At 42.0% G+C, this 72,089-nt stretch overlaps 1 protein-coding gene across 3 annotated transcripts; it reads right to left on the bottom strand.

Annotated features, from left to right (window-relative positions):
- Positions 1–13,384: 13,384 nt before the first annotated feature.
- On the bottom strand, positions 13,385–49,932 carry KLF3 (KLF transcription factor 3). 3 transcript variants are annotated; one of them, XM_019928351.3, is made up of 7 exons: positions 49,794–49,931; positions 40,034–40,095; positions 34,100–34,195; positions 25,441–25,930; positions 24,602–24,752; positions 19,525–19,685; positions 13,385–17,374 (listed from the first exon to the last, which is right to left on the bottom strand). In XM_019928351.3, exons 3-7 carry the CDS (start codon positions 34,154–34,156, stop codon positions 17,193–17,195), a joined length of 1,041 nt encoding a protein of 346 aa, XP_019783910.1. In that variant the 5' UTR covers positions 34,157–34,195; positions 40,034–40,095; positions 49,794–49,931; the 3' UTR covers positions 13,385–17,192. The 3 variants fall into 3 exon arrangements, with proteins under 3 accessions (XP_019783910.1, XP_019783911.1, XP_033712813.1); XM_019928352.3 differs by lacking the exon at positions 40,034–40,095 and having other exon boundaries at positions 49,794–49,932; XM_033856922.2 differs by lacking the exons at positions 34,100–34,195; positions 40,034–40,095 and having other exon boundaries at positions 49,794–49,932.
- Positions 49,933–72,089: the final 22,157 nt, after the last annotated feature.

Below are 72,089 nucleotides of genomic sequence, written 5' to 3'. Positions count from 1 at the left end.
ATTTTATTAACAATAACAATGAGAACAACAGTGATAGCATTTATAAGAGCAATAATCAACATATATTATAATTAACAATTATAATACTAATTTACACCTATTACTTCATTTATGTCTCAGTGTTTGAGCTACTACTTCATTTATTTCTTGCAACTGCTCTTTGAGGTAAGTTCTAGTAATGTCATCCCGATTTTACAGATGAGGAAGATAAGGCACAGAGAGGTTTAATGATCTGCCCAAAGTCACACAGCACTGGCAGAAACAGGGTTTGAACTCGGGCTGTCTAGCTCTAGAATCCATCCTCTTTACCACTAAGGCTTTCACTACTCTTATACAATTTAGTCCTGGAAGGACAAGAAGAAGAGCCTTCTAGCTGAGGCCCCAAAAGCCCCAGAAGAGCCCTGGCTCTGAACTCGAGGCCCCAGATTTCTGGCTTCCCCTTTCCAGCAGGGGGCGCCCATAGTCCACATTTTCTGGGTTCCCGCTAAAAGACTGATGCCTCACTTATTGAGAACCACGACTCAAGACACTTTATCAGTAGAAGCCCTGATTTTAAATTTTGTCTATCACCCTTAGAGCAATGATCCAATACATGGAAATAATCGAGGGAATGATCCAGTACATTTCTTGGAGGACCCGCAATGGGCATGGATAACCACAAACCCAATAAACCTGCAGAAGCCCCAAGCAGATAATCCAGAAAGACATTAGAGGCACAGATTTCTCTTATCACACTCAGAAAACTAGCCCCAGCTCTCAGGGTGGCCTGGACCACATCAGTCCTCCCCGCGGGCTGTAAGGTCAGGGGCCGTGCTGTGCTTGCTGCATTACCCCTTTGGAACTTGTGCCCAGATGTTTTTTCTCTAGTGACCTTTGTCATAGCCTTTGCAGGAAATTAGCTCAGAGGAGCAACCCCAAAAGGCCAAACTTCAACCTGCACCGTAGACAGAAATGCCAGACGGGATTTGGCAGGACTTGTACGTTTCACAGTGCTGAGAGAGTAACTCTGCGAATAACTTGGAGGGGTATGTCCCCCACCCAGACGCTCCCTCCACCTTTGCGATAGTCTGCAATAAAGATCGGGTGAGGGGCCTCACCTTAAATGGGGGCTTCTCAGTCTAGAGGCAGCGACAGAGTTGGTTGCCCTGGGGATGCAAGTTTCTCCAACATCTTACACATTCCCCAGCTGCCCCGAGGAGCCCTAGCAGTTTTCAGGGGACTCTTTTCAGGCCCTCCAAGTCATCCTTTTTCTGCGCATACTTTGGTATTAGAAATCTGATTCAAAATTGAATGAGAGGGAAAACAGAGAGAAATACCCCCAGGCCAGCCTCCAGGGAGATTGCCTGGGTTCAGTTTCTAGATCTGCCTCATGTGGGCTGAGCAGGCCCCAGGCAGTTTATTTACTTTTTCTCTGCAGCACAGTTTTCTCATTTGTGAAATGAAGATAATAAAATCCACCTCCTAGGATCGTTGAGCACCTCCAGTGAGTTCAGGCAGGTAAAGATTAAACACAGTGCTTGGTGCACAGGAAGTCCTGCATCAATCTTAGCTGTTGTAATTAAACCTAGTCATGCAGGCAGCTCTTTCACGGCTTGCACTCTTTCACGACTGCAAACCTTATTGGGACCAGGGCAGTTTTCTCTGCTCTGGTGACACTGGTAAACTTCCTGCCTTCCTCTGGGGACATGAGGCGTCCCCACCTCCTCCAAATTGCAAACTCCCTCCTTCAAGGTAGTTAACTAGAGGCCACGCGGAAGTTTTCTCTCCTGGAATCGGGTTCCTCGTGACTAACTGGCTGGGAGCGAAGTTCAGTTGAAGTTCAAGAAGGCCTCGGTTCTGACTTTTACTCCTTATTGATTTGTGGCACTTAGAAGCCAAAACACCACAGGCACAACAATGTGGCCCTTCTCAGGTGGCCCTGTTTACCCTCCGGGAGCAGGCAGGGTGTGGCCTGAATTTCTGAGCACAGCACAGGGTGTGGTGACAACGCCGGGTGTGGCTGCCCAGAACAGGCCTTGGAGAAAGCAGCTGGGAAACAAGTCCCGGAGACCCGGGTCTGAATGCGGAGGCCTCGGTGTTCCCGCTCTGCTGTGGAGCAGCTGTGGGAACTCGGGTTCTCTGCTCCTCAGACACGACTACGGCAATAATAACAGTATCCCTTTACTGAGTACTTATTAGCCACACGAGGCACCCCGCAGCTCTCCCTTAATTAAGACCACGGGCTGTGTGTGAGTCCCAACATCACCACTACTAGCTGCATGACCCTAGAGACTTATCTTTCTCTTCCTCAACATCCTCACCTGTGAGAAGTGGGGTGGTTAAAGGTACCTTCCTCGAGGGCAGAGCTGGAGGCACCCATCTGACCCCACCTGTATGATTTCATGCCATCTCATAACAACCTTGTGAGGTAGGGCCTCTACCGAGGAGAGGCTCACGGCATATGCTGAGAGAAGCAAGCAAAGCTGGGATGTGATCCCAGGATTATCTCATTCTGAGTCCCAAACTCTGGGTCCAATATCACTGGGGCTCACTGCCTTTCATTTACCATCTCCATGTGAAGAAGCACTGGTTGAGCACCTGACCATAAGACAAGATGTTGTGATCTTTTAAAATTCATTGCCAGTTCCAACAACTCAATTCATAAGCGCACACAGAGCTCTTCCACCTGGGGACTGGGCTGGGTCCTGGATCCATCTCCGTGAGCGGAACGCTGGTCTTGTCCACAGGGGCTCACAGGACAAATAGTAAATGAAGAAGAGACCCTGAGTTGGCACCTTTACAGGTCTAATGACTCTGCTCGCAACTCCATTTGGACAATTTCTTGAGCTCCCGTACCTCTTCTGAGGGCCTTAACTAAACCATCAACTCCCACTTTGCTTGAAATTCCTATTTCTAGGTTGAGGTTTAAAGTGGACTGTTAAATGAAGAGAAAGAAAGAAACTGGGAGAGACATTGGTCATCTATTCCTCAGTCATCAGTGTATCCTTGAAAGACTAGAAGATTTGATAAGGGCTTGAAGAAAGGAAAGACCCCTGTAGGGGACACACCCCTCTTGACATGGGTCTTCACTAAGTAGTGGGCTTTGGGAAATGGCTTTCAGATTCTGGAAAAGTGGTCAGAAGAAAATGTCACCCACTGAGAAATTAGGAAGAAAGTCATTGATGAGATGGGCTATCTGCAGGTGTTCCCCACCTGCAAGATGTGCTGCCCAGGAAGACTTGAAATACCAAGATCAAATCCATGCCTTTATGAAACATGGAATACTCTATAGGCACTATGAGAAATGGTGGGCATTTAAAGATGAAGCAAGCCCTGACCTCTGCCCCCCAGGTGCCTCAGAACCTGGAGCTGAATGTACACAAAGAAAGGTGTAACCTAATCAACTGAGTTAATCTGTGTTTAAAGCTTTGATGTGACAATAAAAGTATGTGGCCAGCATGGTGTCCTAGAAAGGAAGCATTCAGGCCCACTACCTTAGTGTTTATCCAGCCCCCTGGAGGGCCCAGGTTCCTATCAGGAGAGTTGTGAGCTACCTGGGCTAGAGAGACCCTTTTAGGACTTTCCATACCTGGGTAAATTTGCTGCATTAATACTTACAGAGGCTTCCTCTGTGCCCAGAGCTGTTCTAAGCACTTGACATCTGATGGTCCACTTAATCCTCACAATAAACCTATGGAGTAGATGTACTGTCCCCCCAACAACTCCAAAAGTTGATGCCTTGAGAGGTTAAGTAACTGATTGAAGGCGATTATCTCATACAGCTTGTTAGGTGGCAGAGAAGGGCCTTCTAGCACTGGGCCCCCTGCTCTTACCCACAGCACTAGCAGTTCTTCTGTAGGCACCAAAATAGCCTTCTCACGAGTGGTTTGGGTTCCCTGGTCACTTGATCCGGTGTGGGTAGCACACAAAACATGAAGGCCTCTCATTGTGATTTAATTATGTGGCATCGGATTTATACCCTAGTCTCATGTAAATATGGGCCCCATGCATTGGTTGCCCTGAGCGTGACAGCCTTAAGGTGCTCAAAGAAAATAAAATTCCTTACCAAGGACCAAACCCAAAAGCAAATGGGTCAGTGTCCCATCAGAAAACAGATGATACAAGGACACACAGCAGCAGAACCAGGGGTAGAACCCGGTTGCCTTGGCTTCAGTCATGGTTCTTTATCCTTGGAAAGGAAAAGAAAGGACTTAAAATGCACAGGAATCAAGTTCTGAGAATGTCTAGGCCAACTTAGAAATATCCTTTTAATGTGTCCCACAGTTGAGGACTTAAATAGGTACCATGGAGTTTTTTTCCTATCAACATCCTCACTCATGGGGCATGGGTTCCCTCAGGGCTGCGACTTTGAGGCCCCCATAGAGGGGATGGAAGCCCAGGTCCCAGTGAGAATGGGGGAGGTGGGGAGAGAAGGGGACCAAAGGAGAACAAGCCTTGTTTAGAATCTCCAGGTAAGTGTTGAGCAGAGAAGGTGGACTTGAGGAACCTACAGCACTTTGGAGAGATGTTGAAATGGGTTGAGTTAAACAGGAAATGCCTGACAGACCCCCAGAGTAGTTCTTTTTTTTTTTTTTTTTAATAAATTTATTTATTTTTTGCTGCATTGAGTCTTCATTGCTGCATGCGGGCTTTCTCTAGTTGTGGCCAGTGGGAGCTACTCTTCATTGTGGTGCGTGGGCTTCTCATTGCAGTGGCTTCTTTTGTTGTGGAGCACGGGCTCTAGGCATGCGGGCTTCAGTAGTTGTGGCACACAGGCTCAGCAGTTGTGGCTTGTGGGCTCTAGAGTGCAAGCTCAGTAGTTGTGGCGCACGGGCTTAGTTGCTCTGCGGCATGTGAGATCTTCCTGGGCCAGGGCTTTGAACCCGTTTCCCCTGCATTGGCAGGTGGATTCTTTACCACTGCACCACCAGGGAAGCTCCCCAGAGAAGTTCTTCAACTTTTCCTGTTAGAGCCTTAGGACTGTGTGTGGTTAGGGAGAGAAGGGCCTAGGGCCCTAGGGGTGTTGGTGTGGAAGTGGCCTGGGATTTTAGAAGGTTGATGGCAAGCCTCCCAACCCCTCCCATTTCCAAGCCCTCGAGGTATTAGAGCAAGATCCAGAGGATGCAGTTCTAGTTAGAAAGTAGCTTGGATTTGATCCTATTGACGAAGTCTCGTTAATAATATGGCCTCCAGGTTTTGGGAAAAGGTGCCTCTGGAATCCAGGAAATCTGAAAGAGCCAGAAAACATTCATTGCTTTAATCCAATTCAATTCAACTCGGCTCAACTCAACTGAATTCGACATATTCAACTAAACATTTACTGTGTACCAGGCGCTGTGCTGGGAGCTAGGAATACAGCAGTGAACAAGATACGCAAAACTTTCTCCTGCCTGCAAGAAGTTCATAGTCTAAAGGTAGAGACAGATACAAATACAATTAAATCCACATTTAATTACAAATTGTAGCGCACGCCACGAGACCCCTGTGACAAAGAATAAAGGTGGAGAGCTGCTTTAAGACAGGGTCCTCCTCCTCTGAGCAACTGACTCTTCCTCTGCAGCTTGTGGGATGAGGGGCCCCCGGGGAGAGTGGCTGCCGATTAGCGGTTCATCCCCCTGCAGTTCTCCATCTCCAGAATCAGCCCTGCCGAAGACTTATTGCTTCATCCAGCCCTCTGATGCTGTCGAAGGTTGTTGTTGTTTTTTTTTAATTGTATCTAGATTTTCCAGTTTTTCCTGGCAGAAGCTTTGGTCTGCTGTACACTACCCTATCCTAAATGGAAGTGGAAATCACATGACTTTTACGTTCATGTCCTTTTTAACTATGCAAGTTGTACACAAATACATCTCTTTATAAAAAAATTAATTTAAAACAATGGGAGTAGATGGAGTAACTGATGGTTCTCTTGGCCCCTTTTCGTGACTTTCTGCGTGCCAATAGGTGACTGTTATGGGTGAATCTTTCTTACCCTCCCTGATGTCTCTCCTCCACGTGACCTTATGACACTCCTGCCCTCTCTCTTCCTCTCATTTTCTGCCGTGGCTAGAAGAGGGAGGTGGCTTAGCCTAGTTGGTGGATTTGGGAACACTACTGAGCGTGCTCACCTCAGGTTTTCCCCTCTCTTCCTCCTGAGAGTGAACTGTCTGCAAGAGAATTCTCCTCTGCCCTAAGTATTGCCAGGTCATCCCCACCTCTCCCCCTCTCCCAGCATGGGAAGGCCATTCCAGTCCTCTGTTACCCTGATGGCGCAGGTAAGTTAGCCCAATCTTGGGCTTAGCTCATCTGGACTGCACACCAAGCATGCTCTCTGGCTTAACCTTTATCAGTAAGAAACGGAATATTTTGAACCACATCTGACATGCCTCTGGTGAGACGTGATTCTCATCCCAACTCTCAGTTGCAAGAGAGCGCAGGAAATGTGATTTTTAGTTTTCCAGGCTCTGTAGTACAGAAAGGTGTGTTAGAAAAATGTGGCATGGAATGCAGAGGGCCAGTTCCCCGTGTCCACCTTGAGTGTTGGTAGTTTGTGTGATAGCTTATCTCCCGTCTACACCCCAGGGCAGTTAGTATCTGAAGTCTTCTAATCAGAAACCCACAGTTGAAGTATGTGGCTCAGTATTAAAGTTGCATCATCTACCTCTACGCACTGGTGTGAAATGAATTTTAGCAACAGAACCTGACAGTTGTCGCCTAGTCAAATTAGTTTAGATCAGTTTGCAACAGGTTCCTAGAAATTAGATATGTACATATTAAATTTTGATAAATACTCTCGGGTTACTTTCTAAAGGATCATTATCCATTCTCCTATTAACAGTGGTGGAAAATGTCCTTGTCCCATAACCTCAGCAATTCTGAGGTCTCTTTCTTCATTTCATTTGCATGTCCTCCTTATTTATTCTGAAAGCGCAAATAGTAAACTATAATAATTATGAGCTATTGAGCGAAGTACTACGTTGCACTAAACACTTTGCAAACATGACGTCATTTAATTCTGAAACACTATCAGATAGATATGAGCTGCCTCTGTTTTACAGACCAGGCAACAGAAGCTCAGAGAGGTTTAAAAGCTTTCCAGTTGTTCAGAATAGTAAGGAACAAAGCAGGAATGTTAACGAAGGCGACCTGTTCCAAAACCTGTGCATTTAGGAGCGGCAGAAGTGTCAAAAAAAGAGCCAGATTTAATGACAAGGGTTACTATTGTTTTAAAAATAGTATTTAGTTGGTTTTTGATGATTCAAATGGTAGTTCAAGGTCATGGTTATAAACATCAAGTCTCTTACCCTCCAGTAGTACGGAAATAAGGGCTTCTTTTTTTTAGAAGGAAAATCATCCTTAGGATTTAAGGAACTTTCTTCCTATGCACCCTAGGTGGCTTGCATTGATGTGATTACTCACCTCAACTATCTGTATGGGAGCTGAGTGGAAATTTTATAACAGGGAGGAGACCAGAGATTTCTAGTTTTGAAGTGGCCAGTCCAAAATTCCAATCAATAGATTCAGCTCCTTAGTGTTTGCCCTGGTGGCAGGAACTTAGAAGCAGATGCAAGGGCTGTGTGTGTGTGTGTGTGTGTGTGTGTGTGTGTGTGTGTTGTGCCTTATAAAAGTATCTAAATGTATAGAAAACAGACTTGTGGTTGTCAAGGTGGAGGGAGGGTGGGAGAGGGATGGATTGGGAGTTTGGGATTAACAGATGCCAAGTATTATATAGAGACTGGATAAACAACAAGGTTCTACTCTATAGCACAGGGAACTATATGCAATATTGTGTAATGAACCATAATGAAAAAGAATATGAAAAAGTGTATATATGTATAACTGAATCACTTTACTGTACAGAAGAAACTAACACAACATTGTAAATCAACTATACTTCAATAAATAAATTTAAAAAAATGAATAAATAAAAAGGGTCTAAATGGGAGAGTAAAAGGAGAAGTAGGGTATGTGCATTTGTGGCAGAAGGTCAGTGACAGCAATTTGGAGAAGCTGGCCCTGGTCCCCATTTCTTGGAAAACGAGGAGACTTTAAAAGATGAAGAGCAGTTTACAGGTTGCTGGGACCAGTCCCGGAGTGATTTTTTTTAAAATTAATTAATTTATTTTGGCTGCATTGGGTCTTCGTTGCTGCACGCGGGCTTCCTCTAGTTGCGGCGAGCGGGGGCTACTCTTCGATGCGGTGCGCGGGCTTCTCATTGCGGTGGCTTCTCTTGTTGCGGAGCACGGGCTCTAGGCGCGCGGGCTTCAGTAGTTGTGGCTCACGGGCTTAGTTGCTCCGCGGCATGCGAGATCGTCCCCGACCAGGGCGGATTCTTAACCACTGCGCCACCAGGGAAGTCCCCCGGAGGGATTTTTTCATTTATTTAAGATAAGATAATGAGGGCTCAGTGGGTACTCTGTCCTCTCCCTCCTCCCATCTCCACGCCCACTTCAACCCACCCCACTTAGCTTCTAAAGACACCACTTCCCTTTCGACTCTCGGGTCAGAATCTACAGAGGTGAGGCCTTAGAGTCTCTAACCAGGTCTGCAGATGAGCTGGGTTGTCAACCAGGCTTGAAGCCCAGTAGGGTCCCAGTTGGATTTGCTGTGAAGCTGATGAAGCTTCCAGGGCCTCACTTGCACGGGCCCTTCCAAGTCCTGGGAGGGAGCCGGTGTCCTGCTCCCTGGCCATTTGTTTTTTTGATATTTGCAGAAGTACGATGTTTCGACTGCAATTGGTCAAGACTCTTGTCTGCTTCCTTTGTGACTTCTGCTAAGGTTAGTGGGACTGGAGCAGTTTGCACACTTTGTGGACCCTCTTAAAGGACTACTAACTGGGGAATGTCATTTTGTTTGGGCTTAGTAGGATGTATTCAAGTTTCATGTTACTTCTGTGCTGCGTTATTGTCAGTGTGGGAATAACATCCAGGAATATTTTTATCACCCACTGGGCTGGCTCAACCTGGTGGCAATGTGAAGCTGCAGGGCCAGGGGTTGTATAGCAATAAGAGAAGGTCCTGTGCCATCTGGCCCAGATGTGCCAGTGGAAGAGAAGCAAGGTTTGAAATGTACAGGGTCAGAAGCTAACCCAGGGGAAATGCTCCCAGACATCAGGCATGTAAAATCATAAGCATGGGACTCAGTTCTCCTCCTCAACCCCTGGTCCAAACAAAAGTTCCTTCCTGTCGGGAATTACTCAATAGTGCAATGAGTATCATTCAAAATGAAGCATATCGTGTCTTTTCTTTTTGCTGGAATCACATGAAATAGACTTTTTCAGAATTTCTGTATTTATAAGGCACAAACCTGTAGCATTCCTACGAAAGTGAGTACATCTGTGTGTGAAGCCGCATGTTTTATACATCCAATGATTAATAATAATAAAACAAATTTTAATCAGCCATACCAGGGGAAAGACTGATTTGTCTTTCTATTCTCGCTCTATAGAAAAATTATGAAATTGTTGTCATAGAAAGAGGCTAGGCAGCCAAAAAATGTAGAAAACAAGTGTTGTTGTCATGGTCAAGGGGGTTTGTGAAGAGGCAGTATGATATTGTTAGAGATTCTGTACTGTTTAACATATCTATCAGCTTTTAAAATTTACAGTTTATTGGGATTTCTTTTCTCATTTGAAGTAAACGTTCACAGTCATAACTGATTTCATATTTTGTATTTGTGTTCATAGTTTTGTATTCTTTTCTTAGAAGCCTCTCCCCTCTCAAATGGAGAAGCTTCAGATCCCACAAAACTATACCTACTCTTGAGTAAATTATACCGCATCCCTGAGACTCATTTCCCACATGGCTGCCAGCCCATCCCTCTCTTCCTCCCACCCCTTCCAATAAGGTTGTATTTCTCCCTGCCTTTTGTCATTCTCACTTGCCAAGACAATCTCTTAAAACAAACCATTTGCAATTCTAGTATTTATTATCTATTTAGTTGCCAATGTAAAAATTCAATATCATGTTTCATCCATGTTATATCTAACTCTGAGATTTTTTGTTTTATTTTTTCGGTTTTTTTTTTCTGTCTTTCATTTCAGCAGTTTGATTATGAAGTGTCTGGGTGGGGATTTCTGTGGGTTTATTGTTTGGGGGATTTAATCAGCTACTTGAATCTGGAGGGTTTTTTTGTTGTTGTCTTTTTGTCTTTCAACAAATTGGGGGAGTTTTTACATTATTTCGTTAACTATTTCTTCAGCTCTATACTTTCTTCTCTTTTGGGACTCCAATGACATGAATGTTAGATCTTTTTTTATTCTCCCACAGGTCCCCAAGGCAGTGTTCATTTCTTTCAATTGATTTTCTCTATATTGTTCAGACTGGATGATTTGTATTGATCTATCTTGAAGTTTACTGACTCTTTCCTCTGTGGTCTCTGTTATTGAGCTCACCCAGTGAGTGTTTTTATTTTGGGTGTTTTATTTTTCAGTTCTAAATTTCCACTCGATTCTTTTTTTATATCTTCTATTTCTTTGCTGAAATTTTCAGTTTTCTGTTTGTTTCCAGAATGCCCATAATTGCTTTTAAGAGAATTTTTATGAAACTTCCTTTAAAATCTTTGTGAGACAATTCAACACTTCTGTCTGTTAGTACCTGTTGATTTCTTTTTTTTTTTTTTTTTTTTTTTGCGGTACACAGGCCTCTCACTGCTGTGGACTCTCCCGCTGTGGAGCACAGGCTCCGGACGCGCAGGCTCAGCGTCCATGGCTCACGGACCCAGCCGCTCCGCGGCATGTGGGATCTTCCTGGACCGGGCACGAACCCATGTGCCCTGCATCGGCAGGCGGACTCTCAACCACTGCACCACCAGGGAAGCCCGAAAAGGTTACTTTTGAGACGGGTTTTGAAAGATGAGTAGGAGTTTGTTGAGTATCTCCCTGAATATCTTGTGCAACTATCAAAGTCATAGAGTCTGGAGAGTGTTTGAAGGTTCTTAGGGAGAAAGAAAAAAAATTTTATGGTAATAGATGAGGCTTTAAAGGGAATAGGGCTGAATTTAGAAGAACCAATTCAGGTGCAATGAGGGCCATGGAAGGATTTTAAACAGCTGGACAATAACATGATCAGATCTTTGTTTTGGAAGGATGGTCTCGGTGGCTGGTGTGGAGGAGGATGATTGAAGTGAGAGAGTGAGGGGACTTCTGTGATAGTCCCAGAGGCCTGAGCTGGGGCAGCAGATGGCAATGGACAGGAGAGGACAAATTCGGGAGAAGTTCCAGAGGTGGTCCCTTTGATATGAAAGGGTCAGAAAGATCTTAGTGCCCAAGTTAAGACTAGAACTCAGATCCACCTATTCTTTCAACCACTATCTAATGATGTATTCACTGTGTGTGTGGTGCTGAGGACACAGATGTGAAGAAGTCCCATCCCAGACCGTGGGGTTCCTCATTCTGGTGGGGAAGAGATTCTTGGACAAATAATTAGAGTGTAATGAGTGATCTCAAGGAGGCAGGGTCAGGTGTGTAGAGCAAAAATTAGGGGCTGAGGATGCTGGTTTGAATGTGTGGTGGGATTTCAGTTTCGTTGGGGGATTGCATGAGTGTAGCTGTGAAGCTGTGCAACTTACAGGGAAGCAGCTGGCCTTTGTAGCAGGAGATGAAATCTAGAGCAGATCTGTAAGCCTTGAAGGTCCTCAAAACCCTCGTCTGCCACACAGAATTCTTTAGAAGCCAATTCCTTGGACTGTTGGAATTCCTGAGTGTGATGGTTAATTTAATGTCAACTTCACTGGGCTGTAGAGTGCCTAGATTAAACAGTACTTGGGCGTGTGTCTGTGAGGGTGTTTCTGGATGAGATTAGCATTTGAATCTGTGCACTCGGTAGGTTGTCTCCCCAGTGTGGGTGGGCATCATTCAACTCACTGAGGGCCTGCATCAAACAAAGAGGTGTAGGAAGGAGGAATTTGCCTCTTTTGCTTCCTGTCTTCATGAGCTGGAACATTGGTCTTCTCCTGCCCTTGGACTGGGCTTTATACCATTGGCTCCCCTGGTTATCAGGCTTTTGGACTAGAATTACATCATTGGTTTTCCTGGGTCTCCTAGCTTGTAAATAGCAGATCATGGGACTTCTCAGCCTCCCTAATAATGTGAGCTGATTCCACATTAAAAATCTCTTTAGGGCTTCCCTGGTGGCGCAGTGGTTGAGAGTCTGCCTGCCGATGCAGGGGACACGGGTTCGTGCCCCGGTCTGGGAGGATCCCACATGCCGCGGAGCGGCTGGGCCCGTGAGCACATGGCCGCTAAGCCTGCGTGTCCGGAGCCTGTGCTCTGCAACGGGAGAGGCCACAACAGTGAGAGGCCCGCATACAGTAAAACAGACAAAAAAAAATTGGCCAATGATTATATATTTTTTGTGTGTGCTGAACATCTTAATTTGTTCAACCATTCCTCAAAGAATTTAGTTTCTCATAAAATCTACATTTGTCACCATTCTGATCACTCACTCAGGCAGAATCCAGTTGTAAGAAAGTATTTCCTTAGAAGGCTGGGTCTCATTTTGAAATCAGCAAGTATCATCCCACCCATATATGAAATATAGTGGGAGAATTACAGCCAATTATTTGGACTAATCCAAGGTGATATTCCATTAGGATGTCATAGTCACATATAATAAATACCTTTTGAGCTTGCAGTCAACTATCACAGTATAAAAGCAGAGAAGTTCCCTGGAGAAGGCTGATGGAGAGCGCGCAGAAGGCTGAAAGCCTCCAGCCCGTCCTCCTTCCGCTCTCCAACCTGCGAAGTTGAGTCACGTGACAAGCGCCAGTCAGACATTATTTCATGTTATGCTAAGATGAAGTCTGGCTGGAGGAAGCTGCTGAGAGACCTAAAAAGCCAGTATCTTAGCTTCAATTACATTTAGGTGGAGCAAGAGAGTAGACATTTTGTCTTAAACAAGAACTCTAAATGCCCACCAGAAACTACTTGTTCCTGTGATGCTAAGGACACAGCAATGTCCATGGACATGGCTTCCTGAAGGCTTGAAAAATCGTGTTTTTATTTACCAGAATTATTTACCTTAATTCCTGATTCCCCACTGCCCAAGCTACGAATCCTGATCTTTATTTAAAAACTTAAAGTACTACACATAAGAAACTGAAAATTGTTTTTGGAAGCAGATAGGGTCATAAACAATAAAATATTGCAAGAATGCACTAGGTGAATTTGTAGGTTTATGCTGGGTTGTCTACAAGTTTATGGTTTGTACTTAGAAAACTTCTTATCAGAAAACCAGGGACATAGCTTTAGGGCTGAGTTAACTCATATAGTGCATTTTCCAGTTAGATCTGTTTTTCTTTCCTTCCATTAATGATTGCCTATCAAAGGGTGATTTACTTTGCAATTTCTAAGTAAGGGCCTCTTACATGTTACTTTGCTAAGGTTTGTTCCTAGTGATCACTGCATACATAGTAATCACATGAGCGCATGTAATATTCTGATGGTTTTATTAACAAGTATATAATACATATATTGCATACTGTATATAGTATATGAGGACTGTACAGTACAAATTTATGTTCACAGTTTGACATGACAAAATGTCATTACTGAATTCCCATTGGACTACTGAGTAGAAACAGAGAAAGAACATTAAACATTCACATCTTTAGTAAGAAAGATTACCAAAATGTTTCAGTATTTGCAAGTATACTAATGCATGCTAAAAACCTTTACCCATTCAGTCTTATTAGCTTATAAAATATATTACACTTTATTAAAAATTTCTGCATAGTTTATACAAGTATTAAAGTACTGTAAATGTAATAATCCTGCTATACTTGCAGGTATGGTTTAAGAGATGCTAAGCAGAAAGATTATTTTGACCCTCTAACACTAAGTACATAACAGCAAAAAAAAAAAAAAAAGTGCTAGTATTTGTAAAACATAATATTGTTGTAGCCCTCGTTTAATTCATGTAAAATGGCTTTGTAAATGTATTATTTAAGTGAATTTGCAATCATTTAGAACTTGTTAACCTTGACCAACAAGAGAATAAAGGCCACTCTGAGCAACTTCATGTATGACAGCAATTCCTTCAAGATGACTGTATATTTTCAAACCAATCAAATTATTTTAAAACCTTAGACCTTTGAGATTGTCTTTAAAACAATCTAATCAGGAATGATGTGTAGACATACAGTATCAGCAATATAGTTTTTCAAATTCCACATTAGTGCAACACTGATAGTGCAGATGGGTGTTTAATAAAATATACACATTCATATATAGTTCCCCTGTAAATCTGTTCTAAGGCTCTTGAAACTTCTGATATTTAGCATTTCCTTAGTTGAACATAGCTATGCTAACACATTCTCAAAACCAGGCGATTTAGAATGTTAATGCCCATTTGCGATGTAGATTCACTTTAGAACTCTAAAATATGATGGTTACAGATTTAATTTTTCTGACTTCTCCCCCAAGATGACACTTGGATAATAATCAAAGAAATTCTATAATAAACAGAATTTACACAACACTAACTTCATGTTTACAAATCATTCTCATCAATTTAAAATATTGCAATTAAAATCACCATTGATAGTAACATGGCATATCATTAAAACCACACGTTCAAGGGTACCTTATCTTGTATTGGAGGTCTTCCACAATAACAGCTAAAAATTACTAAGAGACTAAATTTCTCAACTATCATAGTAAAATACAAATATATATAAAAAAGGAAAATTTGGTTAAGAGCCAATCGGTAACTAAAGTATATAGACCAGCATGGGAACAGAGACTGGCTTCCTGGGTTGCTTTTCTTTGAGTTGAAATGTATCTTTGTTAGTGAACTGTTAGTATAATCTAAGCAAGCCGAAGAGTAATGTACGTCTTCGCAGGGTATTGCTTGCTTTTCTGAAAAAAAAAATGTCAATATGCCATAGCGCACACATCAAATTTCATGAGAACCCACGAAGCTTTCTATCAGCTGGACTTAGACTCACAGCTAATTATTCCAAGATCAATCCTATCCTTTCTTGCCCCTTTTCCCACCTTCAAGATGGGTTAGAACACACACAAACTGGTTATCTCCATTAAAACAAAAATGTTCTTTGCACTCCAACTTAATTCTTCAGTGCGTTGTGGAAGAACCATTTCAAGCAATAAACATTTTGGCATGAATGGGACTAAGCATCTACAATACAGACAATACCTACTTTTCCAAGAGCCATTCTTTTTTTATCCCTCAATTCATGTCATAGTTGCAAAAAAAAAAAAAAAAAAGCCTCATAAGGATGTTTTAATAGTCTAAACAAATTTTGCAGTGCTTAAAAAAAAAAAAGGAAAACCAAGTGCCCCCGTGACAAATTACTTTGCATTTCTCAACTACATCTCCTTTCAGTTGGATCCGAGGGCTTACGAGCGGGATCTCTTAGGTGTGCAGTCCCTACAACTAACTTTTATTAACACGGCGCCGTCAAAGTACGCTCCCCACACGATTCGCAGGCCTCCAGAATCACTCACGCACTGTCTTAAAAAAAAAACAACTGAACAGTGTATTCCTCCCAGTTAAGGTCGTGTTGGATCCTGAGTCGTGGCTGGGATGAATCTTCAGGATTCCATTCTTCTCTCTGCTCCTCCATCCTTTATCGAGGGATGAAGGTGCATTTGCTTAAATGCACCCACACTACACCACCGTCGCCCACTTTCTTCAAATTTAGGACCAATGGCATTTCCACGCACAAATTATTTTTATTGGCATTTACACTATGGTGCTCAAAAGCCTGCTTTTGCAAAACTTCCCCTAAATGATGGTGCTATTAATCTTCAACATAAACACGAGTCATTTTCAGTTTGTTCTTCTGACAGGATACTTGATAGTGATAGGAGATTGCCGGCTCCAACAGTAAACATCTGGGAATTTGAGCTACATTTATGAATCCCTGAACTGTGGTTTTCTAGATTTTTCAGAAATCTGTCCCCCAGGAAAGGTATGTGTGCTTCACAACTATTTATATTTACAAATAGTGTCTCTCAGGTCTTAAACTGAAGGAATCTACTAAAGCGTTAGCAGATGCTTATTTACGGTGTGTGTCATGTACACAGATGACAGCCAATTTTGCACCTTACAGCTCACAGAGAAATGTCTCCATATGCAGCCTCCATGATTAGTTTGATAGGGGAATACAATTACCACTCAACGTTTCCCTGTTTGCAAAAAAAAGCTGTTAAGTAGGTGGGGTAAAAGAAGGCCATTAAAGAAAACCATTCATACCCTTATCCAAAAGATTTTTTCCCATTACTGAGCAAATAGTTTTGTGGCATCCCTATCAATGCTTGGTAATCGACATTAAGGACATTGTAGAAACAGAGACAGGTGCATGGAGAACCCCATCAGTATCTGGCTTTGCAGTAGGGTTCCGCACAGCTGAATGTGCATAGAGACTGAAGCTCTGGGAATGTACTGCCCAGCGAACCAAATAATGAATTGTCTCCAAAAAGCCCTAGGCGAGCAGGAATGGCTGGCTTCCTCCTTTGCCCGCCTTGCTCTGCCCCTGCTGCATGCCCCTTTGCTCCGACTCCACGCTAGCAAGTACAGTATCCACCCCCTCAATGGACAGACATCATCCACCTAAATCAGCAGCTCTGGCTCACCTCCCTGGTGGCAAAGACCTCCTTAGTAGCTGCAGGCACAAAGGAGGGTAACGGACATACATTTAGATGAAGTGCTAAATCCAAATTGACCAGCCAGATCTGTGAAGGACAATGGAAGAGTTGACTGTACTAGTCTGAAAGCCTGTTGCATGTCTAGCTAATCTGTGAAAGGTTCCACCCTTCTTTTTGCTGTGGAGCACCAAACTCGATCACAGAGCACAGAGGTCTGGATGCCTCTGGCAAGGACTAGCAGGCTGGATACTGTATTTCTAATACATTTACTTTGACATTCTTTTGAGGATTACATGGAGAAGCAATTGGTTATGTTAGTTTACATGTTCCCTTGCTTTCATTACATTAAACGTATCTCTAAGAAGGGTTTGCTTAGCATCCCCGGAAAAAAAAAAAAGAAAAAAAAAATTGTTCACATTCTTTAGGTCTGACCCGTGGCGAGGAGAGGGAAGATTAGAGAATATTTACTACTGACCATATGGAAGTTTGAATGATATAAATTCAGAGATTCAGACCAGCTGAATCAAAATTAAAATGTACATGTAAAAAGATGAGTTAGATAATGGGAGGGAGGACAGAGAGAGAGCTGGGAGAGTGGGAGCCACGCTGAGGCGGGAGATAGAGGCATTCAAACGAGCATGTGGCGTTTCCTATGGAGGGCAAGGTGGTCGGAGCGGGAGAAGCTGCGGTCACAGTCTGGACACTGGAAGGGTTTGATTCCAGTATGTTTTCGGAAATGTCTCGTGAGTTCATCAGACCGAGCGAATTTCCATGTGCATCCTTCCCATGTACATTTGTAGGGTTTTTCTCCTGCAGAAAGGTGGGGAAAAAAGAGCTGATTTTTTCTAAGAGCAAAATGATATTAATCATTAAAGACAGTAAATATTTCTGAGCTACAGCTCTTGACAAACATTATTTCCAAGATAGGATCATACATTTGTCCCTTGAACCACTAGGTGACAAATGAGAAACACAGATTAATTGTCTTAATATGAAACTGGCTTTCTGCCCAAAAAAGGGGGGGAGGGGGATTTTAAGAGTTCCTACAGCATATTTATGGCACTGAAATCCACTCTTAGGGGCTATCAAAGAATTTTGGTTTTGCCCTCAAAGGAGGCAATGAGCAAGTTTTTAATACCCGGTGATCCGTATTTGTTGACCTCCAAGGCGTAAACTTACTTAGGAGCTTAGCTACATGCAGCGCTATCCATTCAAAGAGAAGTCCAAACTGCAAGTTATGGGATTTGCTTATTCTTCTCAATAGTTTTCTAAAAATGTGAAGTCCCTAAGTCCCTAGCAACAAATATTCATCAGGGATTTCAACATTTTATTTTTTGTTTAGTCAAGAACAACAACGCCTAAGTATAATGCTTTAATTCAGACGTACGGAAAATATAGTAAACTCCTCCCCACTCTGTCAGAAGTCAGGTCTCTACAACTCTCTCCTGTGAGACGATAACTTACAAGTGAGAAAAAGAAGACCTTTGTGGGAAAGTCACGAGGACAGCAGTATGAAGGCCTTTACAAATAAAAAGGCAGTTCACGGTAATTTTACATGTTTAAATCAGTAATATTGGGTAATGGGCATGACAGATTCATTCCCATTTACTATCCCTTGTTTTCTAGAAACCTTAAAGGATTGTAATTCCTTGGCATTTCAATGACATATTCAGAATTTATACTCTCTGCTTTGTTGCACAGAATATACATGCTAAGAGTTCTTTTTCTTACATCTGAATCGTTACCCAAATATCCAATGTCTTTTTACTCTTAGGCTGGCCTTTGGTAACATCCACCTCTCAGGTCCCGTTCGTGCCCTGAGGAGGCTTTCATGAGTCTATCTGGCACTGCCCATTGGGTGGTCCTCTAACTGCAAGGCTGTCACCCTCAGCTCTCTCCGTGGCAACACTGTGAGGAGGCCAAGGAACACTGTATGCGGCTGGACCCCCTCGGCTTCCTTTGCCTCCTTCCCAGGATGCACGGCAAACCTTCACTTCCATTCTGCCAGACACTTTACTTCCTCTCCTCTTCCAAACCCCGGATTCTTCTCTTTGTAAATGTTCCTAACAAGAATGACTCACAAACCTCCAAATATTCTACATTCTGAGGTTAAGGAAATGTACAGAGAGGGAAATTGCTGTTACACTAGAATTTCACATCCAAGAGTATGAGGTCAGCTCAGATGAGGCTTTCCATAAACATTCATCACCAATACCAACTGCAATTCATCAGGTTTGTTTAAAACATTTTTGTACGAATTCCTTAAGATGTGTTGCTACAAAATGTTCTTGAGCACAGGGGACAATTTTATGTTTTCCTCACCTATTTAACAATTTTTATAAGACCTGTCTGTACGCTCTATATGCAATGCCTGGCAAACTGGAAATATCCTACAACAAATATGGCAGGCAATCGCCTACAAGTTCCCTCAGTTTTAGAAGACGATAATTACCCAAATATCTTCACTTTTCTTTCCTTCGATGACTGTCTTCCGTTTGAATTCCATTTCTAGAAACTGCTGCATTTACTTGTTCTGTATAAAGAACTTTTTTCTTCTTTTTTTGCCATCGTGAATTTGATAACGTACATTTACTAAGTGACAGCCTATATGAAGGCCACATCTTTGATGAAACAGGCCCATGGTTAAGGACAATTTCCCCCTCTGTTCTCAGTGGAGGTTTCATGCCCTTCTCTCTCTCTTACTACAGAGACCACAGAACTGCAAGTGGTTGCAAGGGGCCTTGAACAGATAACCCTGAATCTATTCTATTATAAAAACCAATCATTATCGAAAACTTCATTTTTCACAACTGACAAGCGACATCTGTAGCTATGGTAACTTTCAAGATGCCTGAAAAAATTTCATTACAATAATCTCTGAAAGCTAGAACGTTTGTCTTAACATTCCATGCTAGTACTTCTTAAGAAGAAAGATGAAGCGAGTCTTGTATTTCTAATACCTGTATGTGTTCTTCTGTGTGCTTTCAAGTGAGAGCTTTTAGTGTATACTTTGTTGCATCCATCATAATCACATCTGTGTATCCGCCGCTTCCTCTGGGTGTCTGGAGATTCCACAGGTAAAGGTCTCTTCCCGGGCTGCACGATGACTGAAGGGTGATTCCTAGGAAAGCCGATGCCAAATGCAAAATGGTGAGTGAAAGGCTCTTCCTTTCCCTCAGGGTACCAAAAGCATTAACAACACTGGGCAAAAACAAACAAACAAAAAACCCAACAAAATAAACAAAAAGAAATTAGCGGATCAACCCAAGAAGCACTGCTATATTCATTCAACAAACATGGAGTGAGCACCTACCATGAGCCAGGCACTGTGCTTGGCACCGGGACACAAAGATGAATAAAAACAGGGTTCCTGCCCTGGAGGAGCTCACACTCTAGGGGGAGACAGACATGTAGATAAGTAATGACAGTAAGAAGGGTTAGGGGCTACACTAGAGGGAGGTGCAAAGTGCTAGGAGAGTCTCTTTCCCTTAATAGAAATTTGCTTTCTTGTAGAATTCTGTGGTACTAGGCTGAACGCTATACTATGTTTTCTCACATTTATTATTCTTTAGGGGAAAATGTAAGAGGTCAAACTCCTAAGTCTCAGGCAACCACGCTGTCGGATGCATCTACACTTTATCCTTTACATAATTGGCATTTAGTTTGAGTCTCTTAAAGAGGCTCAACTTACATTTGATTTTTATCTACCCCCCCCCCCCCCGCCAAAAAAAAAGTTGGCACTACTGTCTTCACAAACTCAAACCTTTCCTGTCACTATTATTCCTCCTTGAGAGAGAACTTCAGGCCGTGCTAGTGGTCAGGCGAGGAAGCCCCTCACTCAGGACTCAAGACCCAGGCTCCAGGTGCAGCCCCGGCTCCCTCACTGGCTGCCCGCCATCCTCCCTACCTTCCTGGCTCCTCACCCAGACTCCCCTTCCTGCACCTGCACACCTTTCCAGGGGGGAGGGGGGTTGAAATCAAATCAGGTTACACACCATTACTATGAACTTTCTCTTTTTCAGAAAGGAAGTTGGTGGAGAGAAATGGCAGGTGGGAAGAGCTAGGAAAAATCTGTAGTTTTTTCAGGCTTCCCCCGCTGATTGATGTAATTAACAAGTTCTAATCCATCCATTTGCTCTCCTAATAACTAATTACTTGATACATTACAAGCTTATGTATCGACGGTTGGCCTCTAACTGCAATGAAAGACTTCTTTGTCTTTTAAATTTGAATCTAAAGTTCTTAAAATATTCCAAATAACATGTGAATGTTTTATACAAGAGTGTATGGGGGAAAAAAGATTGGTGAAAAGAATTGGATGAGGGTAAACAGTCTTGTGAGATAAAGAATAATAAAATTTAGACATAAAAATCAAGAGAGTCACTGAATGAAGCTTGTTTTTTATCTTGGTAAAAATGTAAATACATGTCCCTTATCAACAACTTTTTCAAGCACCCAAAGAAGTGACTAGGAAGAGAATAAAAAGGTGCATTTTATCTTGAGTGACTTCACTAATTTCTCACTTATGATTAGCAAAGAAAACTGTCAGTTTTGAGTATCACTTTACCTTCCTACCCTGATGCTTAGAGGGATGATATGAAAGAATAAAGTTTAGATACATGGAAAAGGGAACATGAACTAGTGGGGGGGGGGGGAGAACAAGAACTTCAATTATATAAATGTACAAACAAATAGCAGAGAAAATGGAGAAGTGGGAGAGTTTTTATAAAGCTCGATTATTAAGACCTTTAATAAAAAGAAAACAGTTTATCAGTTTATTTTAAACTTTCAACTTTCATGCCATTGACTGAAAATTTTCATCTTCATTAAGGGAACTTCAGGAAGTAAAATGTTGAGGGGAAAAAAAAATGAACAGTTAAATCTATCTCATGTGCCTCTGGGACCCTGGGAGAGAATCCCAGATAACTTTAGAAGTCTCTCCCAGTTATTCGATTTTATGAGTTGGGATTCTAATGGTTTCTGTGTAGTAGTTATGACTGCTGTTCCAGCTGCTCATTTTGTGAAAATGTTACCCTAAAAAGAGGTACCCTAAAAGGCTGTGCGCTCCAGCTCCATCCCGATAGTCCCTATAACCCTCGGCAAGGTATTCGTGCTCTCCGTGCCTCAGTTTCTTCTCTGTAAAAGGGGACGATAATCATGCGATCTCAGAAAGCTGTTGTGAGTTATGCACACAAAACGCTTAAGAACAACACCTGTTCCAGATGCAAATCTGCTAAACAGTAGCTGTTACTATTTCAAGGTGCAGAAACCCATGAGCAAACTTTGCCCCTACAGTGGTTGAATTTCATGAGGAGTTTTTTTGGGATGTCCTAACACCAGATCAGGAAATCTCTACTCTAGCCAACATCTCCCTTGGAAGGCAGCATCACTCTGAGAGGGGTCAGCAGTCTCTCTCTAAAGAGCCGGATATTGGTACAGGCTGAGGTTCAGGATCTTGGGATCTCACTCACTCTTCTTGGTCTCCTCACTGCTCATTTTTTAGGAGGTTGTTTGGGATCATTATAACCAAGAAGTTAGAATGCCTAGTAAATATGAGAGACCTGGTCATTGTTTTGAGTTAAGCTGATCCCTCTTATGTTTGCTACAGTTTCCTGTTCACAACTCAATGGGGGAAATCTGATCCTCAAACTTTTTGTTCTAAATAAATTTTCACACATGTAAATAACAAAAGAAATCTGATATACTTTTGAGTGCCTTTAAAAATAATCCTAAAGCTATAACTTTATGATCCAACAAATGGATTTCAAAGCTGTATTTTAAAGTCCGCCCCTGTAAAGGAAGGGTTTCCTAAGGCAAATATTATTGGGGCTGCCTCATGGACATGGTACCAGGTGCTTGGTATTCCAGTGATTCTTTCCTGGCTAGCTGGTTTCCTATGTGGGCTGCTACTGGGCACACTCCAAGACATTACTTAATCACATCTGTGAGAGAATTACTTGAAGGGTACATGTCCCAGTTGTGGCTAATCGGTTCAATTTTCTGAGAGGCAAATGCATTCTTAGGTCAGCATTAGAATAAGCACATTACTCATTAATCATTAAAAGCCACTGAGCTTGAGATCATCAAAAGAACGTTACTTAAAATAAGCAAGAAAAGAGAAAAGCTGTTTTCTTTCCAGCAGCATTCAGAGCACAGAATATTGCTTTCAATTATTCTTCCGTACTGTGTTACACTGTAACTTATAATAACCTAGACTTTGGAATAACCCCCTTTTCAGTCAATGGATCCCTTACTATGTGGGCAGTTGGCCTTATAGCATCTTTTTCATCACCTGTGCAGGTACAAGCTATGTTGCCAGTTACCTCACCAAAGACATCTGACATCCTAAAAAAAAGGTAATTCAGCCTACAAGATGTGTCCATTTTGGTTAGTCTATTTTTCCTTTCCCTTAGTGCAGCAGCAGATGCAATCAGCTAGATAGGGCCTAAAAATAGCAGGAAGACCACTCGTCTGGAAGCAGGGGATCAGCCCAGGCCCCCTCTGCTGTTAATGGTGTGATTACAGGCAAGTTATTTATGTCTTGGCTCATCAGTTGTTTGCTCTGACTCCCACCTGCTTGTTTTGGGAGAATGAAATAACTCCTTTGAAAACACTTGGAAAAGTTCCTTTCTGGGGGTAAGGAGGCACTATGCAATTGTGAAGGGCAATAATGTACAAGACCATCAGGCAGTCTGCCTACTGATGGGGCTGTGGAAGATTCATTCTCTTCTTCATCTATCAAGGAGTAGATGACGACCCCCCGCCGCCCCACCCCCCGCAAAAAAAGCGGACGGATTTGATGCAAATGGCAATTGATATATGAGCTATTATGAAGGCACCTCCTTGGGTTGAATGTGGATACAACCAGAATACGTGTTAAGTTCCAGAAAATAGCTGTTCTAAAACCAGAGGATTCATATTCTGTTACAGAGTTCATTACGTAAGGGAGAAGAGTGCAGTAGATAAAGCAGAAAGGTGGGCAGAAATGCTGGAGAAAAGGGTATGTGGGGAGGAAGGTGATAGAAGGGACCCTGAGGAGACAGTAATTGTTGAACTTCCTTTGTACTAGGAAGCTGGCCATTAAATCCAATGTTGTAAAGACCATAACACAAGAAAAATAATTACAACCAATAATGAAAATAAAGAGGAAGCAGGGGCAACGAGATTAAGTGACTAGGCCAAGGTCATACACATGGTGGAGAGCAGAGCTGGGATCCAAGATGTTGGATCCGAAGGCCACGTTTGTACCTACTGCAGACACAGCCTCCAGTGTAATCACTGGTAGAAGTCAAGGGCATCTCTAGTGGCAAATCTCAGTAATGATGTTATTTAGACTGTGTGTGACACCGTCACACACAGCAAGTTAAACCACCGTTCAGGTGTCTGGATGTCGACCAGTAGTGTAAACTTCCTACTGGATGGCGGTTCTAAAGCAGACCGAACATTCTAGGGCAGTCACAATTAGAAAGACAGGAGGCTAAACAGTTCTTTCAACGCCGAGCTTCTCTGAGCATCATGGTCGCTTTCTGTTGCCATGGGACTGGTTTTGGAGTATCTTTCTTGGATTTGTGGTTGGCCCGGAAAATTCTGACTAAAAGCCATTCCCCACCACAGAAACACTATACTTTATGAGAACTGACAATGGGAAGGACGATATGTGATCCCATGAAGCATTTCCAGGATCCAACCTTAAGTAGAATATCTAGAACACCAAATTCAATCTATGTTGGGCTAAAGATGATGGGAGAACTATATACACATAGTCTGGAAGGATGGAAAAAAACAAGATAAAAATGATTTCTGGGGTAAAGTGGCAAAATCATGTGTGACCAAATCATTGAGAACGTGACATAACGTGTTTAACAGAGCACATAGTTTTTGGAGAGATTCTCCCATCTGGCCCAGGGGCTGCCCCGAACGACAAGGCAGTCCCGGCTGGCAATCCACACCACATCCTGAGCGGGAAGCTCCAGCTTCCATTCCAGTTCCGAGATGCACGCCGCTACGTAAATGCCAGGCAGACCTCAATATACTTACTCTTGTAACAGTGCTTGCGGGGGGGACACTGAGTTCATTAAAGGGGGTGACATTTCTTCAGGATAATAATCTGTCCTCTGTGGTTCGATCCCAGGTTCTATTTTAATTTTTTTCTGTAATAGAGGCTTCTCATATGATTCAATTACAGGGACTACAAAATAAAAATAGAAAAGTTACTCTATGTACCATTTACCGATTTCAGCCTTTAAAAGCTTATTGCACGGCTTCTAGCTACCACACTGATGTGTATCTATTTGCCTTTGGCAAAATGACAGCAGTAATGAATCGGTGGGCGCTTCTTGTTCCTCCTAACAATTACTTTGTCAGCAAGCACCATATGGAGGAAGCTGGACTTTTAAGACATCAGCCCCCAAAGGATTTCTTCCTTATGACGTTTGGTTATCTCCTTGTTACCCCAGCCTTCTGCCTCTGACCAGTCAGTAAACAAGGTGGCTTTTAATAGCCATTAGTTATCACATGGTCTAAAGGTATTTCTTAAATGCCTTTTTGCACCTAAAACCATGTTGGTATTCAATAAAGCAAAATATAAAGTCAAGATTCTTATTATCCCCAAGTTGACAAGTATATAGTGAAACTAATCATTTCATGGCATTTAACAGACAGCCTGATTCTTGGGAGATCTTCCAGTGTCAACACTTAAAAAAAAAAAAAAAAAAGCAAATGCCTTAGGCAGACTCTAACTCGAATATTTCCTTTTCAGAGTGCAACAGCTCTTGGCCCCTTGCCTCCTTTGCTCCCTCACCCAGACTATCTGGTGAAGACCCGGTAAGTCCGGACTAAGCAGGGGGGCGGCAGTGTGGGCGAGTGGCAGAATTTACCTTGCATGCTACTACTGGAATTTTCCATCTCGTCCGACAGGGAGACCATGAGCGGCTGCTGGAGGTGGCTGGTGTACATGAAGGGGACGGGCTGCACGACAACAGGCTGGATGACGGGCAGGATGCCGGGGCTCCGGATGCCGTGGCGGGAGAGGGCCGCAGCCATCACAGGCGGCATGGACAGCGGCACGCTGAAGGGCTGCACGCCGGGCGGCGGCGGCGGCGAGTACTTCTTCCCCGGTGGGCTGGACGAGGGCAGGCTCAGCCCTGGCGAGGCTCTCCGGTGCAAGGACTGGAACTTCAGGGAGGAGGGGGAGTTTCCGGCAGAGGGCGGCGAGCTCCGCTTGTTCACGGTGAGGTCCACCGGCTCCATCTGCATCCCATGCGACAGGCCTTCTGGGGTCTGGAAGAACTTATCAGATAACGGTGTGGAGTAGATGACGCCATACTTGTTGGGCTTCATCGACTCCATGTAATTAGACGGGTATGACTATTGGAAAAGAAAGACAGAAACGTGTCAATAGCCAAGTAAGTGTGTTTGCTTGAAACACGAATTAAGATGAAAAAATACAACAAGCACCTTCAATCACATGGACTTTAATAAGTGGTTTGGGTTTAGATACATGCTTGACCCTAAAACAATGCTATGAGAGAAACCTGGTCTAATAAACGTAAGTACGAAAGTTAATGTGGTGGGCTTCCCTGGTGTCTCAGTGGTTGAGAGTCCGCCTGCCGATACAGGGGACACGGGTTCGTGCCCGGGTCCGGGAAGATCCCACATGCCGCGGAGCGGCTGCGCCCGTGAGCCATGGCCGCTGAGCCTGCGCGTCCGGAGCCTGTGCTCCGCAACGGGAGAGGGCACAACAGTGAGAGGCCCGTGTACCGCAAAAAAAAATAAAATAAAAAAAAAAAATAAAGTTAATGTGGTAACTGTGTCACACGAAAAATCTCAAATTTAATTCTACGATTATGGCCATGTCCAATGTTAAGGCAGAGGATGATACCTGGAAAAATTCTCAAATAGATTATGAAACAGAAGGCTTATGGGCCTTTATCGTTAGGAGTTGGCATTGAGGTTCACCAGGAATCAGCCAAGCCAGCTAACCTTGTTGATTTTCTGCTGGGGTTTCCTACTTGGCAGGAAATACTCTCCCTGCCTTTAGCTCAGCAGAAAGACACTGAACGTTTCTCATACGCTGTGTATACCAGGGACAAGCAGATCTGCATGGTAGGACCTTAGGATGGTCTTCAGCCACTGACACATCCATGCTACGAGTCCCGGCCTTAGCACTGAAAGTCCTACATCCCAGGAAATGCCTCAATCTCAGGCACACCAGGATGGCCAGTCACCCTACACACCTATACACGGTAGAAGGCCACCCACAGGAGGGTGATTACGTTCTTGGCTCCAACTTGTGCGATGGACTTATTCACAGTTTGAATGAAACTGTAGAAGATGACTTAATCTCCAAATTTGTGGATGACACAGAACTGTAAGAATGAGCTACTGTAACAGGACTCAAATAAAGACACGTGACGCTGGAAGGGACCTGCACATGAGCCGAGGTCCTGCCTTGTCTCCTTTCCACCTTGCTACCCCCCCTCATCAAAAGAGGCTGCAGGACAACCTAACAAGATACTGGAGGAGACACCAATGGTTTTCCTCCCATATCTAAGATCTGTTCCACAACTGACCTAATTTATCTTCAAGTTCATTTCTCTCTTATAATATCAAGGTAATCTAACTCATGTACCAGCTTTAAATATAAATCAATCATAATTGCACACTATGGGTTCTGTCCTTGGCCATGGAATTCACTAAAATTACTTCTGTACCTTAACTAAAATTAAAAAATAGAAAACTCTGTTGTAGAATGCTTTAAAAAAATTAAACTCAACATAAGTCATTTTCTTTACTTGTAGGCATTTTAGGGAAACTGAAATTTTTAGTGGTAACATGTCAAGTCTGCCTGCAGAACATTACTTGTATTTGAATGTTTTACAGTGAAAGTGAAAAGTAACATACCGTGCCTCTCTTCCAGCTCTAAAATCCGATGTGTTTGTGATTCTGAGGCAACACTAGCTCATGATGCAAGTGAGAAAACCCACCAGTGGGGCCTTATAATGAAACAGCTTAAATGCACTATTAATTTCTGAGCCTCCCCAGCCCCTCCAATGGCCACTAATTTGAGTTATAAATAACTGGGGAATAGCAGTGTTTTTGACTGGGATTGCCACTGAGATCACACCCCTTTCCTCTCTGGGCCTCACTGGGTAAATCTCCACCTGACTATGCATCAGAATCAGCTGTGCTGCTTTAAAATTCCAGATGCCCGATTCCTTCTCTGGGCCAACTGAGCATCAGAGTATTGGAAAGTAAGGGGACAGGCAAGTACTTATCTTAATCTGGTTTTGATGTCAGTTTCTCATCGTTAAGATGAACTTTGTTCTTTTGTCCTTTCTTTCTTTACCTGTATCCTCATTCGTAACCTACATAACCACATGGAACAGTGACTCCTGCAGTCTGGTGTACATCTCTCTGACAGACACAGAGCTTTAGAATAGTTATGTGTTTATTTAAGTGCATTAAGAAAAAACTATGTTTCTCAGTAGTAGTGACAAAAAGTTCCCTTTTAAAATAACTTTTACAGTAGTGATACAAAGTTCCCTCTTAAAATAACTTTATTATGTTAAAAAGCAATTCTATCTCTAGGGCAAGAAAAATTACTAAATAAATATTAGGAGTGCAGGAGCCATGAGGATATGGCAAAATCTGTCAAGGTGGTATTGGATACCCACCTTCCAGGAGGTTGTGAGGTTATGATTAAAACTGGACTCAATGAGATACCTATGTGATGAACTTTAACACACACCGTCGTCCTGGGAGTCCCTTGTCTTCCTTCCTTATACAAGAGGTGTGCGCTGCAATGGGCTTTGATGCTCCCTATCAGGGCTTCTCAAACTTTACTGAGCACACAGATTCACCTGGGAATCTTGTTAAAAGGCAGGTTCTGAATTACTGGGGAGTGTCCTAAGGTGCCACAGACCACCCTTGGAACAGCCTGGCTCTAAATGACAGAGATACAGAATAAAAATACTAATTTTTATTATTAAAATGGTATTCTGGTTAAATGCAATTTAAAGATGGGGGCGGGGAGAATTTTCACTAATAATACTGCTTAAAAACAAGGACATGAGGATATAAAATCAGGAAACATGAATATGTAAAAATATACAAATTGTTTTTTTAAAATAGCTTTGAATTACATATTAGGGATAAAATGAGGTAAAGACTGTTTCTACCTTTCTTTAGAACTAGACACACACCGGTGCAACACAAGGTGAGAGGCCCAAAATATGCAGTAATATTAATATGAAATGGATTTAAATTTAAATATTGAAATAGGCAAAAGAAAAAGAGGCACAAGGTTTGCTAACAAAACATTACAAACTTTGTACAATGAGGGTTTAAGGAAGTAATTAACTATAGGACGAAAAAAAGATTTCTCCTGGTTCTAAAGTTTAACCATCTTGATATAATTTTCTAAAGGGCAAAAGTTCTGGTATGAGAAACAAAAACTCCAGGAAATGGGAGGCAGTATTCATTGTTTCTACTCATGGAATTGTAGCTTCTCCCTTATTTTCAGCCCAAGTCTTCAAAGACATTCCTATGACCTAGATTTTAATGCCAACTTATTGGCAGCTACATAGGAAGCAAAATGAGGACATACTTTTATTGCTGTCATTGTTGGATTTTTCTATCTGTGGGGTGAGTTTAAGGAAAGCAGGAATTTAGAACCTGGGAGAGTTGCAAATTTAATAACAGTCTCAGGTTTCTCAAGCCATAAAGAAAGAAACATCCACACATAGAGCTAAGTTTTACAAACATTGTGCACAGTTCTGCAGAGAGCTTGCCCTCCCGTGAACGCCCCCTGCCAGCTATACTGGACATGTGGCATTTGTAAGACTCTAGGGCTAAAAGCAGGGGGACTGCTGGGACCTGGGCACATGACTGAGTACACTATTAACAACTTCCAGTCCGACTGCCTTGCCAAAGGGTGAAGAAATGTGGTTCTTCAAACTGTCTCACTAGCAAATTTCATAGCAATGTTTACCAGAACCTTCTATGAGACATGTTTATTTGGGTGGAGCATATAAGCCACTGCAATCAGCCTGCAACAGTCTGGTTCTCCACAGTGTAAGGACTGATACCGGGCTTGCTTAGGGTGTGTACCTTGGGTGGATACACCCTGGTAATAGTTGCTTCTTCTCTGTTCCAGACCATTCCTGTCTTCTAACAAAGCAATGCAGATAAGTGTGGCTGCACCAGTGAAATCCAAATCAGAGGCAAGTACTGATGAGGCAGAAAGAGGGCCTCCGGCCACTGCCAGGCATCCACTGGCTCGTATGCATACTGCTTACTCAAGGAGCCCTGTTCACGGGAACAGAGCAGCCTGCAGACAAGACTCACGCAGGGCTTCCCCACTCCTGACCCCCACTAGCGGCAGCAATGGGTTTACTTTTCCAGAAGATCTGCTGTTAAGAAAAGTTCTCTCCCTCTGTTGTAACACGCATTCAAGTGTTCACACCTCCGCGCTGTGGGTTATTTCTTTGCTGGCGGCTTCCTGTCACTGGATTGGGAGATGAGGGTCCAGCCCAGGTGCTCAAAGAACACCAGATGAACGGACGATGTGAATCAACAGGCTCTCCCTGCAAGGTTTTACTACTGACAAGGCTCAGGATAATACCAATTCTTTGATTCTCAAAAACATGATTTTTTTAAGTGTGGTGAGGAAGAAGGCACAGGGGTTGGATAATTTTCCAGTGCTATCACTTCATATGAAAGTGAGAATTAATAGTTTCTCATTTTATTGGAAATAGTTTTGGTGAGTTTTCCACTACAAGATGGTTTAAGTGGATGGAGTGACTCCATGAAACGTGGACGAGTCTCTGTTTCACTGTTCATTCATATGAAAACCACGTGCCCTCCGTTACAGGGCGATGGCAAGTCAAAGGAATCTTCATACCAAGGGTGGGCTTCCAAGTGCAGGAAGGCGTGGTGCATTTATAAACAAACTCGCTGGAAACAGCAAATGTCATGCCCCTCTACGCAAACAAAGGCAGAAAGCTCTCTTTCTACCAGGCTCAGAAAAGTCATGACAAGTTTCTGTCAGAACACAGCAGAGGGCCTACTGATTTCTAAGTACTTCTCAATCTTTAAGGAGTCCGTTAGATGATAATTTTCATTAAAGAAACAGAAAAAAATACACGTTCTTCAAAAGTAATCTTCCTGTAGGAAAAGAATACGAGGGAATACTTTTAAAAATTCTTTCTCACTTCCTGAATTAAGTTCTAATTTTCAAACTTCTTTGGCAGTATCGGTAAAAACAACTCCTTTATGGGCATATTTTATATACACCTGCCATTTCACATTTTACAAATTAAAAATCTCCAATTTCACAAATAAGAAAAAAAAAAATTGGAGGCTCAGGGAGCTGCTGATGATTTTGCCAGCATCGCACTGATATAAGTAACAGAGATCCACGGCACAGAGGCAGGTGTACTCTGCTCCCCATTCTTGCAAATCTTAACAGGACTGACAATCCAAAGTCTAATGTGCCTCAAGGCACAAGGTTTAGTGGGAAGTATGAAGGCTTATACTTCAGCAAGAGAAAAATGACATTTCCTCACTTTCTCTAAACTATAGCAAAATACCAAATAGGCAGATTGCTTCTGCTCTTCTCACTTTTTAAGAAAAAGGAGTGGGGGAGGGGAATAGGTCTCTGTAAAATATTTTTATTCATATGTGGAATTAAAACAGAAAGAATCTTACACATGTCTACGGCTTAATGTTTAGAACATTGACTTGAATAAACAAAGACCTCAACCTTCAGGTCAAAGGCAGAATTAAAAAGGAAAAAGGAAAAAAGGCACAATAAATCAGGTTTCATATACTCCACCTATGAAGGCAGGAAAGATAAAATATGAAGATTTAAGAGTGGAAACAAAAGCTTTTAATTTTGTCATGTAAAATAATCACAATGCCCTACTCCCCGTATGTTTTAGTTAACTGAGGTTTTGCTGAATTAAGAAAAAGAAACTTTATTATAAGGACTGAAACTACCTTTTGGTGAGACAATGTAATTAAATCCTATAAGCATCTGCAGAAGTTGAAAACTAGAGCATGAAGGAGAAAAAGACCATTAATTGCAAAAATACTTCTACATATTTTAACTCCATATATTAATATAAGTTCCAGCATTACAAGTATAACCGTTACTTCAAATTAATCTTATTTCCATTTTTTCGGCAAAGTGTATTTCCTTGCACTTAACTGTATTGTGCCAACTTCATTTTAGCTTTAAATTAGGCTCTTGTGACACATTCTCATGCTTGATTACAAAATGCATCACTGATGGTCCTGCATCATTTATCAAATTAATCATATTCTTCAGTACTAAAAACCTATTCACATTTCAAGGATATAATTAACGGGGAAATTTTATACCTTCATATTCCTTCAATATGATCATGCAGTAGTTGGGGGAAGGGGTTGATGACAAAACGAGTAACATTAGAAGTCAATTTAGTTTTTGATTAATATAATTCTTATTGCTCTGTTATTATCATATTCAGACATGCAGTTATCCAGTTATCATGCAGGAAGGTGAATGTTATTTCCTGACAACTTTTCACTGTACACAGTGGTAAACACTTCACTGGCACAGGAATCTCCATGGCAACTCAGTTCCAAGGGCCTCGGAGTGACCCCTGTGTCTTGTATAAACAGTTTTGGCAGGAACCTCCACAGCCAGTGCATAAGGATGATCTAATTTTTGCAAGCGTGTCATTACCAACCTTCAGATACACAACTCAGGCCAAGTTTTTCCCTTTGTGAGTATTTTCCAAGCCCATGGAAGAAAAGAGCAGGACAGAATTGGGAGCGTGGCCTTGTTATATTCACTGAACCAGATCTCCTCAAGTCTGAGCCACTCCCTGCTTTGCAGTCATGGACACCTTTCTGTCGTCACCCATGTCCCACCTCCATAGCACTGGTGTTGCACCTCTATAAACACCTGGACTAATTACTTGTTCCCTGGTGGCCGAGAAGCATGTAGAGGCGCCTGGCTCACAGGAGGGGCTAGCTTAGCACTAAGGTGTTGAAAAAAACAGTGAATGTAATTCCCTCCCAGTCACAGACTTTTCTGAGTGATACGAAATTCCATCATCAGGGTCAAGTTCATTCTTTCCCTAGCTTCTCCCCAGTCACAGCTCCATATGGCTGCTAGAAGTTTAAGCAAATCACTTTATTCTTAATATATTTTTACATGCAAAAGGACCAAGGAGTTCCCCCGTCCCCCAGTTTTCATCTTTTTAATCAGCTCCTTGAAGGACAGCCTAAACACTACATGAGATAAAATGGAGTACTTTTTTTTCTTCCAGTATTAAAAAAAATGACATTCACAAACATGTTTAAGAAACTCTTCTATATAGTCTGGGTGGTGATTTCAAGTGAAAAACACCTCTAAGTAAACGCTTCTTTTTTTTTAAACATCTTTATTGGAGTATAATTGCTTTGCAATGGTGTGTTAGTTGCTGCTGTATTAACAAAGGGAATCAGCTATACATATACATATATCCCCATATCCCCTCCCTCTTGCGTCTCCCTCCCACCCTCTCTCTCCCACACCTCTGGGTGGTCACAAAGCACCGAGCTGACCTCCCTGTGCTATGCGGCTGCTTCCCACTAGCTATCTATTTCACATTTGGTAGTGTATATATGTCCATGCCACTCTCACTTCATCCCAGCTTACCTTCCCCCTCCCCGTGTCCTCAAGTCCGTTCTCTACGTCTGTGTTTTTATTCCTGTCCTGCCCCTAGGTTCTTCAGAACCATTTTGTTTTTAAGATTCCATACATGTGTTAGCATACGGTGTTTGTTTTTCTCTTTCTGACTTACTTCACTCTGTATGACAGACTCTAGCTCCACCCACCTCACTACAAATAACTCAATTTCATTTCTTTTTATGGCTGAGTAATATTCCATTGTATCTATGTGCCACATCTTCTTTATCCATTCATCTGTCGATGGACACTTAGGTGGCTTCCATGTCCTGGCTATTGTAAACAGAGCTGCAATGAACATTGCGGTACAGGACTCCTTTTGAATTATGGGTAAACTCGTTCTTGATGCAGATTTCTTGTAGGTACATTTGGAAACTGCTTCCTAATCATGATAAACATTGCATACCAGTTTTTTTTTTAATATCCCTAAATACACGTTAATTTAAAAAAATTAATCTAGCCAAACTTATTTTTGCCAAAACCAATAATCCTGAGAACTCAAACTAAAAAACTGGTAACTGAGGGGGTTTTGTAAAACTACTTCTATTGTGAGCAGATGCTCCTGTGGCCCAAGTTCTGCGCTGATCACATGTTGGGGGCAGGTGGGGGTTTGGGGCACAGGGCTTAAGGAAACACGGATCCCAGCACAGTTGCTAGGAGGGTATTTACCTCACTTACTACCAGGGGCTTTCAGAAAAGTTTGCCTATCAAATGCCTGTCCAGTAACGAGTGGCTTTAAGGAATAACACAACACACAGTAGAGTTATTACCACTTGGAATAAGTAAGAAGAGGTGTTCGGTTTTGGAAAACTTACCACCGAGACAGGATCCATGGCCTCTTGCTTGACAGGGACTGGGTCAAACATGAGCATTCTTTTAATTATGCTTTCTAGGGTGCTCTGGTGTTTGGCCTAGAAAACAAAACAAAGTGTTTCTCTGAATCCCAAGGTTACTTTCAATATAAATCAGTAAAAAGAAAATATATATAATATTCCCCACCCTTCCCCCCTCTCTGCTCCTTCCCCTCCCCTGCCCCCGGAATGGCTGGAATTTGTTTCCCTTACCTATGAAAGATGCCATTTTATATAATTAAAACCAGACTCCATGGTCATAACCGGGTGAGAGCCAACGGGCATTTCTAACTCAAATACATAAACCCTGATGTTTCTGGAACAATAGGTACAGCCTCTTCTGAGCAGCCATGCTTGTTCAAGATTACTGTGCGGCTCACTAGAAGTTAACATTATATACGAATGTTAAACACCTTTCCTTTCCCCCTTTTGTTTGTTACAGAAAAATCAGAAAAAACCAAGGCAGGCAAAAAGACAACTTAGAACCAACCATCGTGAATATATTTGTCTTTATCCCTCCAAACTCTCTTTTAAAGTGGATTGTAATATGCATACTACCTAGTACCCGTAATTTCACTTAACAGTTTACTGGGAAAATGTTTCTTTTTCGGTAAGTGTGGTTCCATACCATCAAGTTCAGTGTGCCACTGTGTGAACCAATCAGATATTTGCGGCTTGCGGGATCTTAGTTCCCCGACCAGGGATGAAACCCAGGTCCCCGGTAGAGGAAGCACAGAGTCTTAACCACTGGACCGCCAGGGAAGTCCCCAATCAGGTTTTTAAAAATTCCTTTTATTGGGCACTTAAGTTGCTTCTACATTTTCACCATTACAGATAGCAATGAGCACTTTTATACTTACATCCTCCTGCACATCCTTAATTTTTAGGATAAATTTTATGAAGGGGAATTCTAGAGCGAGAAGCATGTACTTTTACCAAAGCATTTGCTGTATCATCCAGCAAAGATACTCTATAATATCCATCAGTAAAATAGAACCTGTTTCCCAAAATTCCTACCAGCAATGTGCATGATCATTTAAAAAAAATGAAAACTTTGCTAATTTGTTAATATCAAAATGACAAACGATTTTTATTCTCTATTGATTTAATTATTGAAGCTGAGTCTTTTTCATGTTTATTTACCATTTACATTTCTTCTTTTACAAGTTGATTTTTTTTTTTTTTGGGCGGCGCTGCACAGCACGCAGGATCTTAGTTCCCTGACCAGGGATCGAAGCAGTACCCCCTGCGGTGGAAGCGCAGAGTCCTAACCACGGGACCACCAGGGAATTCCCCACATTTCTTCTTTTGAGAAATGCCTATATTCAGGTCTTGAGTTCCCAGTCCCTGCTTATGGCTTTCTAAGTACTTTTTTTTTTTTTTTTTTTTTTTTGCGGTATGCGGGCCTCTCACTGCTGTGGCCTCTCCCGTTGCGGAGCACAGGCTCCGGATGCACAGGCTCAGCGGCCATGGCTCACGGGCCCAGCCGCTCCGCGGCATGTGGGATCTTCCCAGACCGGGGCACGAACCCATGTCTCCTGCATCGGCAGGCGGACTCTCAACCACTGCACCACCAGGGAAGCCCTCTAAGTACTTTTTTAATATGAAGACTATTACCTTGTATTTACTCTAATTTCTCCTCATAAGGAAATAAGCCAATCTTTAGCCTAATGTAAAGAAAATGTCCATCTTGATTCGCTGGATCTTTCTCTTCGCCTTTTGTGATGCTTGCGTTATCCCTTTCCTCCTGTGTTCTACACTGTCCACTTCTAGCACTAAAGTACATCAAATCAATCACTTCCTCACAAGACAAAATATTCAGTCTGCTGAACATTTAACTGCGTTTCATACGTTATAGAACCACCGCCCGCATACTACCCAGATCATCAACAACTTTCTTCAGGCACCTCCTATCCAAATTTGGTTAGAAGTGAGGTCTTTATGTATTACTTTGGTTTGGGTGGGAACGTAAACAAGTTCTAGATTGAGTTCTACCAGAAAAAGGTATAGAAATCCCTGGTTTAGATTACTTCCTGTATTTCAGTATTTAAACATCCCATCCCCACCTCCACGATAGCAATTCTGTAGCCAGTGGTGTCCATGCTCTATGGGTTAAACTAAGATATCATCACACACACTTATAAAAGTAATACTGTGTAGTTCTTGTGCTTCACTGCTTCATTGAAGAAAGACCGTCCTGGGTCTTGTGACAACACGTGAATATCATCATTAACTCAACATAAGTCCCTGACTTCAAAATTATATTTTCCTACATCACAGGACGTATTATAATCTGTGAACACAATTTGATACCAGGCTGCTCAAATCAATGGTGCTACCACCCTCTTCTGTATCCCAGCAAGAACAAACCCCACAGCCAGTGAAAAATGGATGATTTCATAATGAAGGATGAAAACCCCTTTTGTGTCTTTGGATCTATTATTAACCAGTTCCCAGGCTAGCAGCTGTACAGATGGATATGGTTCTAAGAATTGCTGTCCAGGGCCCTACAGCGGACCGTAAACAAAAGACGTGAGATAGCCTCCTTATATCAATGAGGTCAGATAATTCAGCAGCCTCGTCCCACAGCTGGTCATCCTCCCCCAAGCCTTTTAAATTTAATTTACTCTTACAGATTCATCCACTCCACTAGACAGTATCTTGCTGCAAATCCTTCTAAACAAAAGTACTCACATTCTCAGGAGTGTAAGCAAAGAGTCCTGATCTGTAGACTCAAGCAGGAGATCTGCACCTGACCCCTGACATGAGGGACAGGAGAAGGGAGACCCTTTTTCACATGTAAAATGCAGAGGACACCTCCTTTGCCTACTTCCTAAAACACTTACCTTCAAGGTTTTGGGAAAAATCAAATGAGATGAAAACAAAACAAAACAAAAAACCTCTTTTTGCCCTCTTAAGTCGTTTATATCACTGAATATGCACACAATTTTTGGATCTATATACTGTACAAACAGCACTAAATTTGTTAGTTCCGATTTCGGAAATGCCAGGTACTTGTCTCTTTGCCAAGATACCTAGCCTTAGAGGTCAATCCCCTCCACCCTTAAAAAACCCAGACTAAATTCAGTTTCAAAGGTAAGAGCTGCTTACACCCTGTATGAGATCTTACATAGGGCCTTGTCACTTACTTGACTGCTGTACCATCGCAATAGCTTCCTAGCATCTCCACACCTCGCCTTACCTGGAATCCTTTCCTACAAGCAGGAGCAGCGCGGTGGAATTAAGATGATGGGCTCTGTAGCTCATTTTGGCTCAAATTTTAACACCATCATTTAGCTCATAAAGCCTTCAATAACTTTTTCAAACGCCTATAGCCATAAGAACTGAACCCATTTAGAAATGAATTACACATTAACCTGCTATAGCTTGGGTCATTTTAAGACGTTACCTAAATTACTTTCATTCTTTGATTTTTGTGTTTTATCTAAATTTAGGGAAATTAGTGCTTTGAAAGACTTATAAGAGAAAAAATCGTCTAACATAAAGCATCCCTTCTAACAAAACCTGATTCATTTTTATTAAAAAAAAATTGTAAAGGTATGTTTATTTGTTCAGAACTGTACCTCAAAGAGTAACTCAATCACTGATGAAGGGATATTTCTCATACACAAGTATTAATAAATGAAGAAGCAAGATACAATTGAGAATACCTCATTTTGAAACTCCTAGCTAAAAAATGCATCACCGGACAATAAAAAGTCTGTGCAAAATTCAAATATCACTATGAACAGAACCAAACTCACTGTCCATTCACATGCCTAACAGCACTTTGGTCTGAATTTGGTAGCTTCTAAAATGACTGATTATACTTTTAATGATAGTCACAGGATATGGAGGAGGTCACGTGGTGAAAAAAAAAAGAAAAGAAAAAGACACACCCTAACCCTTAACAAGAGCTTCTTGGGAGGGGTGGGGCAGCAGCTTTATACACACCTGTGTGCCCGTTTTTAAATTTATTAATTCTATAATTAAAACTTTTAATAAAAATAAGACGGAAGCTAAGCTAGAAAGAAACCAAATTTAGGAAGGGAATCAAACACATTAACACAAATCAGGCTTTTGTTAATTTACTGCAGAAAACGTCTAGACTCTGTACCTACTGTTTCTGTCTCTGAACAGACCACTTTTGGCCACGAGCATTGATCTTGTCTTTGGGTTCTGATCTAGAATCAGAAAAGAGTGACTGCAGTGTCTCCAAAGGGCCTTCCATATAACTGGGAAGTAACTCACGCACTGGAAGAACTGGGGTTCCTAAACTTAGTGGCTTTTGTTAACGCGTGGGCGACTCAGTGCTCTGGGGCTATTACCATCATGTTAAAAGAATGTTGAGTAAACTACAAATGCTGTAGAACTATTACTACACAACCCTGACAGCAGTCCCAAGTAGGACCATTAGGTGGCGCACTAAAACAAGTATAAAGACTAGGACAGAGGCGGTAAATTGAGTTTGCCAACATCAAGGTCTTTAAACGTGGTGGGGTTTTAAGTAGGCTCAGGAATTCTTATCACAGAGATGAGAAGGCCCCCCAAAATGGTTCTGTTTTTTCTTACAACTATTTCCCAAACATTAACACATTTACATCTTAGTTGTGTTTAACTAGCTTAGGAAACATACATTCTAAACTAGCAATCCCAGGATAACACAACTGCATTTACAAGAGGAAAAAAAGTGGCAAAACTGGTTTAAAAAAACTTCTAAGTTATCAAGTTGCTTAAAAGCAAAAATATAGGAACATCACCATTGCCAAAATAATCTTCCATCACTGGAACAAATGTCATCTTCCCCTAACCGTGTTCTTTTGCTGGGAAGGGCCAATACAACTGAATTTTCCTCCAAAAGGAAGAAACAGATTTCCCTTCACACTCTCTCTACTTATATTTCTGACTTTTCAGATGTCAAAAGAAGGCTCAGAATTTTGCCAAAATGCACAACCGCATGTTTACGTCTTAAAAAGCTTTGGTGAATCGCTTACATGAAGTTTCACAAGCAATATAGTTTCGTCGCCTTTCCAGCCCTCCAAGAGGCCTACTCAACAATTGCTTTATGGGGGTACAAATAAGCCGCAGAGCTTAGAAATACAGACAGGCCCTAATGTAAGAGGAGGTTATGTTGCCAGCCTCCTTTGAAAGTAGCTCGTCTTGAAGCTACAGCTCATTTTATTACAGAAACAACCTTATAAATAACTGCCCCTTCCTTAGAAGCATGACACAGAGAGAGAGAGGTGTGAGGCGGGGGACGGAAGGGGGTCTGGAGAGAGAATGTGCGCATCTCAAGTCAATTTCTTGGTGATGTATCAGGATTTGCTTCTGACATTGTCCCTTCTCATCTCCTGTTTAATGCACTCAAAGGGTCCCTGTATTCTTCTTCCCCAGCCCAGCCTGACCCTAAGGCTCCAGATTACCTGCCTCCCTCAAAGCTAATCTGTTTCCTAGCCGACCTCAGCCAGGTGTAAGGAGAAAAACAGGATGGTCAAACCAACACACCGTCTGTAAGCGCCCCTTTCAATTCTCCCAAGTGTTTGGATGTTAAAGGAGGGAAGCATGTTGCCTTCCCTCACCCCTTCCTCCCCAAAGGAGCTTCAGGGAAAAAAATTAAGAAAAGAGTTCAAACAAACAAACAAAAAATGTGTGTGTGTGTGTGTAATTCTTGGTCAGGAGGAGGACCAGGGCAGGCAGGCAACATCCCTGTAGCTCAACTTCCTTTCCAAAGAAATTTTCTTTCTTTACTTTTGTACCCAAACTCTTCCAAGAGCTCCCAGGAGTTGAATATTTAAAGGCAGCTGCTCTGGCCAGAAATACAAGAGGCCAGACAACAGATGTAAGCAGGCATTTCTAAGTCAGAGCCTCCTTTCAGGACAGCCAAATGCTGGCACCTACCTGGAAAGGCGTCTCGTTTTCACGTCACTCGGTGATCTGTCTCCTAGCTCAGTCTTCTATTGCTGGTGCGAAAGGAAAAACTCCATGGAACACTTCTGAATCTTTGCCCCTCATAAATTAGTTATTTTACATGAAAATGTTTTGTAAATGGGGAAGAAGTTAATTACTTAGTTTCAGATTAACTGTAATGACCCATGAGCAAACAATCCGCCCTCTCCCCTCTCGGCTAACGAGCCACCCAACTTTACTTTCCTGCATCCGCCCATCTGCTCCACCCTATGGAGAGTTGCCAAGGCAGTCTGACTTGTCCAAACAGGACATGGCTTCAGATAAGATTCTGCCCACACCCTGTACTTCGGAAAGACCAAGTGAAGCAATTGCCTTTGCATGTAAATAAGGACAGGTGCAAAGGTAACGACCAAGCAACCTCCCTACACATTTCCAGCTGGAGCCCAGCAGAGCAGGGGTGGGGGAGGGGAAACCCAAGCCCATACCCTTTAGTAAACTCTCAAGTTCAAGGCCACCTAGTTAGTGGCCTACAACATCTTTCTTAAAGAAATTTTAGCGAACACTCATCATTTTCCCTACTGAGGTTACATACTCAGTTTCATCCTTCACGCTCTCGGACAATTTTGTATTTTAGTTTTAAGGGCGAGCCACCTCAACTCAATTGAAAAGCACCTCGAATGTGTACTCCTGCTGTGTACACATCTTACAAGGTCTGCCTCAGCCCTCAGTTTTCTTCTGTGAAGTGTTATATAATCAGACCCAGAAGGGCTGCGTGAGGCCACTGCCTCCGTCTGCCTCTCCGCTGGGTGCCCTATCACTGGAGACCCACCCAACTCCACCCTAAGGGGCCTCCACCCATGGGGCCCCGCCCTGCCGGGGGGGAGGGCACTGGGAGGGACCAATTGGCTCAGGTCAGCTGACAGTTCCTGGAAATTCCAGTCTGAGCGGAGATGGCTGGAACCTTGCAAATAACCAGAAAGAAGTGGTGGTATTTCCCCCGGCTCCTGAGGATGCTCCATTAAACGTTTATTTCAGAGCCACAGAACCTCTGGATGTGGAACTGAGCTAATACTGCCCTCTTCCTTCAAAAGTAAACAAACAAAAAAGCATTTTGCACCAGTGCTATGTAAGAGAATTCAACCCCTCCCAGACGGAAACGCTCCTCCTCCTTGCTCCCCTCCCCCATTTGCCTTATCTTCTCGTCACTCACCGTGGAAGCCTAGAGGTCATCTTTTAAGCCTTCCTCCCCAACTTTTCTCTCCACACCTACCGCTGCCACCAGGGGGCCAGGCCCTCAGTACCTCAAGACTGTGTTACTGGGGTCTCACCTCCACTAGTCCATCCCAGGATGGAGAATCCATCCTGACGCCCCTGCCACCTACACTTCTCAAAGCCCTCTTCTCAGCTGGTCTTTCCCAAGCTCCCAAACCTTCCTCCGACGGGACCCCCAGGGCTTGCAGAGTCAGTTCAAGCACCACGCTCAGCGTCCCCTCTCCTACCAGCGGCCCCAGCTCCACCAGGAACCCTCCACGCTGGTTGCCCTGTCCCCCCACCCCCGCCTCCCTACCCCGCCTTTGTTCATTTTCGGCCCTGACGCTGGGCAACCAGGGTGGAATGCCCGTCCCCTTCCGGCTTATCTAAATCCTCCTAATTCTTCAAAGACCAGCTCAAGGCCCTCGCCGCTTGGCGCAGCCAGCTGATCGCTCCCTGACCAATCTGAGGCCACCTCTTCTTACCTAGATAGGCTGCGCCTTTCTACTTTACAAATGGTCTGCCCAGGACCACCACCCGGACTGGCAGCACCTGAAGACAGGAGTGCTTTACATCCCCTTAGAGGGGCTCCCTCCCTGCTCCCCAGAGGAGATCGGGAACGTCCACTAAGTTTTTTGCCAGGCCCAAAGGAGTGAATATAAAAGCACTGAGCCGGTATGAGGAGTCCCACAGTCACTTCCCTTTCCCTTCGAATGCACTTGAAATCTCCCTCAAATAAAAACAAACCAACCAACCTCCCTTAAATAAGTAATAGGAGTAAGGGGACCTAACCTAAAGGAAACCTATTAAACCAAACTTCCTCAAAAAAAAGGTATGCTCCTAACCTTAACCTTGCCTGTTCCGGGTCCTCCAGAGACCTTATCAGCATCATCCTGATTTTTTTTTTTTTTTTACCCACCCACAGATCTTCTAAACAAGTCTAGTGTCAAGGTCTCTATTCTGTTTTAAAACCTAAGATAGGTTGGGGCTTCCCTGGTGGCGCAGTGGTTGAGAGTCTGCCTGCCGATGCAGGGGACGCGGGTTCGTGCCCCGGTCCGGGAGGATCCCACATGCCACGGAGCGGCTGGGCCCGTGAGCCATGGCCGCTGAGCCTGCGCGTCCGGAGCCTGTGCTCCGCAACGGGAGAGGCCACAGCAGTGAGAGGCCCGCGTACCGCAAAACGAACAAACAAATTAAAAAAACACCTAATATAAGGGAAAAAAAATGACAGCAAGAGAGAAGAGAAAGAGGCGACTTCAAGGTGTGTGTGTGTGTGTGTGTGTGTAACGGGGGAAAAAAATGACAGCAAGAGAGAAGAGAAAGAGGCGACTTCAAGGTGTGTGTGTAACAAACACTCGGTTTGTTTTCTTTTAAGCCTCTTCTATTGACCAAGGAAAGCCAGGGGCTCAGTGATGTCACAGGTTTCCTACTGGCACTCTCTGGGTGCTGTTCTTTACATGGACTGTGTCATTTCATTCTTATGAGGTGGGGAGGTACTACCTTCCCATTTTACTGATAACACCGAAACAGAGAGGTAAATTAATCTGCCCAAGATGACACAGCTGGTAAAGTGGTAGAGCTGGGATTTGAAGCCCAAGCAGTCAGACTTCAAGGCCGGTGGTGGACCTGGCACTCCACCCTGCTGTCTCCCTGGCAGGGGACAACACACATCAAGAGTGGGATGGAGAGTTCTGCAGACAGGTCTGTCATTCGGGGATCTGGAACCAGGGGCAGTGTATTTACAGCAGTGGTGACTTCACTGGTCCCTGATGCCTCCCCTGTCTCAGTGCATGCCTGGACGCAACATCAAAAGACACATTCTGAAGGCCCCAATTAGCCGATTATTAGCCAGTGCATCCATAAAACTGTTCAGAAAAAACTGGCAGCTTCACCCAAGTAAATACGGAAATCCTCATAATAACTGTACAAAGGTGGAAGGGTCAGGTCCTCGTCCCCATTTTAGAAATGAGGAAATGGAGGAACAGAGGTGAAAAGACTCGCCCAAATTCACAGAGCTGGCTGGAGCTGCAGCCAGAAGCCAAGTTTGTCCACTGCAGACTCGCGGCTCTTGCTGGTCTGCTCCACTCTGTGCTATGGGACTCACTCTCAAGTAGAATCATCTTACAGTTGGGGCACTCCCCTGGGGCCAGGGGCGTGGGGTGTGTGTGCCACACTGGCCCACGGAAGGCAGTGCCATGGGGAGGTTCCAGCAGACAATTACGATTTCCAAGTGACTTTTCAGGTTAGATCACTCTGGACCTACTCCATTTTGTGGCATAACTGAGAAAAATGACTGCAATCTTAGATTAGCTCTAATGAGTAGGTGCTCAGTAAATACTTGTGAGATGAATACATGAATGGATGTCAAACTACCCTTCTTACATGCTAGGATAAAATGAAGGGCAAGGGCCTCAGAGTGACTGTACACAAGGGGTTCACACAAGGAAAATCTGCCCAGGGGCCAGTGCAGCTAGCCTTAAAATCATCTTCTAAAACCCGAAACGCAAAGTAAATGTGAAAACTTTACTCAGGAGGCTTGGGAGACAAAACACCCTTGTCTGGAGAACTAAGTGGAACAGGAACTTGAACTTCCTAATGTTAGCGGTTTGGAGGTGCAAAGCTTTGGAAGGTACCAGGGTGTAAAGTGCAAGAACAAACAGAAGAGTGGATTTCAGTGATTAGACTCGGAGAACAGTAGTTAGAATGAAGAGCATATGGGACAAAGGAGAAAAACCCCACACTGGATCACAGGTCGCTCTCCAGGGTAGAAGGCTCTGACCTCAGTGTCTGCTGGACCTCTTCTGTCTAGATTTGACCAAACTCCACTGATCTGGGTTGAGACTAGCTCCAGGCCATCTCTGGAGAGCCCCAGGCCTTCTAGAGATTGGCAACCATCTTCAGCATGTCCCAGGTTAAGCTGGGCTCCTTCAGGGTCCTCTTGGAAGGGGGCTGTCTCAGGAGGCACCCCCTTCCGGGAAGAGGGTAAGAGCTAGACCCAGGGTTACACGGAATGCACGGGCTGAAGGGCCACTTAGCTGACTACATTCAGTCTCCAGCTCCCCTTAATAATGAGATGGGGGAAGTGATAATGTATTCGGCCTGCCAACACAAAGGAATGAGTTTCCAATAGCTCTAGGAATCTGCTTTGCTAGAGAAAGAAACTTACTATTAAATACTCTGACCAATAGATACAAAATATACTGATAATTTTTTCTAATGTGCCATCTAACTATGGTGATTTTCCAGAAAACGCACAGAGCCAGTTAAAAGGATATACATAGAGACATACATATGTGTGTGTGTGTGTGTGTGTGTGTATATATATGTATGTGTATATATGTATATACATACATATATTTGCTGTGGGAAAAAACAGTCCTAGTTCTGGTTCAGAAACTGTGTCTATAGCATTGTGTCTCTTATTACTACTAAATTTCAAGGAAGGAGAGTTGAGGAGGGGAAAGCAGGGCTACCTTCCTTAGACAATGCCCTCTCTTATCAGGGCAGACTGCTGTCTGGTTTCCTGTCTCGAGCTCTGGCATTACTGCTTCAGATGAGAAACGGGGTCTAAGAAAGGGACAGATCAGGCTTGAAAATGAGAATGCTAAAAGCCATCCTAATCCTTCCCTTCCAACTCACTCCATCATGAGTTTTGGCTGGAATACTACATATTAGCAAACCAGATATCAATTGTTTTATGTCTCTAGGATTTTTTTTTTTAAGCTATAACCAATGATAACTGAAGCACTTCAGAAAGAAACCCAATTTCCAGAATAATGTAATTCCTGATACTTAAAGGATGAGGTTGCCTGTATTTATTTTTCTTAAACACAACTGGGTGTGAAAACAGAGAGTAAGAACCACTTAAGAAAGCTGTTCATTTTATAGCAGAAATGTTGATTTGGACAAATTAAGAAGTCAAGTATCTAAAAAGGGGGGGGGATGGAGATAAATGATTTACATGGTTTAGAGATGAAACTATTGTGTTCACCTCCCTCACTTTTTTGGTAATTATAATAACTATCAGACTGGTACAATTTTCCCCAACTGTTTAGCTTACATTTAAAAGCTTGCAGAATTTTTCCTGACAGAACATATTAGATCCTAATCACCTCTATTAACCACCTCCCTCTCCCAACAAATAGGGAGGAAAGAATGATTTGGGGTAAGCCAAATAAAGACTCAGTCTACCAAATCTAGTTGAATTGTTCACAACTTTGGAACTAAACCAAAAAAACTTACTTCAATTTGGGTTACTTATGAATTTAGTTTAAAGGCCTCTTGTCCTACAAGCAGCTTAGTATTGCAAGTTTGCTTCCTCCAAAGAAGAAAGGAAAAATCTTATTGAAACTTTCCAAACTCCCATCTTTTTTCTTGGAAGGTTGTCAATATCCTACTATTTGACCCTAGTAGGTTTCTTAATAGCATATTGTGCATTTCCCTTTTATCTATCAAAGAAAAACGTGATGGGAAGAGATGTTAAAACCAAAGCATTATTATTATTATTATTATTATTATTATTATTATTATTATTATTACCGATTTGGGGAAGAATAGGTAGGGCCTGATGTGCTTCCTCAGCAACTCATTCCATCAATTCCATTAGAGAACACTGCAGATAATTCCTTTAGATTTTAGAGAAAATCCCCAAATAAGACATTTAAGGGGGAAACTTGTCAAAAGTTTTCTTTTCCAACCTTGTTTTTAAAACTTCATTTCCGGAGAACCACAGAAAAATAGTTTGTTAAAGTAGGTTTTAAATGGTTAATCCAGAAATTTGCTAACTCACAACTGACAGAATATACCAAAAAAAAGGGGGTGGATTATGAGAAAGTTGTTACTGTAAAACAATAAAAACAAGAGCATTCTCCTTCTGTCTTCAAAATATAAGGTTAAAAATTTCCAAACTATCATTAAATGAACTTATTCCAGTTCTCCTTTTTTTTGAGCTTTTTATTCTTAGAACAGTTTGGAAATCAGATGCAGCATACAGTCAAATCTTTGTCCTTAAAAAGAAATAATCCTGTAGTACTCTCAATACATCTTATGTTTTGCTTCAATAGAAGATTTCTCCCTTAAAACATAAGCAAGACTTCCAAGTCTGTCCAAGCTGCCAAGGCTGCTTGAGTTCTCCATCCCATGAAGCCTCCTGTGCCTTGAATGTCCTGTGTGAAATGCAAGGGTGAGCCACATCCTTCAGATCATGCTAGATCTTCTTAAACTGTAAGGTGGTAACCCCATCCAAAATTGACAGCTTCAGGGCAAAATGCCTATCTCAAAACAAGAATGAAAAACAAACAAACAAAACAACCTCCTTTAGATTTCTAGCCAACATGCACACACATTTCTTAAAATCACAAGCTGGCAATGATAAACTAAAAAAGGTAAAAGCATTTATTCACCCATACAAACACATGGGAGCAAAGGGTGTATGTGAAAAGGTTAACTGACTTCTCATTATGACATAACACAGGCGTCTTAGGCAATCGTAAGTGTGTAGAGACATGATAACTCCCTGGGTGGGGATAGGGAGTTTAGGGGCAGGGACCACGGCCTGGTCTGGGCTACTGATCTACCAGAAAACAGCCTGAAACAGGAAAGAGCACACATATGCCACTTGGAATGTATGACGCAAACCCCAGCCTTGAAACAAAGAACAGGAAACAGCTCTGCTGGCTGTGCTGGAGAGAAAGCACAGAGAAACATTTAGCCGGCCCTCCCTGACCCTATATTCATGAGCAGCTGGAGTTTTTTAAGACAACAACAGGGGGGTGGAGGTGTTTGTTCTATGGGTGTGAATAATAACACCAGCTTTATACAGGGGACCTGCCCTATTTACAAATAGGAGCTTCCACATACAGTAAACACCGTAAGTGAACATGTGATTTTATCATATTCAAGCAGCAGAAACCTTCCTAATTAACACCAGCCTCCCTACCAATTTCTTTTGTCTCTTTCTCCCCCATCCTAATGGATGGTCTCTAGTCACGATCAAATTCTGGGTTAAGGTAATAGGGTAATGATCACTGTTCAGCCTCAGAGCATCAAGAGGAAAATGAGACAGCACAGCTGCTGAGAATTCAGTTGACACTGGGGTCATCCCGCATAACCGAAGTGGGACCAACTGTAAGTGTCCCTGAGCCACAGAACTAAATTCTAAGATGAAGAGTGTGGGACATCTAGAGTCACCCCAAATTTTCACTGTCTTTTTCAACTGCATAGTTACGAAGATACGTCCACACAGCTGCACATCTGTTCTACATGTACACAGATTTACAAAAATCCACCTTTTGAGAATCTGATTCTGTTCCTGATATTTCATTTAATCCAAAATTGTTATACAATCTGCAGAATAGAGTATCAATTTGTATAAGATATCCTAAAATGTCTATTTTTCCTTTAGGTATTTTTAAGGTAGCAAAATCCGCTCACTAGTCCTTTTCTGATTTTTCTCTTTATTTTGTTAGCCAGTACTGTTTAACTCAGGTTTCTATTAGCAGAGATTTAAGAATCTGTGGGCAGACATAACTACAGGTAAAAAAAAAAAAAAAAAGAAGAAAAGAAGGAAAAAAAGGCATCACTGTGTCCATAGCAACCAGAAGATTGGGTTTTAATTTAGAAACTTTGCAGTGAAAAAAACAATAGCTCTCTCCAAAGCTATGTTGTCATGTTTTACCTCTGACAAGGTTCTGTGGTCTAAGCAGTTACTTTTGTTGTTCTCACGTTAGGATTTTCATACTTGCATTCTTCATGCAAACAGAATGCTCCTTACAGCCTATCTTCACTGACCTCACCCACAGTACATTAGGCTGCTTTCTTCTAACAGTTCTGCAGCAAATCCCACTGACTGTAGAAACTGAGATATCAGTTTCTCTAGGGAGCTAAATGAAATTAATCAAACATCCCATTTCAGGTTCTGTTAACAGAATAAGGGCAACTCCCATAATCCATGTTTCAAGTCAGAAGAAACTCATCCACTCTTTTAAAGATACTACTAACTCTTTTAAAGATACTAACTCACAAAATTTTGAAGATGTTAGTGTTATTAAATTGTTTTTTCCCTAGAAGCAAGTCTTCTCTTGGGCTACGCAGATTATCATCCAGATGGATTTCTCTCTTAAAAATGCTCCTCAAATTCATACATAAAGCACTCAGCAAAGGACAGCACAAAATTGTTCTGTGGAATAACCTATAGTGAACAACTGCCCTATTCCCCACTTGATTTTGCTTAATAATTACAGATACTAAATCTAAATGAACTCAGAATACTACTTCATACTTTTCTCCATATACTAGATTCTTGTGAGAATATAAATACATTTAAGTGTCTTGGATGACATTAATGGAAAAATACATTCTGAGTAAAAAAAAATTCAGTGTAAAATGTTTATTTTAGTGAAATACAAGAAGGTGAGCAATTACCAATTTCCGTTTAACCTGACTTTAAAAAAAGTCCCATTCACACGTTCTTCATCTAGTATTATTGTATATTGCTGTAAATTTTAAAGCAGCGTAGAGTGTTCTCTCTTTTATCTGCCAAAGAAGTAGCTATGACAATTCCAGGTATTGTCTGCCATCTCCAAATAAGCCACTCGGAAAGGTAGGTCCCAAGGGTGCGGGTCCAGGGATCCGTCCCTCAGTCCCCACCCGGCTCGGGTCCCTAACACTGCGGGCAGTTGCCTAAGGCGTTCTCCGCCTCCAGCCACGCTGCAATCCTTGCTCCAGACACTGCGGCAGGTTCTCCTTGCACCGGAGGAGGACTCTCCAAACCCGGCCAGCTCTTTCTCCTGCCCTCGGGAATCCAGACGCCCTGGCAGCTCCTGGGCTCCAGCACCGAGACTGGGATGTTTGCCTTCACTCCCAATCGCCCCAAGTTTCTTCCCAGAAGGCCCGCGAAGCTGCTCCAAGTTTGCTCCGCCGGCGGGTGAGCGACAGCACGCCCCGTCCGAGGAGGGGGGCTGCTGGGGGCGCAGGCGGAGGGCGGGGAGGGGGAGGGGGAGAGCGCGGGAGGTGGGGGAACAGGAGGGGGAGGAGCGGGAGCGCGCGGCCTCTGCGCTACCTTTCTCCAAACAACGTTGCCACACGCGGAGGGAACTGAGATTTCTGGGGCTTTGGAGGGAATCGCGGGCGGGCGGGCGGGCGGCTGTCGGGGGACCACACAGGTGAGCCCCCGCCCGCGCCCTAACTGGGGCCGCGGCAGGCGCCGCCAGCCTCGCTCCCCGCACCCGCCGATCCGCACGGTGGCTCTCCCCAATCCCACACTTTCCACCGCTGAACCCGGGGGCCCTCTCCTCCTCGCCTCCTCCTCCACCCCAACCCCCGGCTGCCTGGAGCTGTTGCACTTTCCCAAGCCCAGAAGCGCCCCAACCTCCGCGCTGCACCCCCAACCCATTCACTGCGCGCCCCCCCTTGGGGGGAAAAAAAAAGGAAACCGGACGAGCCGAAAAGGGGGGCAGCGGGAGTCGGGGCGAGAAGGAAAGGTGAGGGAGAGGGGACTTACTTTTCGAGGCGCGGTGCTGAGCGCTGCAGGCGAGAAATAAAGGCCCGGATCCGGGCTGCCTGGAAACCCGCGGATGCAGTGGTGTCAGCGCTCCAGTCCCGGCGGCGTTGGCGGTGGCGGCCGCAGGGGACGGGGACTGGCGCGCGTGCGGCGGGCGCGGCTCGGCTCGGTTCGGCGGGCGCTCGCGCTGCGCTCCAGCTCGGGCCCCGGCTCCGCGCGGCTCCGCTCCTGGCTCCCCTCTGGCTCCTGGCACCAACTCCGGGCAGTCACATGACGCCGGCGCCGCTCGCTCTGCGAGCCTCCCAGGGCTGGCGGGGTAAGTAGAGGCTGGGACCCGGGGTGGGAGGGTCAGGGAGGGGAGAGGGAGCCGCCGCGGCCGCCCGGGCTGGGCGGGTCCCCACCCACTTGGGTGGAGGCAGCCGCCGGAGGGGTCGGCCGAGTCACTAGCGCAAACACGCACCCCGCCCTGCGCCCTTCCCCCGCTACCCTCGCCTCCCGCGCCGCCTCCGCCCCGCCCCGCCCAGTCACCCGGGGACGGCCTGACAGACACTCATTATTCCCCGGAGCCGGGCGCCGCCCCGCCTGCCCAACCTGTCCCGCGAGGCGCGGTGCGGCCGTGGGGCTGGGCGTGCGCGGCCTCCGCCCTCCGCCCGGCCCCGCGCCCCCGCCCTGGAGCCCCCGCCCCGAAGTCCCCTCCCTGTAGCCCTCCGCCCGGGAGCCCGCGGCCCCGCCCGGCCCGGACCCGCCGCCGCGCCGCCGCCCGAGCCCGGGGGGAAGGAAGGGCGGCGCTGGCCGCTCCGGGCGTCACAGCACTGCAGCCCGCTGCGCCGCTTCCAAAACACACAGCCGGGCTCGCGGGCGAGCCGAGGCGGGGGACCCGGGACGGTCGGGGCCATCAATCAGCCGGCTCCGGCGGGAAGGGCGGCCCCGGGGCGTGGCGGGAAGGGCTGGGCCCCGCGCCCAGCGCGGCCCCTCCTGGGCCCAGCGCAGACAACTCTCTTAAAGAAAAAGCAGAAAAAGGCACCGCTGGTGAAGCAGCGGGTGGACGGGGGCGGATTCGGGAGAGAAAGAGCGGCGAGGAAAGGGAGGGCAGTTAGGGTGACTTAAACCCTAAAATGGTCCGGAGTTTCCAAGGTCGTTAGCCATCCTCTGGCGCGCTTTCTTTGTGCCCGGGGGCGCCGGGGCCCCCTTGTCGCCCGCTCCACGGGGGTGCGGCCCGGCAGGGTGGTGCCCCCACCTCCCGGGACTTTTCTCTGAAGGCCGGGAGACCCTCGAACAAACTTCCCACGGCCGGTCCTGCCGCTGGAGCGTAACGGCGACGGGCGCAGCGGCATTTGCTCAGCCAGGCCTGTCGGAAAACTTGGCAAAGTTCGGTCCAGATCCTCCCGCCCAGAGGGAGAACTCGGGGCGAGCTGAGGGCTCGGAGCGGCGACCTTTCCTTTCGTGTCGCCTCCCTGGGACCGAGCGCGAGCGTCCTCGGGGGAGTTCACAGGAGCCGGGAGGCGGAAACTCGCTTTCTGTCCCAGCCAGGCCCCTGGAAGGACTTTGGAGAGCTTGGTACCCAAGTTTAATGCTTTTCGAGTTTCTTTTTCAGCAGTACTAATGTATTAAAGAATGCAATAAAGAGAACAAAGGACAAATTGGTTCAATTGTGTTAGTCTTGTGCACTGTTTTAAAATGCCCCAGCTGCAGTCTATGGCTTGTTATTGCTTCAAGATGTTTTAAAGTCCCTTTAAGTTCACTATTCTCTCTTTGATGCTTCATCCAGGCATGGTACTACTTAAAACGTAGAGATAGAGTATATTCGGAGCCCCGGCATGTAACTACACAGTATTATAAAATTAGTACCGGGAAACCTCAAATAGTGAAATTGCTTGTTGTAAAAAAAAAATGCGTATACATAAAAGACCACGTGGAAAACACCCAGAATGGACACCGGTTTATGTGCCATCATACTGTCCCATAAGATTAATCTTTAAAATGTAAAGGGATGAGGTTGTTTGTTTGTTTGTTTTAGTGAATAAAGACAAATACAAGGGGAAAAGTTGGATTCGGGTCAATTACTAATTGCAACCCATTGATCACTGACACCGTTAAATGTCTGATTAGACGACTTAGCTGAGAAAAAACAACATATTAGTGATGACTGGTGAAATTGTTTTGCATTTCTGTGCCTCGCTCATAGTGGGGTCTCAAAAACTACAGGCTTCACTCAGGGGACACAGAGTAATGAAAACCTGAAGAGAAGATTGAAGTAGGTCTATCTGATAGGGAGGGGCTTTGATATGAAAGATGCGGGAGGGAGGAGAGAAGTCATAAAAAAGATTAATTAATGAACACAACTGTGTTCAGTGCCCTGTGGGAGACAGCTCAACATAACTTGTCCAAAAATGAATCCATCCAGTGAAGGACACCACCATCCCTCCAGGTGCCCCAACCAGAACTGCCTGAAGTCATCCTTAACTCCTCCCCCCTCCCTCGGTGGTCACAGTCCTGTGGTTCACTGAATCCCTGACCTCCTCAATCAACACCCACTCCTTGGCCACCACCCTGGCCCAGGCTATTGCCACAGTGTCTTGTTGGTCATCCTGTTTGCAGCGTGGCTGAAGTGTGGGTAAGGGATTGGAGCAAAGGATTAAGAATGCCTTTTTCTAAAATGCAAACCTAAACGTGTCAAGCCCTTCAATGGCTTCTCTCTGGATAAAGTCCAAGAGTTTAGCCCCAATGTTGACCTGACCTTCACCTGTCATAAACTCATCTCTACCTGGGCTCCCCTCCCACTCTTTTCTCCAGCAACAATGAGCTTCTTTCCTTTGCTTTCCTCCAACTCTCTGTCTCCACCTCTGGCCCTTTGCACACGCTCATTTTTCTAGATGGACTAGCCTCCTTGGCTTTCTCCCCAACTCCTGACCTCCACTCTCATTTCCCTAAATTCTATTCATCCTTTAAATGACATCTTCAATGAAATTTATCTTTTCTTACTACCATCCCTCACCCCACCTTTGGATGAGTGGAGGTGCTCCTTCTTGGTACCCTGATAGCACCCAGGCTTCACCTCTTTTTATTCTTTCTTGTAATTGACTCTTTACCTCTCTATGTCACTGAAATAGAAACTCTGTGAAGGCACGGACCTTGTCTTTTTAGCAAAATTGTATCCTTATGGCTCAGATGTTCAATGAATGTTTGTAAAATGAGTAAGTGTGAACTATGAATTGAGAAGAAGTCATTCAGACCAAAAAGATAAGAGGGGGCTTCAGGGTGGCAAGTGGCCATGAACTGTACCTTTGAAATAGTGAGGGAGAGGGAAGAAGGAGTTCCCCTCACTGTTTTTAAGGAGATGGTACAAAGTGGTGTCTAGGTCTTCTTTTTATTCCTAATACTAGTACAGTGCCTGGCACAGGCTTTGGTACTGGATAAATCCATATATCCTGGGTAAATGAAATATCTCAAGCTTGGTCCTTCCAGTAGCTGCTTCACTGCTGCTCTTTGAGGATAGCAGGCTAGTCTGGTTTAGGTTTGGGGCAGCATGTGCTCAGGGAAGGGTACCCCTCCCTGGAGCCAGCATCATTCCTCCCAACCAATCATTGCAATCGTTTTTGCTGGTGAGTGGAGAGAACCATATCTATGTGACCTGGTTCTGGCCAGTGGGACCTGTAGGGAAGTGTGCTGGGGCTTATGGAAAATGTTTCTTCTGATGAATGGAAACTCTTGTAAGGATAAACCCCCAGACCTGCTTTGGAAGTTATGTGAGGGTGTGATGCTTGAAGCTATGGCAGCCATCTTGTAGTCATGAGGGGAAAGCAAGATTTCAGATTTCCATACAGATAGTTCTTTTTTTCAACATTAGTTTTCAGATCGAATATTACATCTTTAGGAATGACCACACAATCTAAAATATCCCTCCCTTCCTCATTCAATGTCTAGTTCTCCTTGCTTTTTTTTTTTTTTAACCTTTTCTCCCCATTATAACCTGGGCTCCATGAGAGCAAGGACACTGTCTTCTTCACTCCTTTTTGAATTATGGCTTTTTCCGGGTATATGCCCAGGAGTGGGATTGCTGGCTCATATGATAGTTCCATTTTTAGTTTTCGAAGGAACCTCCATACTGTTCTCCATAGTGGCTCCACCAATTTACATTCCCACCAATAGTGTAGGAGGGTTTCCTTTTCTCTGCACCCTCTTGTCTTCTTCAATGCTGTTTCCCAAACTCCTGGAACAGTGTCTGGCAAATATAAGTTGTTCCAAAAATATTTGTTGATTAACAGATGACAACTAAACAGTAACACTATGTTGAGATTGATTCAGAGCCTAGTGGATACAAGCCACTATAAACCTCCACTTTCTCTTTCAGGGCTTATATCACAGTTAATTCCGTTTCAGGCAATCTCCTTCTGATACACAGACACATATTCTTGAGATTCTTTCTCCCTCCTCCACTCTCTTTCAGAGTTTTTCCATTCTTTCCCCAGGAAAGTTTCTCCTCCTTGTGTGATGATGGACTGAGTTACGAAGGCAGAAAATTTTCACGTGCTTGTGAAATTATGATCAACACAGATACATCTACCCTAAAGGAAAATGTATGTTTTTTTTCTCCTTTCTTTTTCTTCCAGCTTTATTGAGATGTTATTGATCTATAACATATGTAATTTTAAGGTGTACAATATGATGATTAGATACACATATATACTGCAAAATGATAACCACAATAAAGTTAGTTAACACCTCCATCCCCTCACGTAATTACTTTTTTTTTTTCTGGTGGTAATAAAATTTAAGATCTACTCTTAACAACTTCTTTCAAGTATAGAATACAATTTGTTTATTATATACATGATGCTGTACATTAGATTCCCAGACCTTATTCATCTTCTAGCTGGCAGTTTGTATCCTTTGACCAGCTTCTCCCCATTTCCCTCACCTCCCAGTTTTAGGCCACCACCATTCTACTGTTTCTATGAATTTGGCTTTTTCAGATTTCACATGTAAGTGAGACCATACAGTATTTGTCTTTCTCTGTCTGACATTTCACTTAGGATAATGCCCTTGAAGTCCATCCATGTTGTTGCAAAAGGCAGGATTTCCTTCTTTTTTAATGGCTGAGTGATAGTCCAGTGTGTGCGTGTGTGTGAGTGTGTGTGTATCACATTTTCTTTACCCATTCATCTGTTGATGGACACTTGGGTTGTTTCCATACCTTGCCTATTATAAATAATGCAGCAATGAACATGGGAGTACAAATACCTCTTTGAGATAGCGATTTCATTTCCTTTGGATATGTACCCAGAAATGAGATTGCTGTATAATACGGTCGTTCTATCTTTAGTTTTCTGAGGAACCTCCACACTGATTTCCATAGTGGCTGTATCAATTTATATTCTCAAGAAGAGTACACAAGGGTTCCCTTTTCTCTAATCCTCACCAACGCTTGTTATTCTTGTGTTTTTGAGGATAGCCATTCTAACAGGTGTGAGGTGGTATCTCACTGTGATTTTGATTTGCAGTTCCCTGATGATTAGTGATGTCAAGCACCTTTTCATGCACTTGTTGGCCATTTGTATGTCCTCTTTGGAAAAAATGTTTATTTGAGTACTTTGCCCATTTTTAAAACTATTTTTTGTTTGTTTTTGTTTTTTACTGTCGAGTTATATGAGTTCCTTATTCAATTTGGATATTAATCCCTCATCAAATAGATGATTTGCAAATATTTTCTCCCCTTCCATAGGTTGCTTTTCATTTTGTTGATGGTTTCCTTTGCTGTGCGGAAGCCTTTTAGTTTGATGTAATCCCACTTGTTAATTTTTTCTTTTGTTCTTTGTGCTTTTGGTGTCATAGCCAAAAAATTGTTGCCAAGACCAACGTCAAGGAGATTTTTCCTTATGTTTTCTTCTAGTAGTTTTATGTTTTTATGTCTTACATTTAAGTCTTTAATCCATTCAGAGTTAACTTTTGTGTGTATTGTAAGATAGGGGTCCAGTCTATTCTTTTGCATGTGAATATCCAGTTTTCCTAATACCATTTTTATTGAAGAGACTGTCATTTTCCCACTGAGTATTCTTGACTCCTTTATCAAATATCACTGTCTATCTACATGTGGATTTATTTCTGGGCTCTCAATTCTGTTCCATTGTTCTATGTGTCTGTTTCTATGCTGGTAGCATACTGTTTTGATTATTATAGCTTTGTAACATAGTTTTGAAATCAGGAATTGTGATGCCTCCAACTTTACTCTTTCTCAGAATTGCAAAGCCACATGTTTTGAAGTAAAATTAGAAATGCTAGACTAAGGGTCACCCATCTCAAAAGCATTACAAAGGGTGCAGAGATTCTCTTTAGCATCTCTACAAGTTTTCATTAATATTATCCATCCATCCATCCAACCAACCATCCAATTTAGGATTGCCAGGAAATACTGAGGTTGAGTTAGGTGACCATGACTTTTAATAAAGATCAAGATGGTATGTGTCCTGCACACCCAACCCAGGAGCTCTCATTATTTCTAATGCAGGTGGACAATTGAAATTGTCCTGGATTATGTTTGAGAGAACAATGCAATTGAAGGACAGTAGTACAAAAATAGTTGAAATGTTGGATATTGGAATCTGAGCTGGAGAGCTAAAACAGATGGACACTGTAGAGATCTGGGCAAAGGATCAGTGACCTGGACATTTCAAGTAGGTCGGAGAATGGGTGTGTTGGGAATAATGTAATGAATGACCTGGAAGGTTAGAAGGTGAGTTCCCAGAGAGTGGGGATATATGAGTTTAACATTTAAAGGAGATGCATGCTATCCCCAGGGGTAGCATGGTTCAGGGTGTGCCTGTGGGAGTGGGAGAAGAGATGGGTGGAGAATATCCCTGAAAATGAGGAGACGAAGGAACAGAACGCATGGGGTATTAAATGTGGTTCCATGTGGATGCTGAAATTACTCATAATTTTGTCCAGATTGGGGAATCAAGAGTAAGACTTAGGTCCTCAGGCCACATCTTGATTTCCCAAGAGACTGGTGAATGATAGCAACCAGGAGAGAATGATTAGATATATCCTCCTTTTTGTATAGTGAAATCTGCTTTCCTTGAATCATGATTATTCAAGTTAAAAATAATCACTTGTATTTGGTTGTTTTTATTGGTTATTGTACTAGTAAAATATATCAATAGTTTTATTTTCTACTTTTTATTGCAGATATACTATTTCTCCTTCACTGAGTGTTCAGATTGGCTTTGGGGGACTTATCAGGGATCTTAAACATTATTTATAACATTTATTTCAAAGGGAAATGAATTGTAGTTCCCAAATCAATGACCTACACACATAAAAATGGAGAATGTAACTTATTTCTAAGTTGTAACTTATTTCTAAGAGAATGGGAGACCCACAAAGTAAGATAAAGTACTTCCCATCTTTCAGCTTGTTTTGGAATGAGCCTTACTCGTTATGTTTCCAAACCTCTCCTCTATATTATGGAAAATGTATTGGCATTTAGATCCTGGATTTGGGTTAGTTTGGTAAGTACTGGTTGAATATTTGCTATAGGTCTGGGGTGGGTGTAGGAGTGCAAGAAATATGTATATGATCCCTGTGTTCAAGAGATTTGAAAGAATATATATATTTGCTTAATTAATTATTACACAATGCAGAATATAATGAGCCAAATTTAGAAAAGAAACCTTATATGGGTGTTAAAAGGATAAAAAGGTAAACTGGTTCATTCAAAAACTACGAGTATTCTTGTGCAGTTTGGGCCTTGTCTTCAAGGAGCTTATAGGTTTGCAAAAGAAATCACGTTGGTCAGGAAAATCCCCAAAATCTTCATGGAGGAGGTGATAAACAGTGACAGAACTTCACTGCTGGAGGGAGAGGGGGCTCCACACTGCATTTTGGAGTCTGGAGAGGCGCCCAGGGACCCAGGATTTGGTGGTGGAGGGGTGGTGGGTGGGGTGGACGAACCACATGGTGTAAGGCAAGCTAGGAAAGGTCAGCTGAGGCTGTGCTGGGGGGAAAATGCAATGCCAAAGAGATGCAATTTTTTCCAGCAGACTTTGGGAAACCGTGGAAGGTTTCTGAACAAGTGAGATGCATGATAGCATATAAAATGACATTAAATATAAATACCTCTAATGGAAAGTTCCACCAGTGCAGTGCAGGAGGCAGCGACTATGGCGCATGTGCCATGGGGAGAAATACATATATATGTGCGTGTGCGCACACCATCTCTTTCACTCTAAACACACACACACACACACACACACACACACACACACACACACACTCACACATCTTCCCTCTTCAGTAACTAAGCCAGCAGAGGGATGTTGTGCGAATTATACTCTAGGGAAGTGGCCTCGCTGCCTTCCTTTTTCAGCTGATTCCAAGTGTGTTGCATGCTTACCTCCAAATCCTGAACTGTGACATGTGAAGCGTTTCCCTCTGTGTAAAAGCCCAGTTGCACCAGTTTCCCTGGTACTTACTGGGGAAGAAGGCTTCAACTTTCATTCCTTAGCTTCCCAATCTGGCAAGCCTGTCCACACTCACAAGTGCCTTACAAGTTTGCTGATACGTCTAGAAAAATAATAAGCATATGGTGGGATCACATGAACAGTAGAGAATTCTTCATTGCCCTTGTAATAGGAAAAGATTTGCTAACAGCAGACAATATTGAAATCATAATAATGTAATAGCAAAGTGATAAGAGTGAAGGTGATTTTTTTTTTTTTTTTTTTTGCCATTCAGTGCTCTTATGTGCCTTTTTTTCTTTAGTGGGCCTATATTACTTTTGTTATAAGAAGTGTGCTTCTTTAAATAGCTAAGAAAGTAATGTGCACGCTGTGTGTAATTAAATGTAGGGCCTGAAGCACAGTTTTACAAGGTGGCCCCTTGAAGGCACCCGGAGTAGAGGTGTGGTTCTGCGCCTGTGAGTTTTGAGGTGGGGGGGCGTATGGGGGGCTGTGGGTGGAAAGGGAGGGGCTCTAGGAGGTGAGGTCGCGGGAGGGTGACCATCTTCCTTTATTGACTGTTTGGCTTTTTAACTGGGGCTTGAATCTGTGCACGTTCTTGGAACTGAGATTCTTCCTCAAAATAGCGTGTATTTGCTTTAAAAGCGACTCCAAAGAGAAAAAGTTAAAAAACAAAACAAAACCGAAAAACCAGAAAACCCAGCACACTGGACTGAATAGAGCCAAAGTTCCTATTTCTCAAGAGACAGAAATATACTTCCCCGAGCACAAGGTCCGCCCACCCTCTCCCCGTGGTCTTTCGCCAGGATCTGTTGATTCAACGGGGAACAGGAGTGTCAGCAGTTGTGCTGAATGTGAATATGTGGGAGATTACCTTCGCCTCCCCAAGCACCATTAATACAGGGGGGCTTGTCGTCCCAGCCAGCAGGGGCTAGCTTCTCTCAGGTTTCTTTAAGCTACATTTGTTTGTCTGTTATTATTCTTAAAGTTTTCTGGGTAACTATAAGCAACAGACCTTGTTAGTTCCTCTTCAGATTGCCCACTACTCCCCACCCTTATTTCTCACCTCCTGGCATCCTGTTTGTCTCCCTGACTCTGTCCCCCAGCCCATCCCCACCCCAACTCAGCTACCGGCCCTTTTAGCCATGTTTTTCTTCCCTTGGTTAGTTACTTTTAAATTTCTATTTTTATGTGTTCTCATACCAAAAAAGGCACGGCATATATTCAATTTTTAATTCACTGACTTGTGCTTTCTTCTATCATGAACACCTCTAAATTATGTCTCAGTGTGTATTCCAGTGTTTGCCTCCCTCCACCCCTTTTCTTGAAGACACTGTATTTTCAGGAGGGGATAAAAAGGAAATATGGGGGAACTTTGAACTATGTACAGTACTTTTTGGGTGATCTTTGCCTATTTAAAGTTACTCAGTTATGATATGGACAAGAAAGATCTACAATGTATACTGTGTTTATACTATCAGTATAATCTTCAGTTTATTAGATTTTAAAGAATATTTTAGCCAGTCAGCAGTTTTACATGAGCTGTTTAGACTTACATTTCAATTTTGTTCATTATCGTTACAAATGGATCTGTTACTTAATGAACATTATGGATTCTAGCACCTCTTAAGTTTAGCAGGTTTATGAGAAATATTTAAAAAATTTTTTGGAATACCATCATAAAAGAAGTCATCAGTACCACTGAATATACAATTCTGCCTAGTAGTCACAGTATCTTCATAGAAAATTCACTTTCTAAAAAAAAGAGGGAAACACTTTCAAAACTCATTGAATACAATTTTTGCTACACAGTAATTTATGTAACCAATTTCCTTTTCTGTGCTGGAGATAAGAAATATAAAGATTCAAAAGAAGCTGAAATTAACAATGGTGGAATCCTAAACTCATTTCTCTTAGTATTTTGTGGCTGTCAGAAAAATGAAGATTTCCCCCAGATTCACACAAGTTTTTCTCCTTTCCCATTTGTGTGTTTACTTGGCACAATTTTCAAATAAAATTCACTGTATTTCACTTAGTCCTGAGAAGATGAGGGCATTTTAGAGAAGTTCCCAAGATTCAGGAGGATACAGGAAAGGCCTTTTTTTTATATATATGTAATTTTGGCTGCTTTGGGTCTTCCTTGCTCCGCGTGGGCTTTCTCTAGTTGCAGTGAGCAGGGGCTACTCTTCCTTTGGTGTGCGGGCTTCTCATTGCGGTGGCTTCTCTTGTTGCCCAGGCTCCAGGCATGCGGGCTTCAGTAGTCGCAGCACATGGGCTCAGTAGTTGCGGCATGCGGGCCCTAGAGCGTGCGGGCTTCAGTAGTTGTGTAGTGTGGGCTCAGTAGTTGTGGCACACGGGCTTAGTTGCTCCGCGGCATGTGGGCTCTTCCCGGACCAGGGATCGAACCCTTGTCCTCTGACTAGGCAGGCAGATTCTTAACCACTGCGCCACCAGAAATTCCCAGGAAATGTCTTGATGAGGATTTATTTACCATGTTTCAGGAGAGATACTGTTGGTAGAATCTGTTTGCTTTCCCTCACCAAATATCTCGAGGTGTTCCCCATTCTGCTGCATTTGAAAGAACCTTTCCAAAGTCCAGTCCTTGATACTTTGCGGTTTTGATTAGGTGGTAGTGCTATCAAATGAGTAGTGCTATTTGTATGACAAAATTTGTCATACTTCTTAATGTATTCCCTTTGACTTTCTTCTGTACTTGAAGCAAAAGTACCTTTAGATTCTTTAAAAAAAAAAGAGTTAATTTAATCTAGACCATTTGGTACAGATGACCCGACAAAGATGTATTGTCTAATTCAGACACAGTGATTGCTATGCCTGATGCCCTCCCTAATAACACTGTTGATTATGTTATTTCAATTCTAGATAGCAATCTTTCTATTCTATAGTCTTTAGAAACTAAAGAAGGAAGGCAAAGTTTGTTTATCTTATTTTAAAGAAAACCTTTCCTGTATCATTTTTTTTAAATAAAATGTGTATAATTCAAATTTTCTTTTTGAATCTAAAAAAGGCATCTTTCAAAAATTAAAGAAAAATTGCTTTTATCAGTAGAATTACCTCCCTCCTCAGCTCCCCGTGCAGTTTATACTTCTAGTTAGCTTGCACTCCAGTAGTTATTCGTAAGCTGATTGGGGTAAGGGTTTTATCTTTTTATAGTTCCTGTCTCAACTCTTTATACTTAATGGACAATTCTATATTATTCCAACAACTAATTTCCTTGACCACGTAAATGATCTTTTCCATTTGAATTTATTTATCTATAAAAGGATGTCCACAGTCTGATTTATGTAGTATTGATTTGTATTTTGATATTTTATACCTTATTCCGTATCACTTGCTTTAGTATTTCTGAGTTATACTCCTGAAAATATAAACTTTACTCAAAATAGTGTTATTAGAGTCTAATTTCCCAAGGGGAATATTATAATTAAATATTTTATTCAAACTATTATCAATAAAAATTCCATTCAACATGTCCTCTTACATCACATAAAAATGGAGAGAAAGTTAGACTGGGGATTCAATGAGGAGCACATTAAAATAGTCAAAGACGGTGATATCCACACTTACCTGTGAGGTTAGGACCCTCTTTTCTCCAGTTATCTTGTTTATCATTATTGTTTGGATCCAATTAAATGAAAAGAAACATAACAACAGGATTTTTTTAAAGGTCATATGAAGGTGAGATCAAATGGTCAGAAAACAAACTGAGGAATATCACACTTATTTTTCCTAAAGTTTTTGCATTAAATCAAGAGGAAAGACTTTTCCTTACACTGGGTCATGTTTCATATCAGGAAAATCAGGAAAAGGACTGATAGTAAAAAAAAAAAGAGTAATTAATTCTATGCAGTATTTCTTTTGCCTATGATTGCATAAACACACTCTAGCTTGTTTGCCAAGCCCACAGAGGCAGAGATCAAACGTATTTCCGCACCCTGCTGCTGATTTGGTTATCTGCGGTGTCTAGTCAATCAAAAAAATAAAACAAAAAACAAAAAACCAGCCAAAGGAAAGAATAGTAAGAATCCTTGGAAAGGAAACTCTCAGCATTAGTCAAATAGACATTATTCAAAAATAGGGCCTGATGTATGTTTATTAGAATGATGTTAATGGCGACATTAACAGCACCACGGCTCTGTAATAGCAATTCTCCATTTCCCACTTTTAGTAGGACTTGTGCCCAAGTTGTAAAAGAGATTTGGATTTGCCAGTGCCTTTCCTGACTCTTTGGACTCAGGGCTGGGGTTCGGCGTAACTGCTGACTATGCCGTTTTCCAATGACATAATTTTATAATCTACAATATTTGCTGGACCTCTACTTAGATAGGGGTAGAATTAAGTAATTTACAACATCCCTGTCCTCAGAGACCTTTCAATCTAAAATGGAAACCAGAAAGATATCTTCACCCAAAGATAACCGATGGTATGAGGAAGTAGATGATATGTTTTTTTAAAAAGTAGTCCAAATAAATAAATAAATATCTGAAGCCAAATAAGCCTTGGCTTCAGAGGGTCAGCAAAGGCTTCATGTGGGAGGAGGGATTTGAGTTGAGCCTGGTGTATCTGGAACAGATGCAGAGACCACAGTGGTTCCAGCAAAGTGTGGAAGACTTGGAGAAAAGAGGTTGGAAAAGCAAGTGAGAGCTGTATGTACGGTGCTTCAATTTAGGTCAAGGGGTAGGGACATCAAACAGTTGGCAACTTATTCTACCAAAGCTGGATTTTCCCAGACCAGCTTGAATTTCATGACATTTGCCCTCTTCAATTGAGGTGATTGTCAAGTGTGATTTAATATTGAAAGTTTTACACTGCTTACATAAATATACTTACAGAAGTTTTTTTTTCAACCTATGTCCTGATTTGGTATTTGGGAAATAGCATCATTTATTCAGTCTTCAAATATTTGCTAAATATCTTGTGCCAAGTACAGGACTGGACATTTATGTAATAGTTCAACAATTACTAGGTGCTTGCTCTGTGTCAGGCTCTGTTCTAAGCACTCAGGGTACATCACTGAACAAAAAGAAAAGAAAAACCTCTGCTTTCATGGAGCTTTCATTCCAGTGGTATATTAGTTTGCTAGGAATGCCACAGACTAAGTGTCTTAAACAACAGAAGTTTATTTTTTCACATATCTGGAGGCTAGAAATCTGAGATGAAGTGGTCCGCAGAATTGGTTCCTTGTTAGGGCCGTGACGGCAGGATCTGTTCCAGACCTGGATCCTTGGCTTGTAAGATGGTTTCTCCCTATGTCTTCACATTGTCTTCCCTCTGTACTTGTCTGTGTCCAGATTTCCTCTTCTTATAAGGACACCAGACATATTGGATTAGGGCCTACCCTAATCCTCATTTTAACTTAATTACTCCATTAAAGACCCTATCTCCAAATATGGTCATATTCTGAGGTATTGGATGTTAGGACTTCAACATATGGATTTGGCCAAGGGGGTGGGCATGGGACACAATTCAGCCCATAATAGGTGGGCATTGATGACAGAGCAGTGAATGAAGCCTAGAACTCAGGTGGTCCTGGTTACAGTGTGTCAGGCACTGTACCTGGCACACTCATAGGCATCATTGCATTTAGTGCTATAACCAGCCTGTGAAGTAAGTATTGCTGACCCCACTTTATAATGAGGAAACTGAGGGCAGACCACATTTAGTTCGTATGGGGGTTTGCTTTAGTGATACTGTGTTTAATGTTTTCACTGGATTGAAACCTTGGCAATGGAAAGTGAGCCACAGCTAAATGTATAGAGCATATATTTAGGGCTAGTTCAGATTTAGAACTGACAATTTCTAGTTGTTAGTATAGAGGGTGGAGGGTTTTTTTTTTTACATTTGGTTCTAAGAATAAAACAAAAGATAGGAGTAATCTTTGATAATTTTCTCTCTGAAGATAGTTCAATATGTTGTATTATGTGATAACATTATATATAATAATATATTTATTATAACTAAAATATAAATAATATATTTATTATAAATAAATGTAATTATTTATAATGAATATATAATTATCTAGTATATAAATTCTACAGTTTACATAGCAATGATCATTTTCCTTTTGATTATGTAGGTTTAAATGAAGTTATAGATCCTTTCTAACCTTTACCCTTGATTTATGTCCAGACTAGCAAACCTGCCTTGGCACTGCCTCTATGGAGGGAATCCCCCTCATATTATCTGTTTTGCCTGTTGAACTAACCTTGCTGCTCCTCTGGTGGACAGATTCAGGTTCAGCAAAATTATGGAGGACCAACCATCATGTGGGAGGCCACTTCACATAAATCCATGCTTCTCATAAATATGGAAAACTGAAGGATAATACAGGGCATTTTTTATGAGCATCCATTTTGTTCAATTATTTTATGGGAAAAAATTTAAGTAAATTAGCAGTGAACAATTTAAAACATAATTTAAATACTGAAACAATATAGGTATATATTATAGTATAAAATACAAACTTTTCATAAACTTTCAAGATGAAACCTATTTCAAAAAAGTTGCTTTTGTTTTGAGTGTGCCTTCAGTTCAACAGAGGTGTGAACTACAACCCCCACCCCACTTTCCTGAGGGGTTCTTGGGAGAAAACCTTTGAGAAGTTCTGAATAATTTCTTCATTGAAGCTTCATAACAACCATGTGAGGTGTATTATCCTCATTTGAGAGATCAGAAGCTTGGATAAGTTATCTTGCCCTAATTAAGACAACAAGTAAACAACAGAGGCAGGTGTTAAACTCAGACTTTATGATTCCAATTCCAAGGCATTTTTAAAATTTTTATTTTATTTTTCAATTTAAAGTATAATTGATTTACAATGCTGTGTTAGTTTCAGGTGTACAGTAATATATATATATATATATATATATATATTCTTTTTCAGGTTCTTTTCCATTATAGGTTATTACAAGATATTAAATATAGTTCCCTGTGCTATACAGTAGGTCCTTGTTAGTTATCTATTTTATATATAGTAGTGTGTATCTGTTAATCCCAAACTCCTAATTTATCCTCCCCCCTTCCCATTTGGTAACCATAAGTTTGTCTTCTATGTCTGTGAGTTTGTTTCTGTTTTGTAAATAAATTCACTTGTATCAGTTTTTTTAGATTCCATGTATAAGTGATATCATATGGTATTTATCCTTCTCTGTCTGATTTCACTTAGTATGGTAATCTCTAGGTCTATCCATGTTGCTGCAAATGGCATTATTTCATTCTCTTTATGGCTAAGTAATATTCCATTGTATGTATGTATCACATCTTTAGCCATTCATCTGTCGATGTACATGTAGGTTGCTTCTGTGTCTTGGCTATTTCCAGGGCATTTTATATTGCACTACAGCCATTCCTTGAATTAATAGGCCTCAATCCTCATGAGGCTGGATAAGCCTCACAGCTTTGCATTTCCCCATGTCCCAACCTCATTCGCTCATGGATTCATGCACTTATTTGTGCATTTAGTCAACAAATATTTATTGGGAGCTTAACATGTGCCAAGCTTTATGCTGGGCCCTAAAGACAGAGTAGTTAGCAAAAAAAGGCATAGTTCTTTCCCTCAGGGAGCCTATAGTCTAGTGGGGAACAGATATTAAACAAATAATTGCCAAAAATATTGTTTACAAACTGTGGTAAGTGTTATAAAGGAAAAATATAGAGTGCCAAGAGAGGAGAAAACAGATGAATTAATTTAGATTAATAGTCAGAAAAGCCCTCTTTAAGAAAGTGACCTTTAACTTGTGGTCTGACACATGAGTTAGCTAGAGGAAAACTTATCTGCACTTTAAATAGTTACAAATTGACATCCTACAAAATCCAACACTATAATTCCCTCTATCTTCATTATTCCTTCTTTGTCTGTAATAAGACTGAATTCTCACCCTCAGCCATCAATTTATCCCTTTCTATTATATTCTTCTGACTGTCCATCCATCCATCCATCATCCATCCATCCATCCATCCATCCATCCATCCACCCATCCATCCATCCACCCAAACTTCATTGAACATCTACAATGTCCCCGGCACTATTGTGCCCCCAATCCTTTACTTTTCCATCTTCTCTCTCCTCTCCTTTTCTCTCCTTTGACCACTTTAACCTTCTGCCCCTTTATTTGATTCTTGGATAGCCTATTTTTGACCTACATCTTCAGTGTTACACCCTTCCCAGTCCTTTCTGTCACTCCTCTTCCCTTTGGCTAAACTATCTTGATAGTTTATTCATCTCTGGAATTATTCATCTCTGGAATCTTGTTCATCCTTCTCATCTTATTTTCAACAAATAGATTGTTTCCCCACATTTTTCTGAAAATTTTCTAATCAGGTACAAAAAAATTAATCATACATTCTTTTTGTGTGTTTGTGGCCAGCTAATTAGAATTTCATCCCTTAATAAAGAGATGCTGCTAATATAAAACAACCCCCTTTTTTCATCTATCTATATATCTATCTACATCTATCACCTATTTATATTTTGGATCATTTCTTTCTTTTTAATTATAAACTCCCGGAGATAGTTATATCTGTTTAATTTAATACAGCATCTGGAACTTATGGTAATAACTTCTTAAACTTTTAAGAGTCACATCTTTGGGGGTCTACTAATGTGTCTGTTGTACCTCTGATATAAATGTAGAAATGAATTCAGAAATGTACAGCCCAAGATTAACCTGCTTTCAGATTCTCCTATAAAATTATCTGTGTCCTTTCTGTCACAACCTGGACATGCGAAATCCAGGTCAGCAAAAATATAGTGTATCATCAACTACTTAGGCAAATCCACCAGGAAAGGATCTACCTTACCCCTCTGTTTCCACACAAGTCAGTTAAATCCAACAAATGTCCTTTGGAAAGTCTGAAGGGCTAGGGTACACTATCTAGAAAATTCCACCTATCAAAAGGTAAGTAGAGGGGATTTCCCCTTCAAGGCATGGTGGAATAACAATGACCAGACTTAACTGCCCACCATAAATAATTAGAAAGTTAGATAAAATATGAAACACTGACTTTCAGACATTGGACAACAGTCTGCATAGGACTGTGATCCTTGAGAGAAGAGAACCATAGTGAGCTTGATAATTGCCCTGGCTTTCTGCCTGGAAGCAATTTCTAGACTGTAGATCCAAACAGATCCTGGCAGCCTTGCTGAGTTGACGAGATGGAGGTTGGAGTTTTGGGAGTCTGTAGTAAGGCAGAATTTTGGGAAGGAGGGAGCTATGCAGAAAAAGAGCTCCAGGAACATGTAGTGTAGGGATGTCTTGTGTTTTTGTTGAATACCATGACACAAATGTATAGAATGACACTCCACAAGGCTGGGCAGAAAAGACTGACGAATTTTAAACTGAATAAATCCCAGGGCACACATGAAGTGAGAAAATGTTCGGGGTTTGACTAGCCAAAGGGGTGAGTCCTTGTTCATCCTTGGAACATCCAGTGGAGACTCTAAAGTAATCATACATTAGTAGTGAGTCTGAACTATCCTTGGAGGGAAAGACCCTCTAGAACAGTGTTGGAAATATTTTCTTAAATTTACAGATAGCAAATATATTTGGCTTGTGGGTCATATGGTCTCCATCACAGCTAGTCAGTTCTGTCACTATTGTGTGAAGGCAGCCACAGACAATACATAAGTGAATGGGTGTGGCTGTGTTCCAATAAAACTTTATTAACAAAAACAGGTGGCCAGCCTATGGGCTGTAGTTTGACCACTGCTCTAGACTAGCACTGACCAATAGAAATATAATGCAAACCATATATGTAATTTTAAATGTCTGGTAGCCACAATAAAAAAAGTAAAAATAAATAGGTAAAATTAATTTTAATAATATATTTTATTTAACCCAGTATATCTAAAATATTATCAATTCAACATGTAATCAATATAAAAATTATTAATGAAAATGTTTGCATTCTTTTTTTCATACTAAATCTTCAAAATCTGTTGTGTATTTTATACCTATATCACATATTAATTCAGATTAGTAATATTTCAATAGCCACATAGTGATTACCATTGGATAACACAACTCCAACCTCTTAAAAACAGGTCTTGATGGAATCAAACTGATGAGCAATTAACTTCACCACCCACCAAAATAAAGTCCAATGTTCTTTAAAAGAAGACAACACAGGGTAGCCAAAATAGGTCAGTTGGGAGAGCATTAGACTGAAGATCCAAAGAAGACAACACAATGCAGACACTTGTCAATATCAAATAAAAAATAACTAGACATGCTAAAAAGTGGACAAAAAAAAAAAAACCTACAACAGGGAGAAGAATTAGTTAAGAGAAACAGACCTAGAAATGACAAGGTAATAGAATTAGTGGACAAGGGTGTTAAAACAGGCTTTATTATTATGTATAAATATCTAAAGGAAAACAATAAAAGAATCAGAAGAAAAGTGAAAGGTATAAAAAGAACCAAATGGAACTTCTAGAGATGAAAACTACAATATCTGAACTGAAGATTTTGCTGGATAGGATTAACAGCAGATTAGGCACTGCAGAAGAAAAGATTAGTAAATCTAGCAATTGAATTGATCCAAGATGAACCACAGAGAGAAAAAAAAGACTGAAAAAAATAAAGGAGAAGAGGTTCAGTGATCTGTGGGATAATATAAAATTATCTACTGTAAATGGGGAAAGGAAGAGGGGGCAGAAAAAATATTTGAAGAAATAATGGCTGAAATACTTTAAGATTTGATGAAAACTATATTTCATAAATCCAAAACCTTAAAAGCTCATAAAGAAATTAAGGCACATAATAGTCAAATTGCTGAAAACCAGCATTGAAGAGAACCTTAAAAGCAGTTAGAGAAAAATACAGATTCCACAAAGAGGAACAAACATAAGAGAGACAATACATTTCACCTCAGAAACTTTTCTAGCCAGAAAACAATGAAATAACATCTTTAGAGTGCTGAAGAAATAAAGTCACTTTAGAATTCTGTATCCATTGAAAATGTCCTTCAAAAACGAAAGTGAAATAAAAACTTTATCAGATAAACAAAACGAGGGAATTTTTTTGCCAGCAGATACATACTACAAGAGTGTTAAAGAAAATTATTCAGGGTAAAACAAAATGATACCAGATGAAAACTTGGAGTATAGTGTGCCAGAAGTGCTAAATATGTGGACAAATATACAAGATTTTGTTTCTTTAAAAAGTTAATTTCACTGTATTAAAAAAATATTATAATGTATTTTTGAGAATTATCAAATATTAGAAGTAAAATGTATGACAATAACTTGAAGGACAGGGTGAGGAAAATAGCAGTTCATAGTTGTAAGTGTTTTATGTTGTATACAAAGTGATATAATATTATTTGAATATATATTATGAGTTAAAAATACATACCGTAAAGGGTAACACAATCACTAAAAGTTTAATAAGTTAAGAAAAAATATGTATCACCGACAGTGCTATGTATAAATGGAATACTAAGAAGTATCAATTAATTCAAAAGAAGCAGGAAAGGAAGAAAAAAGTAACAAGAAAAGATGAGACAAGTAGAACACAAATAGTAAATGGCAGATTTAAACTTAACCATATTGATAATTATACTAAATATAAATGGTCTAAAAACTCCAATTAAAAGTCAGAGATTGTCAATCTAGATTTAAAAGGTAAGATTATATTACATGCTTTGTGTAAGAAAACCACTTTAGGGCTTCCCTGGTGGCGCAATGGTTGAGAGTCCGCCTGCCGATGCAGGGGACACGGGTTCGTGCCCCGGTCCAGGAAGATCCCACATGCCGCGGAGCGGCTGGGCCCATGAGCCATGGCCGCTGAACTTGTGCTCCACAATGGGAGAGGTCACAACAGTGAGAAGCCCACGTACCGCAAAAAAAAAAAAAAAAAAAAGAAAACCACTTTAAATATATAGACCAGATACGTTAAAATAAAGAGGATGGAAAAAGATATACTATGCAAACGCTAATTACAAGAAAGCTGGAGTAGCTATATTAACATTAGACAAAGCAGACAACTAGGAACAAGAAAGGAGCTTTCATAATGATAAAGGAGTCAATTCATCAGGAAGATATGACAATATTAAATGTAATAGAGCTTCAAAATACATGAAACAAAACCTGACAGAATGAGTCAGAAGTCTGGGAATCACTTAAATTCTTTGAAATTAATAAGTTGTGTGGCATTGGGGAAATCATTTAATTAACCAAAAGAGACCATATGTTAGTCATAAAACAAGTGCTAACAAATTTAAAAGTATTGAAATCATAGAATTTGTCCTTTGACCATAGTGAAATTAAATTAGAATTGAATAAGAGCTATTTGGGAAATCTCCATATATTTAGGAATTAAACAACACACTTCTAAGCAACATATGGATTGGGAATTCCCTGGCAGTCCAGTGGTTAGGACTCTGTGCTTCCATTGCAGGGGGCACGGGTTCGACCCCTGGTTGGGGAACTAAGTTCCTGCATGCTGTCTGGCGTGGCCAAGGGGAAAAAAAAAACAACACATGGGTGGTCAAAGAAGAAATCACAAGGAAATTTAGAAAACATTTTGAACGAAAATGAAAATAAAAACATGTATCAAATTTATGAGTTGTTAATGCAGAATCCCAAGGGAGATGTATAGTTAAATATTTATATTAGAAAATAAAAAAGGTCTAAAATCAATAATCTAAGACTATACCTTAAAAAGAAAGAAAGAACAAATTAAACCTGAAGAAAATAGAAGGGAGAAAATAAAGACGAAAGCAGAAATTAATGACATATAAAAGAAATAACAGAGCCAACGAAACTGAAAGCAGGTTGGTAAATTTCAACAAAATGTATAAACCTCTAGCTAGATTCATTAAGAAAAAAAAAAGGTCAAAGACACAAACTGTCAATATCAGGAATGAAAGTGGGATGTGCTACAGATGCTATAGACATCACAAGGATGATAAATGAACATATGAATAATTTTACATAGATAAATTTAACAACTTAAATGAATGGGCAAATTCTATAGAAGATACACTTACCAAATATGACTGAAGAAGAAGTAGAAAACCTGAATATCCTTAAATCTAGTAAAGAAATTAAATGTATAAATTAAAAAATTTCCCACAAATAAAACATGGATTCACTTGTGAATTCTATCAAATATTTAAGAAAGAAGCATACCAATGTTTCACAAACTCTTTCAGAAAATAGGAGGATGAAATCCTTCCAAACTCATTTCAAGAGGCCAGCATCACCTTGATATGAAAATCTGACAGTAACATTACAAGAGAGAAAAAAAGAAAAACAACTATAGATCAGTATGCCTCATGAACATAGTCACAAAAACCCTTAGCAAGATACTAGCAAATTGAGCCTAGCAATCTCTTAAAGAAATAATGCATCATGACCAAAGGGGTAAGGGTTGTTTCAGGAATGTAAGAAAATCTAGAGGAAGACCATTGAAGGTAGGGGTGTATGCCAACGAGAAGTAAAGATAAAGAGGGAACAATAGTCTTGATTTCCATTCTTGTTTAGAGCAGCTGACATTTCTGAGCATTTACCACATTCCAGGAAGCATGTTCAGAGTGGTATGTGAATGATCTCATTTAGCCTCTGCAAGAACCCTGTGAGGTAGGCACCATTTATAAATAAGTAAACTAAAGCACAGAAAAACTTAAAAGCCTGTCCACAGTCCCATAGCTATTAAGATTTGGACCTTTGTTGTCTGTCTCCAGATCCTGCACTCTTTACTAATGTACTCTCTACACAGAACAGCTCATTTTCTGTGCTTGTGCCTAGCAAGACTTATTTCATCACTTCTAAACATTTATCCACTTTTTCAGTCCATAATTAAGAACTGCCATCTGAGTC

The sequence above is a fragment of the Tursiops truncatus genome, chromosome 5 (assembly GCF_011762595.2).
Source record: "Tursiops truncatus isolate mTurTru1 chromosome 5, mTurTru1.mat.Y, whole genome shotgun sequence".
Taxonomy (NCBI): Eukaryota; Metazoa; Chordata; class Mammalia; order Artiodactyla; family Delphinidae; genus Tursiops; species Tursiops truncatus.
The sequence above is the reverse complement of the archived record's forward strand: the minus strand, read 5'-3'. Positions and strand labels throughout refer to the sequence as shown.

Coding starts and splice junctions, on each gene's coding strand:
- KLF3 (XM_019928352.3), bottom strand. CDS start 34,156: ATGCTCATGTTTGACCCAGTCCCTGTCAAGCAAGAGGCCATGGATCCT. Junction 25,931..34,099: donor CCATGGATCCTGTCTCGGTG/GTAAGTTTTCCA, acceptor CTTTTCCAATAG/TCATACCCGTCTAATTACAT. Junction 19,686..24,601: donor CCGCAAGCACTGTTACAAGA/GTAAGTATATTG, acceptor CGGCTTTCCTAG/GAATCACCCTTCAGTCATCG.